At 38.0% G+C, this 72,089-nt stretch overlaps 4 protein-coding genes and 1 long non-coding RNA gene across 7 annotated transcripts in view; 2 read left to right on the top strand and 3 right to left on the bottom strand.

Moving 5' to 3' along the window:
- Positions 1 to 6,644: 6,644 nt before the first annotated feature.
- On the bottom strand, positions 6,645 to 9,918 carry TrpRS-m (Tryptophanyl-tRNA synthetase, mitochondrial). Of its 2 annotated transcripts, XM_067791274.1 has the most exons (4): positions 9,649 to 9,918; positions 9,428 to 9,589; positions 8,314 to 8,576; positions 6,645 to 7,951 (listed from the first exon to the last, which is right to left on the bottom strand). In XM_067791274.1, the coding sequence occupies exons 1-4, from the start codon at positions 9,775 to 9,777 to the stop codon at positions 7,030 to 7,032; spliced, it is 1,476 nt and encodes a 491-aa protein (XP_067647375.1). In that variant the 5' UTR covers positions 9,778 to 9,918; the 3' UTR covers positions 6,645 to 7,029. The 2 variants fall into 2 exon arrangements, with proteins under 2 accessions (XP_067647375.1, XP_067647376.1); XM_067791275.1 differs by lacking the exon at positions 9,428 to 9,589.
- Positions 9,919 to 12,977: 3,059 nt separating this feature from the next.
- LOC137253950 (dihydrolipoyl dehydrogenase, mitochondrial) lies at positions 12,978 to 19,887 on the bottom strand. The gene is made up of 6 exons (XM_067791554.1): positions 19,719 to 19,887; positions 14,975 to 15,118; positions 14,522 to 14,905; positions 13,666 to 14,454; positions 13,495 to 13,584; positions 12,978 to 13,430 (listed from the first exon to the last, which is right to left on the bottom strand). The coding sequence occupies exons 1-6, from the start codon at positions 19,758 to 19,760 to the stop codon at positions 13,365 to 13,367; spliced, it is 1,515 nt and encodes a 504-aa protein (XP_067647655.1). The 5' UTR covers positions 19,761 to 19,887; the 3' UTR covers positions 12,978 to 13,364.
- A 12,058-nt stretch (positions 19,888 to 31,945) lies between these two features.
- Positions 31,946 to 35,953, top strand: MED19 (mediator complex subunit 19). 2 transcript variants are annotated; one of them, XM_067792133.1, is made up of 6 exons: positions 31,946 to 32,211; positions 32,288 to 32,632; positions 32,921 to 33,069; positions 34,065 to 34,172; positions 34,242 to 34,353; positions 34,423 to 35,953. In XM_067792133.1, the coding sequence occupies exons 2-6, from the start codon at positions 32,422 to 32,424 to the stop codon at positions 34,821 to 34,823; spliced, it is 981 nt and encodes a 326-aa protein (XP_067648234.1). In that variant the 5' UTR covers positions 31,946 to 32,211; positions 32,288 to 32,421; the 3' UTR covers positions 34,824 to 35,953. The 2 variants fall into 2 exon arrangements, with proteins under 2 accessions (XP_067648234.1, XP_067648233.1); XM_067792132.1 differs by having other exon boundaries at positions 31,946 to 32,632.
- On the bottom strand, positions 35,822 to 39,285 carry LOC137254453 (uncharacterized). The gene is made up of 3 exons (XR_010954000.1): positions 39,213 to 39,285; positions 36,495 to 36,559; positions 35,822 to 36,422 (listed from the first exon to the last, which is right to left on the bottom strand). It is a non-coding gene; the product is annotated as an uncharacterized lncRNA (long non-coding RNA).
- Positions 39,286 to 69,644: 30,359 nt separating this feature from the next.
- Positions 69,645 to 72,089, top strand: part of LOC137253421 (glycerol-3-phosphate phosphatase-like) — a 36,537-nt gene continuing 34,092 nt past the window's right edge. Inside the window, exons 1-2 of the mRNA XM_067790324.1 lie at positions 69,645 to 70,677; positions 71,233 to 71,585. Of these exons, the coding sequence (XP_067646425.1) occupies positions 71,489 to 71,585 (97 nt within the window). The 5' untranslated portion in view covers positions 69,645 to 70,677; positions 71,233 to 71,488. The remainder of the gene's footprint in view (positions 70,678 to 71,232; positions 71,586 to 72,089) is intronic.

Below are 72,089 nucleotides of genomic sequence, written 5' to 3' on the forward strand. Positions count from 1 at the left end.
AACATTTATTCTAGATACAGATGCAAGTGGATATGCTATAGGAGGCGTTTTATCACAACTGGTCGATGGACAGGAGAAGGTAGTTGCATATTACAGCCGTTCGATTGGAAAACCAGAGAGGAACTACTGTGTTACGCGGAGAGAGCTGTTGGCATTGGTAGAGTGCATTAAACATTTTCACAAATACCTCTACGGCCAGCGATTCCATGTCAGGACAGATCACGCAGCATTGAAATGGCTTCTGCAGTTCCGTAATCCGGAAGGACAATTGGCACGGTGGATCGAGCGACTTCAAAGCTATGACTTTTCCATTGAGCATCGAAAAGGTAGTACCCATGGAAATGCCGATGCAATGTCACGAAGGCCATGTAGTTTGGAATGCAAGCACTGTTCAAAGGCCGAGGCTAAAGAAGACATTATAGATGTCCGGCTAATGACTATAACGTGTACGGATGAATGGGACAAGGAACAACTAAGAAAGTGTCAGCTAGAAGATACAGGTCTGTCACATGTTATGCAAGGGCTCGAACGAAACGAAAGACCAAGCAGAGAGGATATGTCAGCAGAGAGTCCCATTGCGAAGTCATATTGGGCACAGTGGAACAGTTTGGAATTGATATCCGGTTGCTTGCATCGAGTATGGGAGAGTGAGGATGGTCAGTGCAAGAAGAAACTTATAGTTGTTCCCAGAAAGAGGATTCCTGACGTGCTCAGCGAGTTACACAATGGTCCAAGTGGAGGCCATCTTGGAATCACGAAGACACTCGAGAAAATTAAGCAGAGATTCTATTGGGTTGGTTGCCGTCAGTCGGTCACCGAGTGGATTGCCAATTGCGAGGTATGCAACAGAGCGAAAGGGCCCAAAACCCGAAGTCGTGGCCAGATGAAGCAGTATATTTCAGGTGCACCATTTGAAAGGATCGCCATGGATGTCGCAGGTCCATTTCCTACTAGCAACCGCGGAAACAAATACGTACTGGTGGTTATGGATTATTTCAGTAAATGGCCAGAGGTATACCCAATCCCAAACCAAGAAGCAGAAACAGTAGCAGAAGTGGTTAAAAACGAATGGGTTGCAAGGTATGGTGTACCAATGGAGTTACATTCTGACCAAGGCAGGAATTTTGAATCAGCTGTGTTCCAAGAACTGTGCAAGAAGTTGGGCATTCGAAAAACACGGACAACTGCATTGCATCCTCAGTCCGATGGTATGGTGGAACGTTTCAATAGAACATTGGAGGAGCATTTAAGGAAAGTAGTCGACAAGTACCATAAGGACTGGGATACACACATATCATTATTCTTGATGGCCTACCGATCGGCAGTACATGACACAACGGGCCAAACTCCCGCAAAGGTAATTTTTGGCAATGACCTTCGACTGCCAGCTGATTTGAAGTATGGGATAGATGCCGATGCGGAGAGGAATGTCAAGAAATCCACTGATGTCTTAGAAGAAGAGCTGAGAGAGATACACGATCTGGTAAGGCAACAAGCAAAGATTATGAGTGACAAGATGAAAGCGAGGTACGATAAAGCAATTAATTCGGAAGGGTTTCAGGAAGGAGATTTGGTGCTGCTATACAACCCACAACGAAAAAAAGGGTTGTCCCCGAAATTGCAGTGTAACTGGGAAGGCCCATACAAAGTTGTAAAACGGATCAACGATGTAGTGTATCGCATACAAACCACTACCAAACCACGAACCAAAATGAAAGTGGTTCATTTGGAGAGATTAGCAGCGTTTAGATCGAGAGATTTGTCTGATCGGGACGATCAGACTTAGGTGGAGGGCAGTGTTACGAATATTAGCAAAACTAAGGAGTGCTGCCAGCTCTAAGCCGATCTAAGCAGTGACGTGAATGCACATCAATAATTCAATCATTATGTATCTACATAAACGAATCAATAATTGCGTCTACACATATGTACACATTCCGACGAGCAACATTTACATACAAGGCAGCGAGAGATGAGATGTCACACACCGATGAATTTACTTATACGCTTATGTGTGTGCGGGAGACTGTAAACTACAAACACGTGCATATACCTTATCTGAGTTGTCACAAGAGAGAGCAATAATTTGTGCACGTAGTTGTGGCTGGCGATTTTGTAGCCGAAACAACTAGTAACTTCTGGAAATCGAAGAGCCTAGAAGTATGCAGCGTAAACTATAAAAGCGGCGCCAGCGAGTAAGAAGGAATTCAGTTTGATTTGAATTGTCAAGCAGTTACGAGTAAGACGATATCTAGCGAGCAATAGCACTATTATTTTGAAAGTCAGTTTCCTTTAAGATATCAGTTTGGTTATTAAGCTATTCGTTGCACAGTTTGAGTGTTATTGTGAAGTACTTAATAAAGGCCATTTTTCCATCATTCAATATTGGAGTTATTTATTCAACAGTTTAGTGATTCGAACTTAGCAGAGGATTGCAAATAAGAGGATTTGCAGAAAATTCGTTACAATATCTTTATTTGGACCCCTCAGTTGGCGCTTCCTCACCGAACGCGTTGAGGACAAGCTTCTTTCGCTCATCGAACGCTAACGCTTTTCACTTGGTCGTACGACCATCTGCCCGACAAGGTGGCCCCAAAAGTTTTATTTGAAAAATAGAATGAAGAACCTTCCGCAAAAACAAATTCTTAAAAAGAGCGTTTCTTACCAAATTCAGTAACAGGACGTTCAATAAAATTCTGAGAAAAGAAATTTAAAAAAAAATCCTAATTGAATGGGAATCAAGAGAACTATGGCTCATTGTATGGCTCCGGCATGGTACAACCATAACGATTTTTGAGTTACGACTTGCTGTTGAGTGTTAGACAAAAACGGCCAATTAATGGTGACTTATCCATAACGAGATAAAAGAGCTGATCGAACCAACCTTATGTAAATCAATGTAATCGATTAATCGTGCCATACCATAACGCTAACGCCATAACCATACCATAGCCAACCAATTGGTTTTTAGTTTTTCGCCATATCCATAACCTAAAAATATTTGAGTTGGAGGATTTATTAACTTTTTGTCGATTTTATTTATTGTTTTGGATACGTTTTGACTAAGATATTTCTTTTTTGTGGTATATGTTTGTAATTTTTTGCGTTTTCTTCATTTTTATGAAATTTTCACGATTTTTAGGTTAACGCACCTGTGTTCGAACACATTGGAGATGGTTATGGATATGGGTATGGTTACGACTATGGCGTTAGGGTTAAGGAAGTTTAATTGGCCCTTAAACCGTTCGCCTGCTTTTGCAAAAGGGATCTTAAGTGTTAAGCACCAATCGTTGTATAGTTTCATGGCGGAACGATACAAGGTGGCAGCATGGTGACATACCTACAAACATAAATAAAAATCCCATGTACTTTGTTTTTGTAAATTCGATGGACAAATGTCAAAATCGTACTGCGCCAGAAGTTGATGCATCAAATCAAATAAAAAAGTTTATAATCAGCTGTTCTATGCTGCCACCTTGTATCGTTTCGCCATGCATAGTTTTAGGCGCAATAAGTACATATCTAAGAGAAGTTGAGTTTTTTCTGCTTTGTATTGTATAAACCAGAGCCGGCCAAAAGTTGCACATTGTGCAATTTGAGTTCGTATTTTCACACAGCACTAACGATGAGCGATCACGATCGTTTGCTTTCGCTTGTCACTCACTAAAATCAACAGTGAATGCAAAAGGAAAAGTCCATGCTACTTTTTGGGCACATAATAAAAACAATATGCTGCAATTTTAAAGTGACTTTTAATACGTTTTAGTTAGTATTATTAAGTTCCTTTGAACATACGTATTAATATTGACAATTTAAATATTAATAATTAATAATAATTCATTAATTATTAAAAAATATTGATCATTTAATATAAGTAACCTTTTATACGTTCTACTTAGTTTTATTAATTTTTATACATTTTTTTTATTGAATAACTTTATGTTTTGAAAATATATATTTCTATATTTACATTTACTTTGTTTTATAGTTCTTTCTTAATGAAAAAGTGATTTTTTTAGGTAAATTTTGCATTGAAGAAACACCATACCTTCTTTTATAAAAAAGTTTTATCTGGCTAGCTCGACCTCCACGTTCTTAGTTATATGAATATAAGTAAATATTGTTAGGATTAGCTTGAAATCAAATAACCAGAGTCCTTTTTAATTTCGAACTTCACAGTTCACATTTTCTTTTAGCACACTGTGGGGAGTTGTGACTCAATTTTTACACACACTTATGCAATTGTTTTAGGATTTGTGTGGCCGGCACTGGTATAAACACTCTTTGCTGCGCTCTCTGAGTAAGTTTTTAGTATTTCCACTCAATTTTCATCGTTCGCACTCATTTTTTTAAATTATGAGTGCGTTGTGTGTTTGTGGAAATAGAGAATAGAGTTATCCACACAAGGTGTATTTCAAAGGATTTACAGCAGAGCCGGCCACACAAATACTAAAACAATTGCATAAGTGTGTGTAAAAATTGAGTGACAACTCCCCACAGTGTGCTAAAAGAAAATGTGGACTGTGAAGTTCGAAATTAAAAAGGGGTCTGGTTATTTGATTTCAAGATAATCCTAACAATTTTAACTTATATTAATATAACTAAGAACACGGAGATCGAGCTAGCCAGATAAAACTTTTTTATAAAAGAAGGTATGGTGTTTCTTCAATGCAAAATTTACTTAAAAAAATCACCTTTTCATTAAGAAAGAACTATAAAACAAAGTAAATGTAAAGATAGAAATATATATTTTCAAAACATAAAGTTATTCAATAAAAAAAATGTATAAAAATTAATAAAACTAAGTAGAACGTATAAAAAGTTACTTATATTAAATAGTCAATATTTATTAATAATTAATTAATTATTATTAATCATTAATATTTAAATTGTCAATATTAATATTTATGTTCAAAGGAACTTAATAATACTAACTAAAACGTATTAAAAGTCACTTTAACATTGCAGCATATTGTTTTTATTATGTGCCCAAATAGTAGCATGGACTTTTCCCTTTACATTCACTGTTGATTTTAGTGAGTGACAAGCAAAAGCAAACGATCGTGACCGCACATCGTTAGTGTCTGTGTAAAAATACGAACTCAAATTGCACAATGTGCAACTTTTGGCCGGCTCTGATTTACAGCGACGGTTTGCATATTTGCAGTATATGGGTTATTCCGTGTCAAATACTAAATTTCTAAATAATTGATTATTTATTTTGAATTGAAATGGAAGCATAGCAGTCTAAATGATTTTGAGTTTTTCCTTTTTTTTGATGAGCAGAAGAGTTTTCATTCATTAATAAAGCCTTAAGTCGGCCAGTGATGCTCGTATATCTGATTGAATCTCGAGCAATACCTGCAGTAAGACCACAAATTTTTATCATCCATTCAAAAAATTGCCAGAACGATTTCTATCAGCCAGCACCCTTAATTTCTTGCAATCAGACCCTCGAATTCATTTCAAAGGAGTGCAAAAATTTTTTCTATCAGCCAGCATCTCTAACTTCTTGCAGTCACGCTCTCCATTTCATTTCTTCTTCGAAGACGCATCTTTTCTCTTCTCCTATCGCCCATAGACTCCTAATGCTCTCGACTTCATTTCTTCTTCGAAGACGCATATTTTCTATCCTCCTATCGCCCTTAGACTCCTAATGTTTTAGTTGTTGTTGTTGGTCTTGTAGCAGTGCTTCGCCCCATCCAATAGGTGCGACCGATCACAAATTGTCATCAATACGCTCTAACTTGAGTCCAAGGAAACTTGCTGTTTCAACAAGGGTGGACCATAATGAGAGGGGTGTTAGAGGCGTTGGTTCTACATTACAATTAAAGAGATGGTTGGTGTCATGTGGGGACACATTGCAAGCGGGGCATACATTTTGTATGACGGGGTTGATTCTGGATAGGTAAGAGTTTAACGAGTTACAGTATCCAGATCGAAGTTGAGCTAGAGTGGCTCGCGTTTCCCTGGGGAGTATGCGTTCCTCTTCCGCAAGTGTACTGTGCTTTGAGTACTGGATTCACCGGGCAATTCCCGGCATAAAGGTCCGACGCCTGTTTGTGGAGTTCGCTGAGGACCTGCTTGTGTTGTTTGGCTTCATACGGCCGAGTTCTCAGGTGCCGTATTTCATCATAATGCGGAGATGACTCTTTAAGCTCCTGGGCGGTGTTGGCTCATCAATCAGATGTCTGTTGTGATGTCCAGGTTACTGGGTATTTAACAGGAACTGTTTGGTTAGCATCGCATTTCTCTCCCTAATGAGAAGTATTCTCGCCTCATTATGTAGATGGTGTTCTGGGGACATAAGAAGACAGCCCGTGGCGGTTCGAGAGCAGTATTTTGGCAGGCCTCTAACTTCTTCCAGTGAGTAGTTTTTAGGCTTGGCGACCATATAGGGAACGCGTAGCATGCAATCGGCTGGCCAATTGCTTTGTAAGAGGTAATGAGCCTTTCTTTGTATCCTAATCACTGTAGTCAATACCTGAAGTTACGAATCCTTGTAATTCGAGTCCTTCCTTAGACATCAAGTTATTCCTCATATCCAGCTATTTGAGTAAAAGAACCACTTCAGCCATTTACTGATGAATGGCGAGTAGAAAACGTTCTCCCTTGCTTGGACCACTGACCAACGTATACAGATATTATTTGTGCTTTTTCAACTCCTAAATTTATTTTGCGCATGTATTTATACATAATCACAAAATAAAATTCAGTGCATTTTTTAACATTACCTAATTTCTTAGTTTAAAGCTTCAATAATATGTAGATTTACAGTTATTAAGCTCTTATTTGTCTTTAGAGAAAAGGCTTATATGGCAAATCTACATACTTATCGAAATATTTTACAAAAGAAAGCGGAAAATAAAATCATAAAATAAACATACTAAAAATATCTCTTAATACATACTAAAAATTTAAATATTTACAATCACTAGCACACACACATTCGAAAATTAACAAAACAAATAGAAGAGAAGGAACTACAATCGGCAATACTAACAATTTTGTACAAATTTAATTAATTTCCTAAATTTTAATCTCCTTTTGCTGTTGATCCATTTTTGTGTCATCCGAAGTCTTTCTTGGCACCAATGCCTTCGTCGCAACTGCGCCCGATGATGATTCATTACTTGTGGTTGTTTTATTAGACGTTGGCTTAATCTCTAATTTTGGCGGCGGTGCTATTATGTCCACATCAACATTTGATTGAATTTCTATACGCATTTGTTGTTTCTTTTCAACGCGCAGCTGTTGTTTAGGCACCACTGGTACTTCAACATCGCCAATTTTTTTCATTTCTTGCACAGGCTTTTTAGATTTAATTGGCACTTTAGCTTCATCCTTTTGCTCCAGTATGGTAGGCATGTTAGGATGTGCACCCAATCCTAATTTTTGCTTAACTTCTGCCATGGTGATGACAGCTTGTTCACGCGCTTTCTCGGCGCCCATTTCCAACAAATAAACCAATTCATTACGTCGCACCAATTGTTGATTAATTTTATTGCGTATGGGACGTAAATGTTCGACAATCTGTTCAGCGACACGCATTTTATATTTACCAGTATCTATACTTTTCGCTTCATCGCATATTTGTTGTACACTCTTGCCGGTAAGAAGCGAATGTATTGATATAAGATTGCTAACACCTTGACGTGTGTCCGGATTGTAATGTACATCGGAACAAAAGTCTGTGACTGCCTTTTTGACTTTCTCCACAATTGTATCTGCATCATCGGTTAGATTAATTACAGCTTTGGGATCAGGATCAGACTTGGACATTTTTTTACTGGGATCACGTAAAGAACGTATGCGTGCTGCGGATTTATCACTAATGACAGCATGACAAATGGGAAAAGTATTCCCATATATGCGGTTGAATGTGTTTGCCAAATGTTGAGTGAGTTGTATGTGTTGCACTTGATCTTCACCAACGGGTACATGTGTAGCTCTGAAAATAAGTGAAATTTATTTCTAAATGTGATATATTAATGAGAAATATTTTCGGTAGCACAGTGAGTACAGTGCTCAGGGGATCACCGCAATACGCATGGAATTCCGCTGAGCATGTTTCCAGTGAGTTCGAAGGAAGCAGGGAATTTCCCTTAAACTTTGATCTCGAATGCGCCAATAGCCATCCCATTTTACTTTATAATGAGAGGCATAAATATATTTTTTTGAACGAAATATAACTTTGTTTTTCCTACTTAGTGTAAAGTAACCCTCGAACGCAATAGTTTTTATAACATCTTATAAAACTAGTTACTGCTACAACAACAACAACAACAACAACAACAACAACTAGTAACTCACTTGTATAGCATTATATCCGCCGCCTGCAGCACAGGATATACAAACAATCCTAATGGCATTTCCTTGACAGCGCGCGTTTTCTCCTTGTACTGTGGCAAATGTCCTAGACGCGCCATAGTTGTTAAGCAACCCAAAATCCAGCTTAGTTCAGCATGCTCTTTCACAGCTGACTGCACGAAAAGCGTCGATTTCTCGGGATCAATACCACAAGCCAACATTGCTGCAGCCATTTGAAATATATTCTCGCGCAAAGCAATTGGTTCCTGTGGTAAATGATAAAAAATAGTTTAATAAATAAATATAAAATAAGAAGTAAAGAGTGGACTTTCAAGCGGTTGATAAGCGCAGTTCATAGCTTCCGCATATGTATATTTTGTTGGCGACCTCAAGTTTCTCAAAGCACTAGGGGTGGGATGGCTTAGAAGGTTGAACGCTTTTATATTAAATCGTTCGCGATATAAACGGGTGGTGCTTGTTTTCGGAACGTACCTGATCTAAATCCAGCAAAGGACCATCAATATCGATAACACTCCCCGAAAACCTTATTGCTACAACGAAAACAACAACAGTTGGCTTTCCTATTGTACTACTTCTAAAATGGTTATTGATTTAAGATTCATACTGCCTAACTGTTGCTACACGATTGATTTTTGAGTCGAGGGTTACTGCTGCATTTTTTTTATAATTACTGAAATGACACCTAAAACGGGACAGTCGATTTTACAAGCGCCAATTAGTAAATCCCAGAGAATCTAAATCGTTTTCTACCTTGTCCTTCCATTGGTATGGGTGCCGCCCTCTCATCGCAACAATAAACCGAAATAAGATAAGAGATATGTGTTTTGAAAAGAATTTTTTGGGTTTCCCTGGTTTTTAGTATGGAAACTTGTGGACCCTTGGCCTTATATTCTAAAAGTGCCAAGCATATATGGGATATACATATGTATGTATCCAGTACTACTAATAGGTAAAACTGCGGCTGGTCAGATATTAATTTAGATAGTTGTGTTAGTTTCTTCTCAAGCCCTTGAACGGTTTTATTCCTACATCCAATTTAGAAAGTTAAGGATATAGTTCTGCTGGTTTATAACATTAGAAAGATTATCATTCTTACCGGTGGCACTGTCATCGCATGCATATCCACAATACAAAATGTGACCTCCTCTTTAGCATTCTGCAATCTAGTCCAATTTTGGACAGCTCCCAAATAGTTGCCCAAATGCAAGGCACCTGACGGTTGTATGCCTGAGAAAACCCTACGTGGATAATCTGTGGTCTAGCAACAAAAGTGCAGTTTTATTAAAATAGAAAGTCAAACACGCATTCCTTACTTACCTCAACTACATCCTTGGCTTTTTGTACGGAACGCATTGATATACCCATTCGTGCCTGATGGTGCAAAAGCAAAATGGTTCTGCCTCCACCACGCGCAGCTAAACTTGACAATAGCTTTATTGTATTCATTATGAATTGGACACAACAAAATTATAATAATATAACAATATTTTATGCTTTTATTTATAATAAAAGTGTTTTTTTGCCAAAAAGAAAAGTTCTGAACTGAAAAACTGAATGGGATAATTTTTTTCTTCTATTGACAGCTGACAGTTGGTGTTGCCAAAAAGCGTCAGAAGAACGAACCGTTTGTGAGTAAAATTGAGAGATTTGACAGTGTTGCAAAAAAAGGTCCCAAGAAAAAAGTGCTAAAAATTAAATGCTCTGAATTCAATAGTCTAATACTATGTCTAGTAATAGTCTAAAACTATATAAGGAAGCAGACAACGACCTTGGCCTCATATTTTCGGCATATTATTTGGCCAAAGAAGGTACATGATCCCGAAGAAAGTTTGGTAATTTTATATGACAGCATGACACACCCCCAGCGGGTTAGAGGGTTAGAATATACCCGCGGTAGGTATGCCTGTCGTAAGAGGCGACTAAAATACCAAATAGATTCAACGGGTTGTGTAGCCCAACCCTTTGAGGTTAAAAAAAAAAAAAAATAAATCCTTTTGAGGTTGCCAGCGCAATATATAGCTTCTCCACACCCAATTGTCAACCTTACCTATCCGTGGTGATTCCTGTTTCATTAACAGCCGAGGCTCTGGCGACTCCGAACTCCTCATGCATGTAGGGTGTGGGAGGGCGGGTTGGCCTAGAAGGTCCCATGTGGTCATAACAAATCGTTCCCGAGATGGTCGGGCTTGGTACCGGAACGTACCGGATCTGCATCCGGCAAAGGACCATCAACTCGGATAACACTCCCCGAAGGCCTTCGGGGAGTATCCTTATCGCTACAACAACAACAACGCTCTTAATACACGACCAAAAACACCAAGAGTGATATCAAAAGACGCGTTTTGGATCCAGGATGGCGAATGCGAAACGGAGGTAAAAAATGTTGGGCCTTTTAAGATATTTGCAAAAGAAATTGAAAATTTACATGCGTTTTGGATCCAGGATGGCGAATCCGAAACGGAGGTCAAAAATGTTGGCCCTGTAAAGAGATATTTGCAAAAGAAATTGAAAATTTACATGTGGTTGTTGTAATTTTGATGATTTTTGTGAACATACCTCGTGTTCCAATGAAACATGAACCAGATACGGATATTCATTGTTTTTGCATTTGCATGTTAAATCTCTATCCGTATCTGGTTCACGTTTCATTGCGTGGATTGTGAGGATTGTTTTGCGCGGATATAGTTTGGTCTCCAAACCGGTGTTGGTCCCACCAAAGGTAATTTTTTATAAGCCGCCAATGCAGGAAGGTGTGCAAAAATACTATGGATCCCACCCCCGGCTTCGGAGCATTTTTCGGTTTTTCCGGATTATTGTTGTCGAGTTCAATACGCTTCTTTTAACACCTCTCTCGATATTTTTGGACGCGTATTAGCAGTTGTTGTTGTTGTCGTTGTAGCAATGCTCGCCCCACCTAATAGCCGCGACCGATCACAAATTGTCATCAATATCCTCTAACGGGAGTCCAAGGAAACTTGCCGTTTCAACCGGGGTGGACCATAAGGAAAGGGGTGTTAGAGGCGTTGGTTCCACATTACAATTGAAGAGATGGTTGGTGTCATGTGGGGACACATTGCAAGCGGGGCATACATTTTGTATGTCGGGGTTGATTCTGGATAGGTAAGAGTTTAACCTGTTACAGTATCCAGAACGAAGTTGAGCAAGAGTGACACGCGTTTCCCTGGGGAGTATGCGTTCCTCTTCCGCAAGGTTTGGATAATTTTCGTTAAGTACTGGATTCACCGGGCAATTCCCGGCGTAAAGGTCCGACGCCTGTTTATGGAGTTCACCAAGGACCTGCTTGTTTTTTCACTTCATACGGCTGGGTTCTCAGGTGCCGTATTTCCTCAAAATGATTACGGAGATGACTCCTTAAGCCCCTAGGCGGTGCTGGTTCATCAATCAGATGTCTGTCGGGATGCCCAGGTTTCTGGGTATTCAACAGGAACTGTTTGGTCAGCATCTCATTCCTCTCCCTGATGGGGAGTATTCTCGCCTCATTATGCAGATGGTGTTCTGGGGACATAAGAAGACAGCCCGTGGCGATTCTGAGAGCAGTATTTTGGCAGGCCTGTAGTTTCTTCCAGTGGGTGATTTTTAGGCTTGGCGACCATATGGGTGACGCGTAGCACGTAATCGGCTGGCTAATTGCTTTGTATGTAGTCATGAGCGTTTCTTTATCTTTTCCCCAAGTACTGCCAGCGAGGGATTTGAGGATTTTGTTACGGCTCTGAATTCTCGGAACAATTGCGGCTGCGTGCTCACCAAAATGTAGATCCTGATCAAACGTCACACCCAAGATTTTGGGGTGTAGGACAGTCGGTAGCGTAGTGCCATCGACGTGGATGTTCAAAATGGTCGACATTTGGGGCGTCCATGTTGTAAATAAGGTCGCGGAAGATTTAGTCGGTGATAATGCCAGGTTTCGCGAGGCGAAAAAACTGGAGAGATCAGGGAGGTAGCCGTTTATTTTATTGCATAGCGCATCGATCTTTGGGCCTGGGCCTGTGGCCATTATTGTGCAGTCATCGGCGTAGGAAACGATTGTGACTCCTCCCGGTGGTGAAGGTAGCTTAGATATGTAGAAATTAAACAAAAGTGGGGATAGGACACCACCCTGTGGCACCACCTGTTTAATTCTCCTTGGTTTTGATGTTTCGTTTCTAAATTGCACCGATGCCTGCCGACCACCCAGATAATTTGCGGTCCACCTTTTAAGACATGGGGGAAGGGTAGACCCTTCCAGGTCCTGCAGTAACGAGCCATGGTTGACCGTATCAAAACCTTTTGATAGGTCTAGCGCTACGAGTACTGTTCTATGGTGGGGGTATTGATTTAAACCGCAATTTATCTGGGTGCTAATGGCATTTAGCGCGGTATTAGCAGTGTCATGCTGTCGTATAGAATTACCGTATGTTTTATTGCGAGTAGCTCCATCTTAGGTTAGGCAACATCTACACAACTGCTGAGTGGAATACAACCCTACAACTCAGCGGCCGTTTCGTGAACTTAGAATCCTTTCGATAACTCCCTATTTCACAATTGATTTCAAAAACGCCCTCTCCCAGAACTCCGTTGAAGAACGTCCCTAAAGTCAGCGTCTGAGATTGCGCGATTTTCCCCAAAATGTGGAATAATGCATAATATCGATTTACTTCATTCTTTATTTTATCCTTTTTTCTCTAAACTATAACCATCAAGATTCGTCATTTCGCATTATCGTTAAAAATTACACTAATGTACACTCATCACATGGATTCACTGTTAAAGTCAGTTAATATTAAATAAACTCCTTCTGACCAACAACTTAACGTTCATGCAGTCGAAAGTGATATACATTTAAGATAATTATGATAGGCTCTTTGAGCGCAGAAAACACAACTTGTTGCGTCTTTTTTTATGTATACATAGCAATTCATAAATAAATTTACATGAAGTTAAAGAGGCAAAGTGAATGTTTAGCTATATGTTTTAAAAGTAATTTAGGGATGATTATTGCTTGGCTAACATGGCGCTAACTATGTACTATGTGATTAGAAGTTAATTGGTTTACCAAAGGCGGCAGCAACATTCGCTTCACGTAGAGCTTCAGCGCAAGTCTGCAAGAAAAGAAAATTAAAAATTAAAAATCATTTATTAAAAATATTTGTTAATAACGCTTACAGGATGGGCATGGCAGACACGGGCAATATCCTCAGCGGCAGCACCATATTCCATCGCCAGCACAGCTTCGTTAATCAGTTCACCGGCATTCTACGTTAAAAATATATATATTAGAAATATTGCAAACAAGCTCGCGTGTTCGTTTAACACGCATGGTTATTTAATACTCACTGGTCCAATAATATGTGTTCCCAACACACGATCGGTCGCTTTATCGGCTAATACTTTAACGAAACCATCTGTCTCATTATTGGTCTTAGCGCGTGAATTAGCCAAGAAGGGGAATTTGCCAACTTTATATTCAACGCCTTCTTGCTTCAATTGCTCCTCTGATTTGCCTACCCACGCTACCTCGGGATGTGTATACACAACACTTGGCACGCAATTATAATCGATATGTACAGGTCCTCCAAGTATGCCTTCTACGCAAATTATGCCCTCATCTTCAGCTTTGTGTGCCAACATAGGACCATGTATGCAGTCACCAATAGCATAAATACTGGGTACAGTTGTTTGGAAATTGGCATTCACTGGAACGCGACCCTTATCATCTTTAACAATGCCAACAGTTTCAAGGCCAAGACCTTCGGTGAATGGACGACGGCCAACACATACTAACAATGCATCGCAAGAAATATCTTGCTTTTCACCAGATTTAGCATTCTCCACAGTTACCGTAACGTTGCTACCACTGCGCTGTGCAGCCATCACCTTAGTGCCCAGCAAAAATTTTAAACCTTGTTTGACCAGTACTTTCTGGAAAGTCTTGGATACCTCAGTATCTATGCCAGCACCGCCTATGGTGTCAATGAATTCAACAGCTGTAACTTCAGCACCTAAGCGTGACCATACTGAACCCAATTCCAAACCAATAACACCGGCGCCAATAACAACCATTTTCTCTGGTACTTGTTTGAGTGAGAGTGCACCAGTACTCGAAACGATGACTTCTTCGTCAATCTAAATAGAAAACAAGCATACTTTAGGTTGGAGTTTTCTGTAAACACAATTTAAATATAAATAATACCTCAATACCAGGGAATGGCGTTACTTCACTGCCTGTGGCGATCATGATGTTTTTGGTTTTTACAGTTTCAATGCTGCCATCATCTTTTTTTACTTGCACTTCGTTGGGACTGACAATGGTACCATATCCCGTCAGTTGTGTAACTTTGTTCTTTTTGAATAACTGAGCAATACCACCAGTAAGTGCTTTGACAGAGTTAACTTTTTGTCCCATGAGTTTCTCCAAATCCAAAGATACGCTGCCACAATTAATGCCACGATTTGCCAAATCACCCGAATGCGCCATGTGATAGTAGTGGGAATTATTTAGCAACGATTTTGAAGGAATGCAACCAACATTGAGGCAGGTACCACCCAATGTGGGATTTTTCTCAACGCTAACGGTCTGAAATCACGCATGCATATTATTTTGATAAGATAATATAATAGAATTAGATAAATCGATATTGTATACTTTCAAACCCAATTGGGCAGCTTTGATGGCAGCTACATAGCCGCCTGGACCAGAACCGATCACCACCAAATCGGCCTCATGTGTGCTCGAGTAGAAACGGCCATTCAACGCACCCAATATAGCGCCATTTGTGCATAGCGGGGTCTGTAAAAGGAGAAAGATTTTGACACCATATTTTAAAAAGAAAAATATCAAATATAATCCACGCAGCAATTAAACAACTGTGATGTGCCCCATAGGATTTGGTTAAGAGGGTTAAACGGCTTAGTGCCAGTTCCGAAAAGAAAGAAATTTATACATCACGTGAGATAAGGAATGTTACCGAGTTACCTGAGCAATAAAATACAAACAATATAATCATGAGATTCATAATTATGAAACTGGAAATAGTAACAAAAGCATAGAGTAAGGGTACAAAATGTATAATGAATTACCTACTGCGATATAAGACCGTGATAATATGAAAAAGTTCATAAGAAAACTGTTTATATTTTGTAAATCCCTAAATATATAATGAAATACATCTCTATTTTTTTTTTTTTTTGAGATTTGATATAATGGTTGGAACGTTTGATTCCCCTGCCAGGTAATTCTTCAAACTTGACAAATAATTCAGCAATATACAACTAGTGTGAAACAGTTTAACGTTCTCGATAAATTTCTGTATAACCAGTATATGGGAAGGCTCGAAACGGATCTTAAAGTAAATCCTAAGGCTTTTTGGAATTTTATTCGCTCCAAACCTGGCTCTTCTAATATTCCCACTTGCATGCACTTTAATGGCAAGTGCGCGCAGTCTTTGGATGATTCTGTTGAACTCTTTGCTGAATTCTTTAAAGCTAGTTTTGAAGGTGATGTTGCTGTTCCGAATCTGCTCTCTGCTGTCAATGAACGATTGGATTTTGGATCGCTCACGATCTCCAATACTGACGTTGGCAATGCTATGTTAACACTAAAGCCCTCACTGAAATGCGACAGTGATGGCGGCTGCGCGTATGTTCTGAAGCACTGCAGTGTATCTTTATGTTCACCCCTTTGCTACATATTTAATTTGTCTCTCTCATCTGGCATTTTTATAGATAGATGGAAATTAGCTTCGATAACACCGATTTTCAAAACCGGGAATAAAAACGATGTTTCAAACTATAGGCCTATTGCTAAACTTACTGTTTGTTCGAAACTTTTCGAAAATATAATAAAAGATAAACTGTCCTTTATAGTCAAACGCATTGTTGAAACCAATCAACATGGTTTTACTGCCGGACGTTCTACTGTGACTAACTCGGCGTCTTTCCCGGATTTTTGTATATCCGCATTTAAAGATGGATCTCAAATTGATGTTATATACACGGACTTCTCGAAGGCCTTCGACAAGGTCTCTCACCAGATTCTTTTATATAAACTTGAGTGTATTGGCTTTCACTCTGTGTTTTTAAGCTGGTTGAAATCCTACCTGACGAATAGACTCTTGTGTGTTAAGATCGAAAATCTTAAGTCCCACTCATTTGTCGCAACATCTGGAGTGCCTCAGGGAAGTATTCTCGGTCCACTCCTATTTGTGCTTTTCATAAATGATATTGGTTCCTGCTTCAAAAACTCCAGTTTTCTGCTATTTGCTGATGATCTTAAATTTTTCCGTAGAATTAATGCCCCTTCGGATTCCTGCCTTCTGCAAAGTAACCTTAATAATGTGGATGATTGGTGTCGCGCAAATAATCTTTTCTTAAATGTTAAAAAATGCTTTAGTATGTCTTTCTCAAAATCCATGAGTTACTATTCTTCGTTGTACTCTATTTCAGGCATCCAGTTGGCGTCAATTAACGAACATGTTGATCTAGGCGTTGTCTTTGACTCAAAATTCACATTCACCAATCACATATGTTATGTGCTCCCAATGGCCTACAGGAACCTTGCTTTTCTTCGCAGATATTCAAGGGACTTTAAAGATCCGTATACTAAGAAAGCCCTATATATATCGTTAGTGCGCTCCAAAATTGAATATACTTCCAATATCTGGAACCCCATCTACAGTAATCATTCGGCCAGAATAGAAAGAGTTCAAAGAAAGTTTGTCCGTTTTGCTTTGAACTCCTTACATTTCGATAACCCACTGCCTTCTTATTCTTCTCGTTGTCAACTCATCAATCTGCAATCACTTGAAGCGGGGAGAACGGTGCACTTGGTTATGTTTGTGTATGCCTTATTTGTGGGCTCTTTGGACTGTGCGACTCTTCTTGAGAAAATATCGTTTAATGTGCCGCAAAAAAATTTGCGCGCATTCCTGCCTTTTTACTTGAGTTCTTGTAGAGAAAATTACTTTTATTTTAGCCCAATTTTCCGCGCCCTTACTGAAATAAATAAAATCTCTACTAGACTAAATATTGATTTTTCTGCGTCCAGAGATACATTCAAAGCTTCCTTTGTCTTACTCTTTACATAATGTTGTACCTAATTTATATGTTTACAACCTATATTTATTTTATTTTTAATATGTTATTGTATCTAGTCTGTAAGATTCTTTATCATAGACTGAATTAATAAACTATACTATACTATAAACACTAAAATGGGGTCACACTGAAATGACAGTCCTTGGTCGGGAAAAATCCCGAGTCGCTCCGGTACATAGAATCGACTGCCTTGGGAAGCATACTCCCCAGGGAAACGCGTGTCACTCTTGCTCAACTTCGTTCTGGATACTGTAACAGGTTAAACTCTTACCTATCCAGAATCAACCCCGACATACAAAATGTATGCCCTGCTTGCAATGTGTCCCCACATGACACCAACCATCTCTTTAATTGTAATGTGGAACCAACGCCTCTAACACCCCTTTCCTTATGGTCCACCCCTGTTGAAACGGCAAGTTTCCTTGGACTCCCGTTAGAGGACATTGATGACAATTTGTGATCGGTCGCGGCTATTAGGTCGGGCGAGCATTGCTACAACAACAACAACAACATAAACACTAAAAATATTATTGTAGAATTAGTTCTTGACAAAAGTTCCAATCTTGATATGTTTCGAATAATCTTGCAAAATTAAAAATGTTCTTGTGTTCTTATAGGTATTAATTAAAGAAATAGTTCTTGACAAAAATTCCAAGCTTGATATTCTTGTTGTTGTTGTTGTTTTAGCGATAAGGTTGCTCCCCGATGGCTTTGGGGAGTGTTATCGATGTGATGGTCCATTGCCGGATACAGATCCGGTACGCTCCGGTACTACAGCACCATTAAGGTGCTAGCCCGACCATCTCGGGAACGATTTATGTGGCCACATTAAACCTCCAGGCCATCCCCTCCCTCCTCACCCCCAAGTTCCATGAGGAGCTTGGGGTCGCCAGAGCCTCGTCTGTTAGTGAAACAGGATTCGCCGCGGATAGGTGAGGTTGACAATTGGGTTTGGAGAAGCTATATATTGCGATGGCAACCTGAAGGGTTGCGCTACATACCCCTTGAATCTGGTATTTTAGTCGCCTCTTACGACAGGCATACCTACCGCGGGTATATTCTGACTCCCTTACCCGCTGGGGCGCTTGATATTCTTCTTGTAAATTTGTTTTTATATCCAGTGCAAGTTGGCCATTTAATTTTTTATATAATATATATATATATATTATATTTAATTATTTAAACAACAAAAAAAATAAAATAATCGGATAAATGAAAAAACAGGTGGAAAACACAAAAGAAAAAATAGAATTTTATAATTTCCTCAACAAGTTAAAAAGAATAGTACCATCATTTATTAATAAACAATTTTGGCTTCATTAAAGAAGTTAATCAATTGAGTTACTTTGGTAAGATTCATATTAATAAAAATATCATTAAAATAAAAGAAAAAATCAACTAGGTCTTAAGGATCGTAAAAAAATTAAAATATAAAAGTACCGGGCCTATGTATATGTATTCTACAAAGGTCTATCAATTATAACACTCTCTAAAGCGCTCGGGGAGTAGTTTTACCGCTACCACAACATGTTTTTCTCATTCTCTTATGTGAGTAATCGTGGAATCATATATATTTCTAAATATCTTTCGAAAATTTGTTTAGTTTTGTACGCCACAGCAGCCGATCTTTCATTCCTCATTTACATATGACCATGGTGTTAAGATTAACCATTGTATGTATATATGTTTATATATACACATATGTTCGTGCATGTTTTTAATCTTAACCATTTCGTTATCAGAAAGTCACAATTTTTTTAAGAACCCATTCTAATGCCATGTTTGAAATTCATCACATGACTACTCTCAAGGTCAGAAATGTTTTAGCGCTTTATTTACATTTCAAATCTTTCATTGTTTCAATATAGGCAATTGAAGGCATTGTAAATTTTACCATTGAAGGTGACTGAGTTTATGCGTTATCTATGCTACATGCTCTTTGTCATTACCTCTATTTTTTCAAAAAAAAACTGCGTCCACAAAATTTTCACTCAAAAGCATGCCTGCTCTGCATCGCCAACAATGGATCAGTGCATTTGGAATGCACATTTTAATGGAATGGATTTTTAAGGTGTTTTTGTTTTTTTGTTTAATTTGGAAAACGGTATCACTCTATTCACTATCTTGTATATTTATTTAGGTGTTCAGTTAATCCCTTTCACCGCTAACCCTCTGAATAGGTTAACTTTAATGAATTGCATAACCACAAAAATTACAGTTGCCAATAAATCCAGCAGTACATATCACCACCGAAAACATTCACTTTTCCACTGCTATTTCTTTAAATGTCTCACCTTAATTGTTACCGTGATGAAGTTACGTAAGGTACACTGCATTTTTGTTGTAAATTTGCGTTAATTTAAGATAACTAACAAATGGTTAAAAGAACAATTTCTACTTTAACAAATTTGCAAGAGATTCCTCCGGTGAAAGGCGATTAAATTGCGTACGGAATCACAAGAAAGAATATTTAAGCAAGGCGAAATGTCAAAAAGGAAACCAACGATGTCTGTTCGAAAACTATTGCAATTCAAAGTCGGCTCCACGCTAAAAATAATAAGGGAGCGGACTGGGTGAATTTTTATAGTCAGCGTGCTTTGCACACAGAGTATAGGGGGACTCATGAAAGCATATAAACTTATAAGGTGTAAAATTATATCCATTTACACACGCTGTTATATGAACGCACCTAGTAATACTATTGATAAACTTGAATGTTTATCAGCTGTATTATTGCCGAACAAATTTTTTTGATTGTTATACAAATTAAAAAATGCCAAGATTAAGTGAAAAATCAAAACTAAAATGCATTTACTTGCTGATGTTGGGGATTTCTGATGAAAATGCCTGCTGTAATGTCTGCAAGGTTGCATTCCTTGGAGTTTACCGCGTTTACACAATGAAATGTGCGCGTAAATTTATACAAATTGTGTAAATGATTTTTCATACAAGATTTGACAGCTCGTTTACGCACTAGATAAATTTATACGTTTACACACTTTATAAGGCATTTATACGGTTACATGAGTCCCCCTTATTTTAACTTTGGATAACGGTTGGTTGCACAGGTATAAAGGAATCGAGACTGATATAGACTTCCATATATCAAAATCATCAGTATCGAAAAAAAATTTGATTGAGCCATGTCCGTCCGTCCGTCTGTCCGTTAACACGATAACTTGAGTAAATATTGAGATATCTTCACCAAATTTGGTACACGATTTATCTGGACCCATAATAGATTGGTATTGAAAATGAGCGAAATCGGATGATAACCACGCACACTTTTTATATATATAACGTATAACATTTTGGAAAATAAAACCTGATTATTTATTAAATAATACACCTAGAATATTGACTTTTGATGTGTGGACTGATATTGACTCTTGATAAAAATTTGAAAAAAAGTTTTAAAATGGGCGTGGCACCGTCCACTTGTGATAAAATCAATTTAACAAATATTATTAATCATATATCAAAAATCGTTAAACCTATCCTAACAAAATTCGGCAGAGGTAGCTTTTACTATAAGGAATGCTTTGAAGAAAAATTAATGAAATCGGTTAAGGACCACGCCCACTTTTATATAAAAGATTTTTAAAAAAATCGTGGACGAATAAAATAAGCTATATCTTTGCAAAAAAAGAGCTTTATATCAATGGTATTTCATTTCCCAAGTGGATTTATAACAATAAATATGAAAAACTTCAAATTTAAAAAAAATGGGCGTGGCACCGCCCCTTTCATGACTAAGCAATTTTCTATGTTTCGTACACATATTTTCCTTATAAATGGACGGGATCGGCTAAAGATCACGGCAACTTAGATATAAAAAAAGTTTAAAAGGGTCTTAGACTAGAATAATAAGCTATAACTTAGCAAAAAATAGTTTATTTAATAATTTGGGAAAAATTAACAACGTGACATCAGGACGGACAAGGCGACAGCTGTTTCGATTATACCTTGTAAATCTCTTCAAAGCCTTTTCTCCCGGGAGTGGGAGTCGAACCTGCACTCCTACGATAGTTGAAATGGTTATAAACGCATTCAGCTACGTCATGCCTTAGTTGTTGTAAAGTTTTTCCCAATTGCCTTCTTTTTGCATATTTTAATCTTTTAAAGCTATGCTTGGTACGGCGGTTTTCAAATAAACTTTGGTTTTTGTTGCTGTTTGTTTTCTATTTATAGAACTACAACGAATTAACCAATTTTGTATGTTTGTATGATTTAATAATCGGGGATTGCCCGTATTGTTTTTTTTTTTTTAAATGTATGAAAACATTTATTTGAAGCAATTTTTTAATTTTATAATTTATTTAATAATTTGGGAAAAATTTAAACAACTTGACATCAGGACGGACAAGGCGACAGCTGTTTCGATTATACCTTGTAAATCTCTTCAAAGCCTTTTCTCCCGGGAGTGGGAGTCGAACCCGCACTCCTACGATAGTTGAAATGGTTATAAACGCATTCAGCTACGTCATGCCTTAGTTTTGAGGCAATGATATTTCACTTATCAAGTTTTATTGTAAGAGGAAATGGAGAGACATTTATTTTTTAAACGGACGGTGCCACGTGTTATGTAGAAAAGTAATTTGTCTGAAATGAAATGTACAATTGAAGCTCACGCTGAGTATATAATGTTCGGTTGTACCCGAACTTAGACACCTTTACTTGTTTTTAGAGAAAATTTCAAAACACTGGTTTGCTCTACGCAAAACAGATGTGTCTAGTATCTACACAGAGTTAAAAATTTTTTCCGCCTTCGCTGGAAATTTTTCCCGATATATTTGGCCCATATTAGCAGTCGACCCGCTGTTCTAGACTTTTACCCAAAATAGTGTATATAAGCGAATTTCAATTTTGAAATTATAACCGTTTTGAATTTCAGTTCTATATTTTTAACACACAAAACAAAAAAATATTTGCACATTTGTTTAATCGCTGTTAATTGTCCTTTGTGGGATTTAGATCTGGTACATTCCAGTAACAAGCATCATTAAGGTACCAGGTGGACCAACTCAAACCCGATTTAACATGACCACAGTGAACCTTCTAGGGTAATAATTTACAACAGGGCTGGACTGCTAATGGTCGACCCCTTGTAGAAACTGCAAATCTCTTTATGCCCTCTTTAGAATATATTGATGACATTTTGTGATCGGTCACGCCTATTGGATGGGGCATAGCACTGCTACAACAACTGTTAATTCCACATATATCGTGAGAAGTGTCAAACGACGGGTTTTAAGATCAGTAGTAATAGTCCGAGGGCGGAAAACGAAAATTTTTGATCGTTCAAAAGATATTAACGAAAAACCAAAATATGATCCAGGGTCTCTCCGAAACCGGGGGTTGGATCTATAATATTTTTGCGGTTTAGTGTTTTTTACACGCGTATACGTCCACATTTGCGCGTACAAAAACGCTTATTCTCACTTAGATAATGCTTACGAGACCCATCTAGCGGAAACTAGCTACAGAACATGTTGTACCGAAAAGCGGAGACACAAACCTCTTGTGGCCATAGTGTATAACTTATGGCTGAATCGGTTGCGGTGAATAGTGGACAAACACCATTTGTAATACACAGAATTAGTGTAGAGGTGAAACATAGACACATAATTCAGTTGCATCCGAGTATAATGCATATGAAGTTTAAGCGTTAACGTATATGATGTAAAAAAAAACACAGTTAGGCCCGGTATATCAGTGGTTGGTTAAGCTAAGCTTAAACTAAGCTTGCTTAACCTCTAGTCAAATATAAACTCTAGTTAAACTACTGAGCAGTTTTTCAGTCACAGTTTAAGGCCGCCTTTGGGGTGCGCTGTTTTGTGCGGCGAAAGTGGTTTTTTTATTATCTAGATAATTTGTAGATACGGCAACAGCTGGATCTTGTTTACCCAACAAACATGGAAAAAAATTCTCCGGCGAAATATATATCTCCAACGTCATTAATATTTTCCAATTATTATCCTAATTTCGAGAGATTTTAAGCAATGTACAGTTCTCAAATGAATATTCAACCCATTTTTCCAGTTGATATCTTACATTATATATCGAGTTGAGGTGGAGTTGAAAAAAATGTCCAAGGTGGTATCAAGAAAACCAGCAGCTGTTTATTGTGAGAAATAAACACCTGGTTGATAGCAGCAATGAAGCGTAATTAATCAAGAATAAATTATATAGAAGAACTAGCAGACCCGGCAGACGTTGTTCTGCCCTAAATTTGTATATCTGCATAAATTTTAATAAGTTTTTTCCGTCTAACTCTCCCTCGCCCCTCTACACTTTTTCCTAATCTTTGTATTCACTTCTCCCTCCGTATTTTTCGCTTCATCTATCACCATCTTCGTTTCATTCTATCTCTTTCTCAGTCTCCTTCTCCCTCTCTCTTTTCTCTTCTCTCAAGTTTTTCTCATTCTTCTTCATATCTTATTGCCAGTCCCAGAGGGTGGTATGTATTTTGTTCCAGTCCCATTCCGAGTCTCAGTCCCAGTCCCACTCCGAGTCTCAGTCTCAGTCCCAGTCCTAATTCCAGTCCCAGTCCGTCTCTGGTCTACTTCCCGGAAAAAAGCATCGGAAATACTAATATAGGCAAATTTATATACCAAATTCAGGCAAATCGAATAGGACCTATGTAAATAGGTATGTAGGTATTATTAATTCATGTCTTTATTTCCGCTTCGCATGCATATTTATCAGTTTTGCCAGGTTGATGCGACTAAATCGAATATCACAATGAAAATTACTTAAAAGCTCTCAGCAACAGCTTTCATTTGATATCCAAAATACACACACGTTCTAGGGGTGCCCGGGTCCACGTTTTTGCCTATATCTCGAGACCCTAGTCACCAATAGGTATGAAAACTACTCTGTACTAAATCACTCATCAACAGCTTTCATTTGATATCCATATTGTATAGACACATTCTAGGGGTGCCCGGGTCCACGTTCTGGCTTATATATCTCGAGACCCTAGTCACCGATAGGTATGAAAACTACCCTGTACTAAAGCACTCATCAACAGCTTTCATTTGATATCCATATTGTATAAACACATTCTAGGGGTGCCCGGGTCCACGTTTTGACCTATATCTCGGGACCCTAGTCACCAATAGGTACGAAAACTACCCTGTACTAAAGCACTCATCGGCAGCTTTCATTTGATATCCATATTGTATAAACACATTCTAGGGGCGCCCGGGTCCACTTTTTGTCCTATTTCTCGAGACCCTAGTGACCAATATGTATCCTGGTCAACTTCCCGGAAGAAAAATTATCCGACATTTTATTCTAGATATAACGCTACCTACATACCAAATTTCAGGCAAATCGAGCCATATATACGACAGTTTAGAATAAATCGGTCCCTGGTCCACTTCCCGAAAAAAAAACTTTTCACAAACCCTCTCCGGGTTCCTATTAAGTTATCCTAAAAATTTCATGGCAATCTTTCTATCCGTTCTCGAGTTATGGAGTGACAATCAAAATGTACACTTCTTTTTATATATATAGATAAATAAATTATATTTGAGTCCAGTTAGAGAACCACAAGTTGTTAATTAAATTTTTTCAACTTAAGTAATAGCATATTTTGCTTTATAAAAAGTTCCCTCTTTTGTTGAGTACGCTATGATTCTCGAGTTGAGCTACTGTTTTCAAACAACTCTTGAGATTTTAGAAGTATGCCTAGTTATCAACATGAGCTCTAATTGTACTCAAACCCAAATGTGTATTGGGTATATTCGACGCCATTTCGGACGAACCGAAATCACAGATAGGTTAACTAGAGTTTAACCCAGCCAGTTCGACCGCTTAAGCTCAGCTTAAACTTCAGTTAAAGTAGACTGAAAAACTGCAAAATAAGTTTAAGCGTAGTTTAACTGACAAACTGAGTTGAACTTGTATTGAAAAACCGGGCCTTATAATCGTAAATTTTTGCGCTTTACAATTTACAATTTTTGTGTAGCAAGATATAGGTGCGGCCATACATTGGACTCATATGTCAGGACGTAACAATTTGTGCATATCCCAGAAATCATGAATAGATGTGTTCTGTTATTTTTCGTTAAACTAAAGGGCGAATTAAACTTCCTTAAGGGCGAATTAATGGTGACTTTGTTACGGTCTGCCGTTATGGTCTACGGTTACGGTCCACTTGGGAGCGTTTTCGTGCGAACACACCTAATGACTAGTGATGGGACCAAAAAGTTGCGATGCAATAGTATCGAAACAAGAAAAAAAAGACCGGCGATCACTAGCGAAAAAAGCCATGAGTTTCCGGCCGCAAGTAAAACGAAGAAGAGGTGAAAATTTAGAAAAAGAAAAGCAAAAAGATAGGACGTTTTTCCGGCCGGGAAAAAGCAAGAGTTGGCTTTTCTTTTGCGCAGTTAATCGGAAAATTTTATAAACCAAAGAGGCAAAGGCGTCAAGCACAGCTCCTGCTTCATTAACACTATTGCTTACATCAACTGCACATCCCCGACTATAGCTGGAGACATTGGTGCTTTATCGGTAACCGTATCGGTAACCTTATAACAGCTGATTCGACCAACTTTATGAGAATCAATGCAATCGATTATTGGTGCCGCTAAGGTCGTAACCGTATCGTAGCCAACCAATTGGGTTTTGGTTTACCGTCGTAACGATAAACAGCTGATTACGTTAGGGATACGGATACAGCGATACGACATACGGCACCAATGACTCCGGCTTATATCCAACTCATCGCAAAACACCCTCGCCGTGCTGTGCAGATATTCAAGAGAGTATTGTGAGGAACCACAAGACCGCAACGAGGAATTGCAGGCCGATTCCTTCACCCAACTACCAAAATAACAAACGGGAAAATGCCCAGAAACTAGGAAAGAGTCGATAACGCAAAGTACCGACCAGTTCATTTCGACAAACCTAGTTTTTACTCGTCTATTTTGGGTGGTAATAAACCTTACAACGGTTGTGTTGTGTGGACACAAGCTCAACGTAAAGAATATCCAGTTGAAGTAGTAGGTCGGCGTTTCACAGTCACACCTAGTGAGGAAAGTTCTAGTGATTCCGATTCGGATTCGGACGGCACTAAACAAATTGTTGATGAGAAACCCTTGGTCTCCGCAGATAAATTCCTTTCTCTACGTTTACGACGTACACCACCACCTTCGGATAAGCGTCCAACACCACCTCCGCTTCCAGGGCCAGCAGTACACTGCAGCGTAATACAACGAACGCCAAAGTTAGCACCAAGTCATACACGAAGTTTTATTGCCACCAGGTTCTCTTGATCACCTCGTCCCAGAGCGCAACAACCACCAACAGTACCAACACAGCGCGCCCAAGACCGCGCGCCATAACCAACAACAGCGACAACTTCACCAGCAACAACAACATCACCAGTAACCAAGCCGGCAGAGGCCAACGGTACGTACTCTGGCGGCCATGTAAGTACCAGCAAAGTATAACCTTAGATATAAATAGTTAAAAGAAACTTCTAAGCAGTACCTAGAGAGTTTTATACAGCCCGGTTAAACCATTTATCAAGGGTCGATTTTTTTCGTCAAATTTTATTATTGAATACTTGAAATTGTTAGCTTTACAACAAAGGGCATACATTTTTTATATCATTTTAATAATATATTTTGTTGCTTTAAAATGATTGAAGTTAGCTCTATAAATTTTATTCATAATAAGCCGTCTTCATCACGTGAAACGTTTTAGCGATCCATTTTTGGAGCTCAACCATAAATTGATAAAAAAAAAAAATTTGCGACCGCAGCCATTGGTCAATTATGCACGAATTGGCTAAAAGATTTAAACTTTTTTTCTTATATCATACAAATACAATATATATATATATATATATATATATATATATATATATATATGTATACATATGAATCAATATTGCTAGCAATATCGTTCGAACAACCAGAAGAAAATAATATACGTGCATATAATACGTAGTACTATCACAATTTTATCTTTATTGCTGTTATAACAAATTTTCTTAGCACATATTACATATTATTCTCATCGTACTATGCGCATTATACCAAATTGATATTTAGTTACACTCAAAAGTAAGTTCTACTACGACCACATAATAATTTTGTAAGAGAGCCCCAAATATCGAAATTAGTATCCAAACTTTATAGTCTTAAAATATGTTTTGTGAATGTGAATGAAAAAGAAAAAAAATTCAACCAAATTCTTACTTTGTAGGTAGTATATTTACAATACATAAGTACATTTAATTACATATTTTTCTCACACATAGCGTTTATAACGATTATCAAAAAAAAAAAGGGGAGACATAAATAATTGTATAATTTAAAATATTACGAGCAAAAGTAAGAGAAAAGAAAAGAACCCCCCACAGAACAAGCTTAGTCAGACTTAAGTATTCATATTAGATTTCGTTTCGATTTCGGCCCAATAAAGTGTGATCTGTTGGATCATTTTTTTTTTTCTCTCACTTATGCACTACACACACTTACCTACATTTTCATAGTGTAATTAGCTATTCGTAGTTCAACAATGCTGTAGCCCTGGTTAAGAAACCTGCACTATCGCATTTTTTTTTTGTTGCATACATACGTTAATATGAATTGTGAATAGATTGTGTAATTTATAATGGGAATGCTGACGTCGTCCTTTATTTAGAAGGCATAGGGTAAAGTAGATAAGGGGCCACCGAAATTTAGGTGCGTCGGTGGCCATGGATTTTGAGGGTGGGTATAAGCACCGGGCGTCGCAACAACACCCGCGGCGCCCCCAAGTTATATTCGGCCCTTTTCTGTTTTCATTTTAATTTTCAGCTTTTTTTTGCAAGTCTATTTTTCAGCGTTTTTTTGCATTTCAGCGTTAGTAACCGGCCGTGTCCGGTTCGGTAATTTTTTTTGCGTTAAATTTTTTTTTTTTTTTTGAATTTTAAATTTTGAATGTTTCGTGACATCCGGTTCGGCCGGATGTTGTTTTATTTTGTATTGATAAGCGTTTTGAGTCGGTCTCTGCGCTTCTGTCAGTTTTTTTTTTGAATCTGACAGCTGAGTTTTTTGATAGGCATGATAGGAATTTTTTTCTGTTTATGGCGCAGGAACAGTAAGGTTGGCAAGGACCCGCCCCAGCCGACAATGACTAGCCACTGTGCACCAACACATCATGCCGACCGCCTTCCTTGCTGCTTCCCTTAGAAAACGCGTACCATAACAACTTATAACCATAGAGCCATAACCAGATAAAACAGCTGATCGAACCTACCTTATGGAAATCAATGTAATCGAGTTAGCGTTATGGTATGGCATCGTTAATTGATTACATTAAGCTGGAGACATTGGTGCTTTATCGGTAACCGTATCGGTAACCTTATAACAGCTGATTCGACCAACCTTATGAGAATCAATGCAATCGATTATTGGTGCCGCTAAGGTCGTAACCGTATCGTAACCAACCAATTGGGTTTTGGTTTACCGTCGTAACGAAAAACAGCTGAATACGTTAGGGATACGACTACAGCGATACGAAAAACGGCACCAATGACTCCAGCTTTAATTTCCATAAGGCAGGTTCGATCAGCTGTTTTATCTGGTTATGGCTTTATGGTTATAAGTCCCCATTAATTCGCCCTTTAACCCTAACGCCATAGTGGTAACCTTACCCATATCCATAACCATCTCCAATATGATCGATTAATGGTGCCTTTGTAGAGTTATCTACTTATAACAAATATACTTGTTATATTTTAAATTTATTCTTATTATATTAGTTATTTTTTTATTATCAAAAAAATGAAAATATTTTAGTCATCAAAAATATCTTTTAAAGTAAATAAAGTTTAAATAAATTATTAAAAGTTATTTTAAAAATTAAAAATGTAAGGACATTTAAATTAAGTAATAAACAAAGATTTATTAAAATATATAGTTATTACTATATATATTGGCGATCCTACCAACAATCCTCTACCAAATCTGAAATATCAAACTCAAATCTTCAACCTCCAACTTTATATCATTAACCACTAAGATCCGAAAACAGTTGCCTTCAACCAGATTGAGAATTTTTCTATTGCAAATAATATTTATGTGAAATCATAACAAAATTGTTTTAGAAAAGATGTTGCTACGCACCGAGGCTTGCCATAATATTGGCATTCTGGGAGCGGCGCTGAACAAGGTCTCAGATCCCATCGCACAAGTTAATGGATTGCAGTCAACAAAATTTATTTGCTTGCCATTTATAACTTAACAAGCGTTAAACAATTTATTTCTTTACAAAAACAAGGAGATCTATTTGATAAAAATTAAAAAGAAATTTAATTGTAAAACAAAAAAATACTATAAATCCTATAAAATTCCTAAATCCTTCGTGAAATCTTCATACAAGTAGAAAAATAAAAATAGTTTACTTATTAAATTGTTCTAAATTATAATAGCATTAAGTATATTTTAATTTTGTACACGCCTTCTCCAGTTTTTAATATCTGTAGTTTATACATATAAGAAATTCCAAAAAAAATAGGACATACAAATTTAAAATAAAACAATAATCCCAAACCACTTCAGAGCAAAGAAATAACTTTAAACTTTAGAGGTCAAACATATTTCCACAATTTTAAAAAATCTCTAAAGATTTCTTAAGTTAAATTTTAACAACAAAACTCAAGAATATAACCATTAACATGACACGAATCAATAACAATTTCACATCACTCGCAAACTAATAAAGGAATCAACTTTTTATTCCTTATCAATAACTTGGACATACATTATGCAGAGTACAATTATATATTGAACATATATTCTGCATAATACAAGTTTTTAATTTTTGAGTAATTGTGCAAACAAAGTAACCATCTACTATAATTCAACCTCATGCTAGGTTCATGAAAAACATAATTATAATTGACAATATTTAACAAACAGCTATTAAGTTATTTTTAACCTCAACAACATAACAATAACACAACCAAATATTAATATACATAAAATATTAATACAATAACTAAACATAACAAATAAAATAAGCTATCAAGTACATCGAATCATCAAAAGATTGAGTACTTACATCAATACCAACATAAACTTTTTACGCAATCAACACAAAATTATTAACATTTAAAAAATTTCGTTTCACTGGAGGGGGAGTATATGTAGAGTTATCTACTTATAACAAATATACTTGTTATATTTTAAATTTATTCTTATTATATTAGTTATTTTTTTATTATCAAAAAAATGAAAATATTTTAGTCATCAAAAATATCTTTTAAAGTAAATAAAGTTTAAATAAATTATTAAAAGTTATTTTAAAAATTAAAAATGTAAGGACATTTAAATTAAGTAATAAACAAAGATTTATTAAAATATGTAGTTATTACTATAGCCTTAACCTAAAACTCGTGAAAATTTCATAAAAATGCTGAAAACTCTAAAAACTACAAACATATTCCACAAAACATAAGTCTCTTAGTCATAACGTATCCAAAACAATGAATAAAATCTACAAAAAGTTATTAAATTCACAAACTCAAATAATTTTAGGAGATGGATATGGCAAGAAACCAAAAACCAATTAGTTGGCTATTGTATGGTTATGGCGTTAGCGTTATGGTATGGTACCATTAATCGGTTATACGCCAATTACACGGCTCAAATATCCTTGTGCCAATTACCAATTTGCACAAGGATTTGACCGGTGTGTGCACTGGTTGCGCTATTTGCGCAGAGAACTGCGCTAAAATCAAAACGATTTTGATATTTACGCATGTCTGCAAATATTGCACATGCTTTTTTCTTCGTGTATGGTGAATCTTACACAGTTTACCTGTGGTTCCTGATAATATAACATCAGTAATTATTGCTTAAAAATGTTAATATCGAAGGCGTAAGGATCATCTCTAGCTTGTAACAGGAATTCACACAAATTTAATAATATAAAATAATTTTTTATACAATTAGAACATATGTTTCATTTGTTGCGCTAGTTGAAAAATGAATATTGCGCAGTGCGTTGAGCTGGTCTTGCAATTAAAATATATATCTTATAAGTACAATGGAAAATAAACGCTTCTGGTGCGAGTTTTTCGACTTATACCGTGAATTACCAGCACTGTGGAAAATAAATAGTAAATTTTTTTTACAATTAGTGCCTTTTTTATACAATTAAAACACATGTTTCATTTGTTGCGCTACTTTAAAAATGAATATTGCGCAGTGTTTTTGAGCCATGTATGTCAAAATTTTCATTTGCACAAATTTCGTCGCTTTATATTTGCGCATGGTTTTTGTGTCATGTATGGGCCGTCTTACATTGATTTCCATAAGGTAGGTTCGATCAGCTGTTTTATCTGGTTATGATTTTATGGTTATGTCACTATTAATTGGCCTTTAAGCGAAGGCACATACCTTGTCATATTATTCTTCCCTTTCGCACATCTTTAAAAATTTAATATCTCTTTTCTTCAACATTTTGGTATCTGTCAGTTTTGACAACTACGATTTTACTTGACATTCGCATCTGGTCAGTCTCAAGATGGCGATAAGATCGGAATTGTAGGTGAAATTTTCGCAGAATTAAAATTTGTTATTTATACCTAAAAAGACGTACAGAAATTAATAAAAATATTGGAATATTTTGATTAAATACGCTGGAAAGGGTTTAATGTAATCTAGGAGTGAAACTGAATGGATAGAAAGGTATTGGGGAGCAGCTAAGGAAGTAACGTCGCAGCAGTGCGATTGCCCAAGTTGGCAAAAGCTACGAGCAGACGAAGCAACAACAGTGTTGGTGCGTAACGGAAGACTTTTTGTGTGGAATTTGCATAAAAATATTTAAACTGCTTTTGCTTTGCATATGCCAATAGTTTTTTTTATTGGCCCGGGTTTGATCTTTTGAGAATCTATAAGCGACTGCAAGTTTTTGGGTGGCAACGTTAACAAAATCAACTAATCCTACTGAGGAAATAAATTCTCAATATATGTATGTATGTAGTTCAGCATGATGAACAATTACAGCAATATGATGATTGGCGATCAATTTCGCAAAATGGAAAGTACAACATATTCGCCAAAATCATCGCCACATGGTGGACGCTCACCAGTTGTATCAAGGCAAGATTCTTCGGGTACATTAAAGACAACAATATCACTTGGTAAAACACCTACTATTATACAGACGGGGCCGTTTTATTCAATGAAGGAGCCACCTGGTAAGTTGACTTATATGTTTGACAACATTTGTTTTTCATAAAAGGTCCTAAATTAAATTGGATGCTAACAAGAAACATGATTTGTGAAAAGTTAATATTTTATCAAACATGAACAGTGCGGATCATTTAAACTTCAAACCCATCTCAAAGAAACATCCCCAATACCCTCCTAACCCCAATTAATGGATAAGCAGTTCAAGACCTTCATTTAACACATGATCCATTACCACCCACCGATAATGATTTGTGGCAACCAAAATATTGATAAAAAATAATTTTACTTTCTAGGTAAGGGCGAATTGACCGGTGATAAGGATTTAATGACCGAATATGGTCTGCACCACACATTAACTAAATTTAAGGATAAAAAAGTTAAGGAATCACTGGCGTCTTTTCTACCTAATTTGCCTGGCATTTATGATACCACGAGTAACCTGGTAAATATTACATATTATTATTATCATAGCTTAACCATAATATACAATTTTAAGTGAAAGTTATGTAAATGGGCACTAGCCCAAATTTAAGATCACTCAATAAAGCTATAATATAGCCAACATAATCGATGGAATACTAAAGGCCCGAAGAGCCTGTATGAGAGAGGTTGCAAATAAATGGTTAAATTCATCGCTTTAGTAGCTAACGCTCAGAAGGAATGGAAAGACGCGCTACCACTAACGATGAAAATACATATAGAACTGTAGTTGTTGTTGCGATAAGGAAACTCCTCGAAGGTTATGGGGAGTGCTATCGATGTTGATAGTCCTTTGCCAGATATAAATAGATCCATGAGAAACTTGGGGTCACCTTTGAAAGGGTTGCGCTATACAACCCCTTGAATCAATTTGGTATTTTAACCGCCTCTTACGACAGGCATACCTGCCGCGGGTCTTTTTTTTTTATTTTATTTTTTTCTAAGCCCTCTAACCCTCTGGAGAAAAATCTAAGTGTTTCTAAAGAAAGAGCGTGCTCGCCTACCACACCGAAGAAGTTGGGTTTAAGTCGAAGGGAAGCAAACATCATAATATTTGTGAAAAACTCCTAGTTACTCCTAGTGAACTTCTGCAATGAAGAGCTTTCCAGCTTAGACTTAAGCCGGTCGCTGCTCTCATTAAACCAATTTTCCTATTTTCCATACAGCTCTTGGGATCGTTCTCTTAAACAGAACGCCTTGTGGTCCGAATGGCAACTGAAAAGCAGATAAATTTTCGCTAAGAGTCTTTTCATGGCAGGAATACACTCGAGAGTGTATCTACCAAAGCACAGCCGGAGGGCAACCCGGCTTAAAAAAAATTTTCTAATTGAAAACACCACACCCGGGCGGTCTCCTGTGGTTTCCATATCTCTTTTTATTAAATTTATTTAATCAAATTGACTTTTATCTTTTAAAATACAACTTTTATTCAGTAATGAATATTCTTTGCATAAACAGGAAAACAGCACACTGCGTAGTGTTATTGAGAAACCACCTATTGTTGGAAAGGAATTGGTGCCATTAACAGCCGTTCAATTAGCTGGTTTCCGACTGCATCCTGGACCTGTGAGTACTTGTCTTGTGTCGCTCAGAAAACACTGCACAAATATACTCATATATTATTTTTTTGTTTAGCTACCTGAACAGTATCGTGCACTAAATACAACGCCCGCGCGTAAACACAAAAATAAGCACAAAAAGCACAAACACAAAGATGGCGCTGTACAACAAGAAACATCGCTTATGGGTATAATCAGCGAAATAACATATTTATTTAAATTAATGAAAGGCTAATTTTTAAATTCTTATAATATAGATTCCTCGGGACTCGAAACCTATGAACGCAAACATAAAAAACAAAAACGGCATGAAGACGATAAAGAACGCAAGAAACGAAAAAAAGAAAAGAAACGCAAAAAGAAAAGTCATAGTCCAGAACCTACGGCAGCTGGTGGTTCTACGGCAGGTGGTGCCAGTAGTAGTGGCGGTGCTGGAGGTGGTAGTGGGATTGTTAGTGCCGGTGTTTTATCATTGGGTGGTATAACGCAAATGGGTGGCATGAGTGGCTGCAGTGCGACCAATGTGGGTAGCGGATTAAATGTGCTACCCAGTACAGTAACAACGATGCAACAATCAACACAGCAGCAACAACAGCAAATGGCTTCAGGGCCAATGCTAAGTGACATGGGCACGATATCACATCAGTTAATGCTGTAGAAAAGCAGCAGAAGGTAGAAACGCATTGGTTCTTTATTTGCAGTCACATTTTTAATAATTTTTCGATGATATCTACGGTTTGTGATGTCCTAATAAGTGATAACTTATTCAGAAAGTAAAAGGATAATATTAAATTTGACGCGTTATTAAATGTATCAATCAGAAACGTTCTCAAACGAAGTTTATGTTTTATGAATACGTTTGTTTTTTTTTTTTGCAATACCTGCAGTACTATGTGAGGTCCTCATGGACCGGCCAGTTCAACCTAACCTGCATTAATTCAAGTCTTCATTTTCCATTTCTAAATCCGATTTCGAACCTTTTATGATATGTGGTGTTATTTTTAAAAGAAGCTTCAAATTAAAAATAATAATTTTTATATATGACACGCCTAGCTCAATAGCTAAGTCGTAAGTTTGAAATTTGGAAGCTATGCATACCACCGGGATCCCATGTAATACATGTAATATATATATAGGTTCCACTCCATACGCAGGGTGGGCTTCACAAAAAATAATAATTGAATTCGCGCGGGAAAGTCATTAAGCTTTTTGCGTTTCCTGAAAATTCTTGTTTTTTTAGTTGATCGCTGTTTTGATTTAGTGCGCAATATATTCCTTATTACAATGAGTCGAACTGTAGTTAAGGTTAGGACAAGAAGCTAAAACCTTACATAAATACGTCAATAATCATACATTGTATGAAGTAATAAAATTATGAAAAGTGTAGATCGTCGAAAAAAGTGTAGATATTAATTGGCGCGGAATAACCCATATTCTATTAAATGGCAAAGCAAAACAAAACACAAAATACAAACACAGGTGAAAAATAAGAAATGAAGAAAGTAATCAAAAGAAAGCATGCGCAGCGCTAAAATTTTCAAAAACAATAAAAAAAATACAACTAAACACAAAAACACATTTTGTATTCACCCACACATACTTAGCATACATGTACTAAAAATTCTAAACTCAGCAAAATTATATATACATATTTTGTCATTTCTAATTTAGATTTAAAATTTAAAATTGAATGTTTTAGTTAATTCATTTATTTATTAATTGTTTCAACAAATTTCGGTAAATTAAAAAATTTATTCAAAATAAAAAAAACTTAAAAAGGAGAAATAAGCATTTTTTCTGCACATATAATCAAACGTTGTTAATAGAAAATGACCGCAATCTAATATGTTTTTAAAATTACAAATATGTATGTATGTATATAAAAAAAACAATTAGTTGTTTCCAAAATTCGGTCGAAACCAAACCAAACTTTCTTAAATGCACATATCGGTTATTCTCCAGTTATGTATTAGTGCACTGTAAATATATATGTAAAATTATATGCCCAATCTGTAGTAAATACCCTGAAAAAATTGCGAGTACTCCATGTATGCATGTATGGAGTACTTGCTATGGACCAAGCGAGTGCTCCAAAATTAACCACAATTCATACAAAAAATATGGTCCAATTAAGATTGCGATGTCCTAGGACTGGACCATATACTCCAGCTCAGCATTACATCATAGTGATCCATAAAGTACTCCAGTATGACACTAGTGGTCCATAATGATCCAACGACTTTTGCAGAGTACTAGCCTATAAATGCGCGTTAAAAATTATGTTTTTTTTTTTTTAATTTGAGCGTTTGATTTTTTATATTCACAGCACCTTTTATGAGCAGCACTCGAAAAGTTGGTTGTTGTAATGGCAAAATGTATAGTAATCTGGATTTCCTGTTTTAGATAAATAGATTGATTTGAGAACAACAACAATAGATGGTTTTAAAATAAAATGCATATTTTAAATAAAACATATTTGCTCTTTGAAAAAAGTTAATCATAAAAAATGTATAATTATAAGTAACAAACGTTGCCTTAGAATGTTTAAAATAGCAATTTAAAATAATCGAATACATTGCACATTCGTAGTATCAAAAATCTCTGTATTCACACTACATTCATTGGGCAGACACATAATACATAAAATCGTTTCTAAGACTAAATTATTTAACCATTGCTTTTTCTACCTCTGTTTCGAATATGCTAAATTTTTAAATCGAAATTTTAGAATAAAAGAAACCACTATTTACGATTTATCCGAAATGAAAATTTAATTTAATTAGCTTATTTTTTAGTTTAGCTTAAAGTGACGTCGTTTCTTTTATATAGTGTTTAGATAAAAATACTTTAACCCTTAGCATAAAAGTATACAAGAAATAAAAAAAAATATGAAGATAATATTAATGCTGAAAAAAATCAAAATAAAATGCATATAATTAAAACATATGAAGTTATAAAAATCAGGCATTTTATTAGTTGAAACCTTTTATTAAATCGATATTTCCAGTTTAAGACAACTCAAATTTTAAATGGTGATAAGTTTTTAAATCTCTCATTGCAAGAAAAGAAATAGAGGCGGGCGTCTGTCTGACAGATATTGAGAGAATATGAATCATCGGACTTCATCCTAACTTACGGCCTGCAACGCAACTGTTTCCATGTCACAAAGAAGCCTCTCTTGTTGTATTAATGGCATGATTTAATATCGAGACAGCGTTAGTTACGTTGAATGCCACGAGAGTGGCGACACACGTAATGCATGCATTGCATGCTTTGTGTCCTCACATGACACCAGCCATCTTTTCAATCGCAATGGGAAACCTACGCCTCTAACAAGTACTAGAAGTTTTCTTGGACCTAGCTTAAATGCTGCCGCGGGACCTGGCAACTCTGCCGTCCCTAAAAACTGATGCCTTGACCTGGCGAGCGTAGGACACGAACACAGAACGTTCCCAACAGTTTCCTCCTGCAGCACGCCCTTCCTACATCTGCAGTTACTCACGAGGCCTAAGTTAATACAACAACAACAATAGGCCTTACTTAAAAACACGCGACGTCAGAAGGAATTGTCCAGTTAGTATGCCCATCGTGAGCCTTAAGTCTTCTCTCTTCAGAAATATGAACCACTTTGTCAGTCTAATATGGAAGGATTTTGCACATGATCTTCAAAATTTAGCAACCCCGCCCTTCTGTCCATACCTTTCCTGCTTGATGGATCATATGCAACTCATGTCTCCTTTTAATTGGATTGGGACGTTTATTTGGAACCATGTATACACGTCTATAGTATGTTCTGACATTTCTGCACCCCGGTGCCAACCCTCGGCTCAATTGTAGCCTGAGGACGATATACTGCTATGACTATACGGCCTGTACTTAAGCTGCCCCAATGTCTTAGCCTGGTTGCAGTGGCGAATGCTTTATTTTTGGCCATTAGATCTGTTGGCGGAACGTGTAGAGTGGCATGCAATGCTGCTGTCGGTGTAGTTTTAAGGGCTCCTGTTATGCTAATCATTGATAATCTGATCATCCTCGATAGAGAACTTTGATGACATACATATTTACATGTGGGGGGACGTAACAAATTAAATGGGGTTGCAGCTCTTCACATGTGAGAGCAAACGCCTCTGACACCCATGTATCTTTGTTCCAACCCTGTTAAAGGTGCAAGTTTCCTTGATCTTTCCATTAGAGGATTGTGAGTGATCGCACTAATAGGATGGAGCGAAGCACTGCTACACAAACAACCAGCCAAAGCGCGACGTGAAGAAAAAAGTGCTTTCCTTAAAAAATTATAGCCATGTAGGAACCGTCGTTTGTTAAAGGAAGATCTAATTATTTAGGTAGTAGTGCAGTTTAGGGGCCCCAGCGGGTCAGGGGGTTAGAATATACCCGCGTTAGGTATGCCTGTCGTAAGAGGCGACTAAAATACCGGATTGGCGTGAAGGTTTAATGTGGCCATATAAATCGTTCCCGAGATGGTCGGGCCAGCACCTTAATGATGCTGTGTTACCGGAGCGTACCGGATCTGTAAACGGCAAAGGACCATCACATCGATCACTCCCTAAACCTTCGGGGAGCAACCGTATCGCTACAACAACAACAACAACAGGGGCCCCACCCTGAAGTTGGGCCAAGATTTTCGAGTGAGGTATCAAACGACGCGTATTAATCTCGAAATATCAGAAACGATATAATATAGAGACATTGCATAGACGAAAAATCGTGTGAGGCAAGCTTCACAAAATTCTAGTAGGTCACATTCACCACTTACCACAGCAGAATTTGTTAAACTACCACTGTCTGTATTTATTATTTAACAATTATTTGTGCACTTTTTATTCAGGTAATGTGTTCAGAATTTTAACTTTTACTCTCTAAAACTCCAATCAGTGTATTTCTGTGCTTAAATTATGTTAAAAATTGTGTTAAAGTTTTTGGTGTGGTGAAAGTGACCTACTAGAATTTTGTTACGCTCCGTTGCTTTCCACCGAAGTTCGCGCATGCAATATCTTTATATTCAAAGATTTGTAAAAATTTCATGTACTTTGTTTTTGTAAATTCGATGGACAAATGTCAAAATCATACTGCGCAGCATGATACAAAAAAGAAGGTAGTTCTCCTCAAAATTGTTTGACGTATTTGAGGATTTTTGAAGTTTCATAATTATGTTTGTTGTTTTGCCAGAAGCGTTGCCATACCGTTACTGTTTAAGGCGAAATTGTGGTTTTTGGAAATTTCCTTTAGGATGAAAACGCAATGGTCATCTGAGACAATAATAATATGCTTTAGCACGATTTATGTGCATATGTATTGATTGAGAATACAGTAAAACATGCAATTTTATTGAAAAATAGTGGATAATGACTCATATCTTTATGGTAGCTTGACCCCTAGACAGAAAAAAATACACGAAAAATCCTGTTGTTCTAATATGGCGCTATTATGCCCCTTCAGTGGATATTTCTCAATGCATGTTGAGAAAAAGTGTACCTCCAAAGTGTGCACATCTATGTCAATGCTATAAGGGCACCGAATATGTATAGGCGGGGCTGCCCCAAAGGTCATCCCTGGTACAACGGGAAGAAATACTCTCATAACTAGTGGCTAACCTGCAGAGCTACAGGGTAATGTTCTCCCAAAAAAATAGTTGTAACAATTCCCTCCTAAAGAGCAACGCTAGAATTATACAATAAATACAAAAAAAAAAAAAAAATGTAGACTTGTAGCCAATTTATCAAGAAATTGCGGTGTCGGTTTATAAGGACCTCCTTTGAGCAAGCAATTGACAAACGTGTATATTTTCTCAAAATGTTCTGAGCAAACGTACGGACATTTCCCTTGCTTTGCATACTGCGATCCATGTTTCTTCCACCAAAACAATTTTTGGGAGTTCGAAAAGCTTATTAAAAACCTTCTGATATTTCGTATTAAAATGTTTCAATGCATGTGGCTCATTTCTTTTTCTTTTTTATTTAAAATGACTATGAAAGTAATTTAGTCGTATCCGTTAATATGAAATCCATCAAAATTAGAAAAATTCGTAACATGTTTCAATCTGGTAGCTTGTTTTTGGTGTAATTGTCATTGTCCCCGCAAAAATCAAGTGGGTAACGTCAGACTAAATGGAACTACCATCATTTTTTTATCATGCTACGCAGGAAGTTGATGTATCAAATCAAATAAAAACTTTTATAATCAGCTGTCCCATGCTGCCACCTTGTATCGTTCCGCCATGATATTTCCTTCATTTTCCAAATAACACTGTTCCCTTACTTTTGGCGAAAAATTTTTTTTCAAGAGGGCTATACACAAAAGCCATCATCCGGTGGCAAAGATCCTGAGCCAGATAAATAACTTTTCATGTAAATGCAACAACAACGATTTGAGCCAGATAAATCCAGATAGAAGTCTGGTTTAATTAGTGAGCCAGATAATTTGCTAATTACTAGTCTTTAGTTTGGCAACGCTGCCTTGAATATACCTACATTTCAAAAATAGATGTCGCTGCTTAGCCTTTCGCCATATAAGTTAAATGAAAAACAGTGGCGACATCAGCCTATCACATTTCACGTTTGCGAAAATTTCACGATCTCTGCTTCTCAAGTCTCTGAATGATCCAGAGCATTCCCGTGAGAATTGAGCGTTATCCGGAGCTGTAAAACTCACTGGATGACGGCTAAAGCCTTAATTGCCGTCATCCAGTGAATTTTACAACTCCGGCTCATGCTCAATTCTCACGGGAATGGTCTGGATCATTGAGAGACTTGAGAAGCAGATGTAAAATTTTCGCACACGTGAAATGTGTCGCTGCTGTTTTTCATTTAACTCATACGGCGAAAGGCTAAGCAGCACCATTGTTATGGTCCACTTGGGAGATTCAACCTTAGACCGTACCAGTTGGCTAGTGTTAGGGAAAAGATAGGATTCACCCTCACTCATGTCTGCCTGGGTGGTTAAAACAAAATTTTGTTAGTTTCGTGCGGGTGGCATCGCCAAAAATTCCCATGACATTGACGAATTTTCAATAACACTTGGCGCAATGGTGTAGGTGGCTCATCTCATCAGCTGATTTGATTCGTTTCGTTGTACTGACTTAGAGATTGTGAAAACGAGATGGAAAAGCGCAAAATGTAAACAACACATTGGCAATTATTTAACGCGTGGTGATCAATTGTTAGCTAATTAAGCGCACAAATTTCCCACAACACACAAAAGTTGAGACATTTTACGTTTTCTGTACATTCCTTTCGCCTAACATCAACGCTTAGATTTTGACATCCTGGAAAAAAAAGTATGTGTTGCGGCAGAGGTGGGCCAACCATATGGTCGAACCATAAAATAATGGCAGTCACAGTTAGATAAAAAAGGAGCCTTTCCATGGCGCAGCCGCAATAAGAAGTGGAATTTTTTTTTTCTCTCTTTATCGGCTCGGTAGGCCATTTTGAATGATTATAAAGTTAATGACAAGCGTCGGTGATGGTTGAAAAAAAAAGAAAACTTTTCAAAGAAGAAGTGAAGTATAAAAAACGAAATTTGTGGCAATTTTGGTCATCGTCAAGTGTTTGGAAGGAAACTAAATTTCTCGTAGAAAGGTTATTTCAATCGTTGTAATCAGGCGTCATCAAATGCTACGTGGCTGGCGAAATTAAACCGATTCAATAGTAGAGGACCTGCTGTACATTATACACCCACGACTGAACCATTTGAACGCGACGAGTTTCTGGTGAAGTGGAACCTGTGCAAATATACCACTGCCTTTAATTGATACACCTGAGGAGGAGCTATTATTAAGGATTTTCATGAGCTTCAACGATTGAAGCATTGTGGTCGCGAGTGGTTGCGAGCAACACGCTGACACTATAAAGCGGTATTCCTAGACCGCATACTTCACCACCAAAGAAATAATTGCTAATAATCCAAAATAAATTGTGCAAATCATTTGGTGTATGCTATATAACTAAGGCGTAATTTTATTTCGGAAATATAACAGTGCTCGCTAGTTATATGATTGCTTTTTAAATGAATGTTTCTAGATGTGTATTCAACACAAAATTCTGGGTGTTTAGCATATTAACTGCATGGGAAAACTCCATTCATAGTGTAACCAAAATGGCTCCGAGGAACTGATTCAATAAAGATATAACTAATCACAAAACAAAGAGATACTGTCGAAGGCGTGGGGGGATATTAAACATAATTGAGGAAAATTAATGGTGAAGCTGAGAAGCGCCAAACACTAAATCGTAACGTGGCCAAGACACCTTATATTCGACTCTGAGTTTGCCACCACCACCAATAACGTCAACACGGCAAGGCCGCGCGCCATAACCACCAACCGTACCAACCAAGCGCGCCAATACCGCACGCCACCGCTATCAACACCGCGCGCCATAACCACCAACCGTACCAACCAAGCGCGCCAATACCGCATGCCACCGCTATCAACACCGCGCGGCAAGGCCGCGCGCCATAACCACCAACCGTACCAACCAAGCGTGCCAATACCGCACGCCACCGCTATAAACACCGCGCGCCAAGGCCGCGCGCCATAACCACCAACCGTACCAAGCGCGCCAATACCGCACGCCACCGCTATCAACACCGCGCGCCATAACCACCAACCGTACCAAGCGCGCCAATACCGCACGCCATCGCTATCAACACCGCGCGCCATAACCACCAACAGTACCGACCCAGTGCGCCAATACCGCACGCCACAACCACCAACAGCGTTAACACCGCGCGCCAAGGCCGCGCGCCATAACCACCAACAGCGACGACTTCATCAGCAAAAACAACATCACCAGTAACCACGCCGGCAGAAGCCCACGGTACGGACTCTTGCCGGCTATGTAAGTACCAGCCACCGGGTGAGTCGCCGCCAAGTAGCTAGTAGCATATATATATCTTGCAAATTAAAATAACCCGAAAAAGGAAGTCCGGAATAGACCACTATGATATATGAGTGGACTTAAGCATTTAAATAAATTTGTTCTTTTTTGTGTGAATTTTAATACTTAAGGCGAGATTTCCGTAAAATTTTTTTTCCCCAAGCATTAGATTTTCGGTAATGGCTTCGACATGGTTTGAGGATTTTCCTTTTCTGGAATTTAATGAAGTTTTTTTTTGAACACTGTCGAACTTCCAACGAAAATAAATGAGGGAGATAATCGGAAGCTTTGGTATTTGTTTTCAATGCTATTTTCGTACCCGCGGCTGTAAACAGTTCAACTTTCTTTCTATTCAATTTAATGAAATTATGACAAATTTTTGGAAATTACACCAGTTAAAATATACATTCATTTAAAATATACATAAATGTATGTATATGCAAAATCGTAGAAAGGGAAGTACATCAAATTATATGAACTGCATTTAATATTTTTGCATAAGTATTTATTCTTCATACACTACGTATGTATATGACGCCTAGGGCGTGTTCATTTGAATATACTTAAATTATAAGGAAGCGCGCTTTTGAAAGGCGAACACTATTGCCGTTGACGGCCAATAAGTATTGAACTTTTTCCGCTATCTAGTTATGAAAATATAAGCGTAAATATTTACGGTATACCGAATTTGAAAATCTCGGATTATTAAATTTTAAACCAAAGTAAATATATTTAAAGAATGGATGTTAAACGCTGAAGCATGATAATTATATTAGTACGTAAATATGCATGAACTTTAAACGTAACTTAGTAATAAAAGGAGTAGCTTAATGCTGTAAAAGGCGTAAGGAACGTTGATGAGCTTACAGTCTATAGCTCTTGCTTATACGCATATAGACCGATATGAATACATACATGAATTACGCACCTAAAAAACTGCCTTTGTTCACATGCATTCATCCATAAAAACCGTGTTATACAATTCAAAGACAGGATATTTCCGCGTAATTCTTCAACTAAAAATATTGCTTTAGCTGTTATGTTACAACATTCAAAACTGATTATGGAAGATTAATTTGTACATTTTTTTTGTTATCGATAGCTTTTAGTTTTTTTGGGAATATATATTATTATCTAACGTTTTAAGTGGATCCAAGCTAGGTTTAAATTTAATTAAAAGAAAGGAATACAAATAACTAAGAGAAAAAAAAACTGAATTATGATGAAAGATCATAAGTTAACTTGAAAACATTATTAGAAAGAAATATGCGATAAAATAATGATAAAAATAAAATAATAAATAAAAATAAAAACAAAAATAAAACAAAAAAAAGCATTGGCATTCAAACTTGCGGGGGGACAGTAGGGGTGAGATGTTGGCGGATTAAATAGAAGAAACGACGTTCTGCACAATAAACGGAGACGCCCCCACACGTATGGTAGGAAGCTGTCATAGCTCGCCAGATATCTCAATCGTGAGCGCAGAACTCGTAAACTGCGTCAACTGGTAGCCGATGGTAACATTGGCATCCGACCACCTGCCCATACTTATTTCGTTCGAGCGTACCGCCGACTTCATCTTCACCGAAAAACGCACTTTCATAAACTTCAAAAAAGGAAAGTGGGAAGAATATAAATCTGCAACAGACAGCAGCTTTGCTGCCCTCCCTATCCCGACTGATGCCCGCCAAGGGGAGCGTGCCTTCCGTAAGGTCATTGAATCCGCCTCGGCACATTTCATTCCCGCCGGGAGAATTCCCGAAATCCGGCCCCACTTCCCGGCGGAGGCCGCGAGCTTAGCGAGGGAACGCGACCTTATAAGACAGCTTGATCCAGGCGACCCCCAAATAAGGGACATAAACCAACGCATCAGATTGCTTGTGGACGAACACAAGCGGGCGAAATGGGAAGAGCACCTAAGAGGTTGTAACCTCTCTACCGGTGTAGGTAAACTTTGGTCCACCGTAAAGTCCCTATCGAATCCGACTAATCACAAAGACAAAGTTTCCATCGCCTTTGGCGATAAGGTGCTGTCGGATGCGGAAAAATGCGCGAGCGCTTTCTGCCGACAATATATAATGCATCCTACGGTCGACAAAGATAGACGGAGAGCCAATAGATACGCACATAAACACAAATTCAGCGCGTCACCAATCACCATCACCGCTAGAGAGGTTGAGGACGCCATTGGTCGTGCTAAACCATCCAAAGCAGTGGGCCCAGACGGCATAGCCATGCCGATGCTTAAAAACCTAGGGAAAGAGGGTTTCAAATATTTAGCGCATGTCTTCAACCTGTCTCTCTCCACCTTTGCCATACCCGAGAAATGGAAAATGGCCAAGGTGGTCCCGCTACTAAAGCCTGGGAAACCAGCTAACGTATGTGAGTCATATCGTCCGATATCTCTCCTATCGCCAGTGGCAAAGACGCTTGAAGCCATTTTGCTCCCTTATTTCCAAGCACATTTGTAGCTAGCCCCTCATCAGCATGGCTTCAGAAAACTCCATAGCACTACCTCCGCGCTAAATGTTATTAGCACCCAGATAAATTGCGGTTTGAATCAATACCCCCACCATAGAACAGTACTCGCAGTACCCTTCCCCCATGTCTTAAAAGGTGGACCGCAAATTATCTGGGTGGTCGGCAGGCATCGGTGCAATTCAGAAACGAAACATCAAAACCAAGGAGAATTAAACAAGGGGTGCCACAGGGTGGTGTCCTATCCCCACTTTTGTTTAATTTCTACATATCTAAGCTACCTTCACCACCGGAAGGAGTCACAATCGTTTCCTACGCCGATGACTGCACAATAATGGCCACAGGCCCAGGCCCAGAGCTCGATGAGCTATGTAATAAAATAAACGGCTATCTCCCTGATCTCTCCAGTTTTTTCGCCTCGCGAAACCTGGCATTGTCGCCGACTAAATCTTCCGCGACCTTATTTACAACATGGACGCCCCAAATGTCGACCATATTGAACATCCACGTCGATGGCACTACGCTACCGGCTGTCCTACACCCCAAAATCTTGGGTGTGACGTTTGATCAGGATCTACATTTTGGTGCGCACGCAACCGAAATTGTTCCGAGAATTCAGAGCCGTAATAAAATCCTCAAATCCCTTGCTGGCAGTACCTGGGGAAAAGATAAAGAAACGCTCATGACCACATACAAAGCAATTAGCCAGCCGATTACGTGCTACGCGTCACCCATATCGTCGCCAAGCCTAAAAACTACCCACTGGAAGAAACTACAGGCCTGCCAAAATACTGCTCTCAAAATCGCCACGGGCTGTCTTCTTATGTCCCCAGAACACCATCTGCATAATGAGGCGAGAATACTCCCCATCAGGGAGAGAAATGAGATGCTGACCAAACAGTTTCTGTTGAATACCCAGAAACCTGGGCATCCCAACAGACATCTGATTGACGAACCAGCACCGCCTAGGGGCCTAAGGAGTCATCTCCGTAAGCATTTTGAGGAAATACGGCACCTGAGAACCCAGCCGTATGAAGCGAAAAAACACAAGCAGGTCCTTGGTGAACTCCATAGACAGGCGTCGGACCTTTATGTCGGGAATTGCCCGGTGAATCCAGTACTTGAAGAAAAATATCCAGAACTCGCGGAAGAGGAACGCATACTCCCCAGGGAAACGCGTGTCACTCTTGCTCAACTTCGTTCTGGATACTGTAACAGGTTAAACTCTTACCTATCCAGAATCAACCCCGACATACAAAATGTATGCCCCGGAATGTGGAACCAACGCCTCTAACACCCCTTTCCTTATGGTCCACCCCTGTTGAAACGGCAAGTTCCCTTGGACTCCCGTTAGAGGATATTGATGACACTTTGTGATCGGTCGCGGCTATTAGGTGGGGCGAGCATTGCTACAACAACAACAACAAAAAAAAAAAGTTTTTCAAAGAAAAGGTACAGCTCACACATACAATTTCAAGAAAAAGGATGCACATATTTTTCGCTTTTAATCCTTATTACATATAGCTATTATTTGATAGGGTAAGATATTTGGTTTCATTTATATAGGCATATATACAAATTTTATTATCTATTTTTGGCTGAGGGGAAAAATGTAAATGCAAGAGTTGGAGGAGAAGCAAAGAAGAAGAGAAAAACAAAATTTTTAACTTTTACCTATTGTCGTTTTGAATGACTAATTCGCAAGGTCATGAATAGTTTGTTTTGAGACTTCGACAATTTTTTTTTAAGACAACTTTGGTTTATAAAAGCTGAAACCGTAACAGGAAAAAATTTTATAATTAAAAATTATAAATTAGCACACGTTTTTCTCTTTTTGTTTTATAATTAAACTTTCATTTATAACTAGATACACTTCATATGACTACGTCAAAACTTACACAAAATAATAAAAAAAAAAAAATTTTTTTTATAAAGTTAGTTAGTCTTAGTATATATATATTGCCTAAGTCTTCATTGAAATGAATTATAAATAAATAATTATTTAAAATGGGAATGCTGGCGTCGCCATTTATTTAGAAGGCACTTAGGGAAACAGGTAAGGGGCCACCGGAATTTTAGGTGCGACGGTGGCCATGGTTTTTTGAGGGTGGGATAATGCACCGGGCGTCGGAACACCACCCGCGGCGCCCCTATGTATATTCGGCCTTTTTTGTTTCCTTTTAATTTTCAGCGTTTTTTTTTATTTTCAGCGTTAGTAACCGGCCATGTCCGGTTCGGTAACATTTTTTTTTTTGCGTTAGTTTTTTTTGAATTTTTAAGTTTTGAATTTAACGGTCTGTCCGTGGCATCGGGTTCGACCGGATGTCGTTTATTTTGTATTGATAAGCGTTTTTAGTCGGTCTCTGCGCTTCTGTCAGGTTTTTTTTGAATTTGACAGCTGCTCGTTTTGATAGGCATGATAGGAACTTTTTTCTGTTTATGGCGCAGGAAGAGTAAGGTTGGCAAGGACCCGCCCCAGCCGACAATGACTAGCCACTGTGCACCACCACATCATGCCGACCACCTTCCTTACTGCTTCCATTGAATATGCAATTCCATAACAGATGGCGCCCAACGTGGTTCCTGAGGCGCCGGGTGCGAGGGTCACTCCAGGTCAACTTGTGAAGTTTACCATCCCACCAGTCCGAGTGAGCAGCCACAGGAGCTGCCACCTACGTTGCGGTGGGATGGTTGGACGGATCAGGGTGTCCGGAGTGATCATCGTCTCCGGTAGCTGAGGGATCCACGAGACTTCACGTCAGTCTCCGGAATTCTTTTTATTTTCACCCGATGAGGCAGTGCTGCACGCACTTGATTTTTTTTGTAAGTGGGTTTTTTAGTTTATCGGCCGAATTTGTGTCGTTGGTGTGAGTGCGTGTGTGTATGTGCTGAAAGGACCCCAGCTCATCCCACGTCCCAGGTGGTAAGGTAGAATACCACGTGGACTGTGGCGGGGTGAGCTGGGATTCAGAGTGACACCCCTTCCTGTCCCACCAGACTGGGGAGCGGCTACGAAACCGCTCCACCCACTGCGGCGGAGGCAGGAGGGGTGTCCAGCGAGAGTGGACGGGAGGCCTCAACACCCCCAACCAGTCCCAGGGTCGAGCCCCTGGAGACTGCCGCTGCGTTGCGGCTGGGCATGTTGAGACCAACACGTGTGTGCCTGGTACCGACCCTAGTGGCCCCAACCAGTATCGAAGGGGGGCCTTAAGACCCCCTCGCATTGCGGTTGGGAGCACTAGGGACAAGTATGAATGGTTTTGTGTTGTTTTTTTTTTTGTTTTTGCCTGTAGCCCGAGTGCCTTCGGGAAGGGGATGCCAGCATTCCCATTTATCATGCAAAATATATACATATATAACTAATCATTTTTTTTGCCGCTTGATTTTTGTTGTACGGCTATCTATTGGGTAATTTTTATTTGCGAGTTTTTTTTTGTATTTCCTCGCGCACCTGTAGATATATATATAAACATTTTTTTCTATCAATCATCGTTAGGTATACTAGGTGAAGGGGGTGGACTTTAACTTTTTTTTCTCCCTCCAATCCCTAATTGCCTTACGTGGCAAAAGTTTTTTTTAATCTACGATTTGACCTTCTTTTTTGAATATTTCGCGCGACCAGTCTTTCGGGCAACCGGGTCGGAATACTCCGTTCGGGAGTGCGGGGAATTTCCGGGGAAACCAGAACCGGGGCAGTAATAATAGGGGGGCTTTCCCCAAGGCTAGGGTCCCTTGGTGGTGCACACCACAGTAGGGGGACAATACGGAGATCCCGCGGTAATGAACATGGGCTCGGACCTGAATGACCCTCGCGATAAAATGGACAGACCTGTAAGCGCCAGTAACCTTAATGCGCCCCTATTAAACACGCATGATATCTCGGGGCTATTAACCAATGTGTCGACCTATGCACCGGATGGAGCTGGTGCCTTACCACTACACCAAGGAGTTGGGAACTCTGGAGAAGCTGCCGGGGATCGGACGAATACCCTAGGAATGCAGGACGAAGCTACTCGTGGATGCTCGTGGGTGGACGTGCTACACCAGCTGTTCCAGGCTTCGCAGGAGGAAATGCGGAGGGAGATGGGTCAATCAGAACCAATATGGACCAGCTCAACGCCGCTCTCGAATCCGCGCAGAAATCAATTCATTAAAACCGGAACGCAAATAGGATGGACCGTAACCCACTTCCAACAGTAGTACCACCAATGTACCCGACTCCGAACAGCATAGTAGTGAAACCGCAGGAGTGGAAAATCTCGTTCGACGGCACTGGGAGCGTAGCCGATTTCCTTTTTAAACTGAACACCTTGTGTGAGCGCACACAATGCACTGACGAACAAATCATGGCTAGTTTCCACCTGTTTCTTTCTGGGCGGGCCGAAGAATGATACTGGCTGTTCACGAAACAAAACCCAAATGCGACTTATGCCTTTTTGTGCTACTCATTGAAGAGAGAGTTTGGCACTTTTAAAAATGACCACGAGATCATGATGGAGATCTCCATTCGCAAGCAGAAAGCAAGCGAGTGCTATGACGTGTTCCACACAGACATAATCTCCTTGAACGCGCGCTTAAGAGAACCCATGTCGGAGCTTCTACTGATTGACATAATAAAAAGAAACGTCAACAGTAGCCTTAAGCTGATGCTTTTTAACGCAGATGTAAGGACCCTTCATGATCTACGCGATGTAGCACGCAGAGGTGAACAAGTGCTGAAAGAAAGCAAGCTGTTGGGAGCCGCTTACCCAGGACGGCATGTAAACGAAGCACGCGCGACAACCCCAGACATGAGGTGGGAAAGCGAGGACGGCGAAATGGATCCACAAATAGAGGCGCTGGAATATCGACGCAACAGAAGACCGGACTATTCGGGAATCCAATGCTGGAATTGCCAGGCAATGGGGCACTCCTATATATATTGTGAGGAACCCATAAAAAATCCTTTTTGTTTTAAATGTGGGTATAAGGGTGTATTAACTCCTAAATGCCCTAGGGACCATCGCAGGCAGGGAAACCAGTACCCGAGCGAGAAGGCGGGGGAACCTCGTTCGGCTTCATAGCTCCCACACCAGCCAGTGCTCGAGGCGTTGTCCCGTGCATTGAACCAGAGGGTGAATCTCTGCATGGAGGTGATACGCTTTCGAGGTGCAGTAGTACCCTGGCAGAAGAGCCCTCAAACGTGATAATAACTTACCCTGACAGTACGGACAATTCGAATAGTTCCGAATCCGAGAGTCAAACATCCTCATCCGCGATGGGCGAGCGTATCAAGATTCTGCGACGCCAGCATAGAGATGTCGCGTGCCAAACGCAATTTCTACCAAACCTAGAAGAAAGGGAACATAGGTATGAACAAATAAGACATACCATTTTCGAACAATACCCGGTATCGGACAATATTTTGAAGTGTAGGAAGAGATACCACAGGAGAGTACAGGAGCGTAGACTGCTGCAAGCCACCACGTTAACGCTTACAGAGGATGAAAGGCCTCTAGTAAAGGCTAAAATTAGAGATAGCTTTCTTGTAGGGCTGTTGGACTCGGGAGCCAACGTCTCCATCTTAGGGAAAAATGGATTAGAATTCCTAGAGGATAACGGCTTCGAATATCAGCCCTTACACGCGTTCGTATATACCGCGGGCGGCAACAAGCAAAAAATTTTAGGCTCAGTATCCCTACCCGTCACCTTCAAAAATATCACAAAGGTTATTCGTTTTTACCTTGTTCCCTCATTGCTCCCAGAAGCGTACTTCGGGGTAGATTTTTGGAGAGCATTTGCGTTAGCTCCCGAAATATTCCCAAGCGTAGAGTGCATAGAGATTAGACTTGAAAAGGAAGAGGAACTTAACCTCCATGAGTTGTCACCAGAACGAAAATTCGAGTTGCAAAAGGTCATCGAGACGTTTCCTTCGTACGAGAAATTATGCCTAAGGCAAACTAAATTAGTGGAGCATCACATCTACACCGGTGATGCCGTTCCCATAAAAAGCAAACATTTCCCTCTTTCGCCACCGAGGCAAGCCCAAGCTTTTAGCGAACTAGACAGGTTACTCGAATTAGGAGTTATAGAAGAATCGAACTCCCCGTGGTGTAGTCCTGTAGTACTGGTCCGGAAACCAGGTAAAGTTAGGCTGTGCATAGATTCCAGGAAGGTCAACGCGGTGACTAAGAAAGACTCGTACCCCCTGCCTCATATCAACGGCTTATTGAGCAGACTGAAAGATACGCATTTTATTAGTGGCATTGATCTGAAGGACGCGTTCTTCCAGATCAAATTGACAGAGTCCTCTAAGGAAAAAACAGCATTCGCAGTTCCGGGGAGGCCTCTGTACCACTTCAAAGTAATGCCATTTGGTCTGTGCAATGGACCGCAGACTATGAGTAGGCTGATGGACAAGGCAATCCCTTCGCGTCTGCGAGAGAACGTCTTTGTCTACTTGGACGATCTGATGGTATGTAGCACTAATTTTGAAGACCACCTTAAATTGCTAGCGGAAGTGGCCCAATGTTTGAGAGACGCAGGGCTGACAATAAACGTGGAAAAAAGTAAATTTTGTCAGAAGGAAATACGCTACTTAGGGTACTTGATAGGCAGCGGGTGTCTGAAAGTGAATCCGGGAAAAATAGAAGCAATGCAAAACTTCCCGATCCCTAAATCCCCTCGGCAAATGCGTAGGTTTGTGGGCATGGCGAATTGGTACAGGGCGTTTATTACCAATTTTGCTGACTTGGCAGGTCCCTTGACCGACTGTCTCCGTAAGTCAGCCGGCCCGTTCAAGCTTACCTCTGAAGCTATAAAGGCCTTCGAAAAGCTAAAAGTAGCTTTGAGTTCTGCCCCTGTTTTGCGATACAATGCGACGCTTCCAAAATAGGCGTTGGCGGAGTGTTGTTCCAGGTCGATGACGAGGGCGCTGAGCATCCGATCGCATTTGTGTCGAAAAAACTGAATAATGCTCAACGCAATTACACGGTAACCGAGCTGGAATGTCTCGCCGCCATAATCAGCGTGAAGCGTTTCCGACCCTATGTGGAGGGATTACCGTTTCGTATTATCACGGACCACTCCAGTCTCAAGTGGTTAATGACACAAAAGGACTTGAGCGGGAGGTTGGCGAGGTGGTCGCTCTTACTACAAAGATACGACTCCAAAATGGAACATCGTAAGGGCACCCTGAATGTAGTACCAGATGCGCTGTCGCGGTTTGATGCCGATGAGTTGTCTTTCACTACCACACCCGGGGAAATAGACTTAGTCTCTCCCGAATTTAGCAGCAACGAATATTTAGACTTAATTCGGACAGTCACCGAAAATGAGGAATCGCTTCCGGACTTGCGAGTGGTGGACGGAGTAATTTTCAAACGAGTTAAATTTCGTAAGGGAGTGGAAGGGGAAGAAGACTCGCTGTGGCGATTATGGTTGCCGAAAGGGCTGACTGAGGAAGCAGTGAGATTAGCACACGACGCTAACCGGAGTTACCATGGCGGGTGGCAGAAAACCTTAGAACGTGTTAGGCAGAAGTACTTCTGGCCGCAGCAGGCTAAGGACGTCAGGGACTACGTCCAGCGTTGTGATACCTGCAAATCAGTAAAACCGACTAATCAGCAGTCGAGACCGCCTATAGAAAATACCTTTGCATCCGAGAGGCCATTTCAGCGATTATATTGCGATTTCCTAGGACCGTATCCGAGATCTAAGCGGCGAAATCAATTTCTTTTTATAGTACTAGACCATCTTTCAAAATACGTTTGGCTAAAGCCCATGCAGGGAGCCACCACTGTTAACGTCATAAATTACTTCGCTTCAGAAATTTTTCCAGCTGTAGGGGTACCTGAATTTATTCATAGTGACAATGGCAAGCAGTTTATCTCGAAGGAAATGAACCAATTTTTAGTAAATTACGGGGTGACGCACGTGAGAACGGGGTTATATTCTCCCCAAGCAAACGCATCCGAGCGCGTTAATAGCGAAATTGTTTCGAAGATTGGGATTTTCCTGAAGGATAAACCTGACCATACCGATTGGGCATATACCCGAGATTTTATCAGTTTTGAGAAGCGATTTTCATACGGCGATTCAGTGCTCTCCATACTTTGCATTATATAGCCAAAATATGGTCCAGCATGCCTCAACGTACAACATTTTAGGGAAACTCGGCAGCCTTCGGGAAGACCAGGTTACGGTAGTAAGCCGAGCTGACAAGTTGACTAATATTCGTGAGCAGATCCGTAGAAATTTAGATCAGGCCAAGGATAGGGAAGTAACCACCTATAACAAGCGCTCTAGACAAGTCAACTATAAGGAAGGTCAGGAAGTTTTCCGGAAAAACTTTGCCTTAAGTAACTTCAAACAGGGCATTAACGCAAAATTCCTGCCAAAATACCTGAAGTGTCGCGTGCTCCGAAAAATAGGCAATGCACTGTATGATCTCGAAGACCTAAACGGGAAATTGATAGGTCGCTTTCATGCTTCGGATATTCGTCCCAATGAACAACAAGAACACTTTTTTTGCCAAATTACCAAATGATTTTTTTTATCTACCTACCAATCGGACTTTTTTGTCTGGGCGTTTTGGCGGTCGGGGACATCTCGCCCAGTATTCTCCCCGAGCACTGACCTCATAGGATGTTCACACGCGTACTCACCGAGGACCGTGAACACCCTGGTAGCCCACGCTTAGGTCGGGCTAGCCTTTCGGGGTTTTGACGAGTTCTCCATAACAAATGTCTACTTGCCGCAAAGCCTTAAACTAGGAAACAGAATTAATTCCCGATTTGACTAAACTTTTTTTTTGATGGACCTTGTTGCCCGGCTAGCTTCGCGGTAGAACTTTGAGACTCTTATCTTAGGGGTGAGTCGTGCCCCACGTTGCTTGACATCGGAGGGTCCTGGAAGTGGCTTCCCACAGGTGAACCGGTTTCCTGTTCGCTTCATCGTCAGGTCTTCAAAGCGAAGCAGGTTTGTTATGGTCCACTTGGGAGATTCAACCTTAGACCGTACCAGTTGGCTAGTGTTAGGGAAAAGATAGGATTCACCCTCACTCATGTCTGCCTGGGTGGTTAAAACAAAATTTTGTTAGTTTCGTGCGGGTGGCATCGCCAAAAATTCCCATGACATTGACGAATTTTCTTGGCGCAATGGTGTAGGTGGCTCATCTCATCAGCTGATTTGATTCGTTTCGTTGTACTGACTTAGAGATTGTGAAAACGAGATGGAAAAGCGCAAAATGTAAACAACACATTGGCAATTATTTAACGCGTGGTGATCAATTGTTAGCTAATTAAGCGCACAAATTTCCCACAACACACAAAAGTTGAGAAATTTTACGCTTTCTGTACATTCATTTCGCCTAACATCAACGCGAAGATTTTGACAGCCTGGAAAAAAAAAGTATGTGTTGCGGCAGAGGTGGGCCAACCATATGGTCGAACCATAAAATAATGGCAGTCACAGTTAGATAAAAACGGAGCCTTTCCATGGCGCAGCCGCAATAAGAAGTGGAATTTTTTTTTTCTCTCTTTATCGGCTCGGTAGGCCATTTTGAATGATTATAAAGTTAATGGCAAGCGTCGGTGATGGTTGAAAAAAAAGAAAACTTTTCAAAGAAGAAGTGAAGTATCAAAAACAAAATTTGTGCCAATTTTGGTCATCGTTAAGTGTTTGGAAGGAAACTAAATTTCTCGTAGAAAGGTTATTTCAATCGTTATAATCAGGCGTCACCAAATGCTACGTGGCTGGCGAAAGTAAACCGATTTAATAGTAGAGGACCTGCTGTACATTATACACCCACGACTGAACCATTTGAACGCGACGAGTTTCTGGTGAAGTGGAACCTGTGCAAATATACCACTGCCTTTAATTGATACACCTGAGGAGGAGCTATTATTAAGGATTTTCATGAGCTTCAACGATTGAAGCATTGTGGTCGCGAGTGGTTGCGAGCGACACGCTGACACTATAAAGCGGTATTCCTAGACCGCATACTTCACCACCAAAGAAATAATTGCTAATAATCCAAAATAAATTGTGCAAATCATTTGGTGTATGCTATATAACTAAGGTGTAATTTTATTTTGGAAATTTAACAGTGCTCGCTAGTTATATGATTGCTTTTTAAATGAATGTTTCGAGATGTGTATTCAACACAAAATTCTGGGTGTTTAGCATATTAACTGCATGGGAAAACTCCATTCATAGTGTAACCAAAATGGCTCCGAGGAACTGATTACATAAAGATATAACTAATCACAAAACAAAGAGATACTGTCGAAGGCGTGGGGAGATATTAAACATAATTGAGGAAAATTAATGGTGAAGCAGAGAAGCGCCAAACACTAAATCGTAACGTGGCCAAGACACCTTATATTCGACGCTGAGTTTGCCACCACCACCAATAAAGTCAACACGGCAAGGCCGCGCGCCATAACCACCAACCAAGCGCGCCAATACCGCACGCCACCGCTATCAACACCGCGCGCCAAGGCCGCGCGCCATAACCACCAACCGTACCAACCAAGCGCGCCAATACCGCACGCCACCGCTATCAACACCGCACGCCATAACCACCAACAGTACCGACCCAGCGCGCAATACCGCACGCCACCGCTATCAACACCGCGCGCCATAACCACCAACCGTACCAACCAAGCGCGCCAATAGCGCACGCCACCGCTATCAACACCGCGCGCCATAACCACCAACAGTACCAACCCAGCGCGCAATACCGCTGGCCACCGCTATCAACACCGCGCGCCATAACCACCAACAGTACCGACCCAGTGCGCCAATACCGCACGCCACAACCACCAACAGCATTAACACCGCGCGCCAAGGCCGCGCGCCATAACCACCAACAGCGACGACTTCATCAGCAAAAACAACATCACCAGTAACCACGCCGGCAGAAGCCCACGGTACGGACTCTTGCCGGCTATGTAAGTACCAGCCACCGGGTGAGTCGCCGCCAAGTAGTTAGTAGCATAAATATATCTTGCAAATTAAAATAAGCTGAAAAAGGAAGTCAGGAATAGACCACTATGATATATGAGTGGACTTAAGCATTTAAATAAATTTGTTCTTTTTTGTGTGAATTTTAATACTTAAGGCGAGATTTCCGTAAAATTTTTTTTCCCCAAGCATTAGATTCTCGGTAATGGCTTCGACATGGTTTGAGGATTTTCCTTTTCTGGAATTTAATGAAGTTTTTTTTTTTGAACACTGTCGAACTTCCAACGAAAATAAATGAGGAGAGATAATCGGAAGCTTTGGTATTAGTTTTCAATGCTATTTTCGTACCCGCGGCTGTAAACAATTCAACTTTCTTTCTATTCAATTTAATGAAATTATGACAAATTTTTGGAAATAACACCAGTTAAAATATACATCCATTTAAAATATACATAAATGTATGTATATGCAAAATCGTAGAAAGGGAAGTACATCAAATTATATGAACTGCATTTAATCTTTTTGCATAAGAATTTATTCTTCATACACTACGTATGTATATGACGCCTAGGGCGTGTTCATTTGAATATACTTAAATTATAAGGAAGCGCGATTTTGAAAGGCGAACACTATTGCCGTTGACGGTCAATAAGTATTGAACTTTTTCCGCTATCTAGTTATGAAAATATAAGCGTAAATATTTACGGTATACCGAATTTGAAAATCTCGGTTTATTAAATTTTAAACCAAAGTAAATATAATTAGAGAATCGATGTCAAACGCTGAAGCATGATAATTATATTAGTACGTAAATATGCATGAACTTTAAACGTAACTTAGTAATAAAAGGACTAGCTTAATGCTGTAAAAGGCGTAAGGAACGTTGATGAGCTTACAGTCTATAGCACTTGCGTTATACGCATATAGGCCGATATGAATACATACATGAAATTACGCACCTAAAAAACTGCCTTTGTTCACATGCATTCATCCATAAAAACCGTGTTATACAATTCAAAGACAGGATATTTCCGCGTAATTCTTCAACTAAGAATATTGCTTTAGCTGTTATGTTACAACATTCAAAACTGACTATGGAAGATTAATTTGTACATTTTTTTTTGTTATCGATAGCTTTTAGTTTTTTTGGGAATATATATTATTATCTAACGTTTTAAGTGGATCCTAGCTAGGTTTAAATTTAATTAAAAGAAAGGAATACAAATAACTAAGAGAAAAAAAAAAAAAACTGAATTATGATGAAAGATCATAAGTTAACTTGAAAACATTATTAGAAAGAAATATGCGATAAAATAATGATAAAAATAAAATAATAAATAAAAATAAAAACAAAAATAAAACAAAAAAAAAAAAGTTTTCAAAGAAAAGGTTTAAAAATATTAATAAAAATAGAAATACTTCACCTTAAAATTGAAACCAGAGATTTTCTAGCTTCAGCCCAGTTAGGTACAGCTCACACATACAATTTCAAGAAAAAGAATGCACATATTTTTCACTTTTAATCCTTATTACATATAGCTATTATTTGATAGGGTAAGATATTTGGTTTCATTTATATCGGCATATATACAAATTTTATTATCTATTTTTGGCTGAGGGGAAAAATGTAAATGCAAGCGTTGGAGGAGAAGCAAAGAAGAAGAGAAAAACAAAATTTTTAACTTTTACCGATTGTCGTTTTGAATGACTAATTCGCAAGGTCATGCCTAGTTTGTTTTGAGACTTCGACAATTTTTTTTTAAGACAACTTTGGTTTATAAAAGTTGAAACCGTGACAGGAAAAAATTTTATAATTAAAAATTATAAATTAGCACACGTTTCTCTCTTTTTGTTTTATAATTAAACTTTCATTTATAACTAGATACACTTCATATGACTACGTCAAAACTTACACTAAATAATAAAAAAAAAAAATTTTTTTATAAAGTTAGTTAGTCTTAGTATATATATATTGCCTAAGTCTTCGTTGAAATGAATTATAAATAAATAATTATTTAAAATGGGAATGCTGGCGTCGCCATTTATTTAGAAGGCACTTAGGGAAACAGGTAAGGGGCCACCGGAATTTTAGGTGCGACGGTGGCCATGGTTTTTTGAGGGTGGGATAATGCACCGGGCGTCGGAACACCACCCGCGGCGCCCCTATGTATATTCGGCCTTTTTTGTTTCCTTTTAATTTTCAGCGTTTTTTTTATTTTCAGCGTTAGTAACCGGCCATGTCCGGTTCGGTAACATTTTTTTTTGCGTTAGTTTTTTTTGAATTTTTAAGTTTTGAATTTAACGGTCTGTCCGTGGCATCCGGTTCGACCGGATGTCGTTTATTTTGTATTGATAAGCGTTTTGAGTCGGTCTCTGCGCTTCTGTCAAGTTTTTTTTTGAATTTGACACCTGCTCGTTTTGATAGGCATGATAGGAACTTTTTTCTGTTTATGGCGCAGGAACAGTAAGGTTGGCAAGGACCCGCCCCAGCCGACAATGACTAGCCACTGTGGTGGTGCCGACCGCCTTCCTTACTGCTTCCATTGAAGATGCGATTCCATAACACCATCTATTTTTGAAAAAGTAGGTTTATTAAAGGCAGCGTTGCCAAACTAAAAAGAAGTAATTAACAAATTATCTGGCTCAGAAATTGAATTGATCATCTGGATTTATCTGCAAAATTATTTATCTAGCTCAGGTTTTTTGCCACCAGATGATGGCTAATGGTGACTTATAACCATAAAGCCATAACCAGATAAAACAGCTGAACGAACCTACCTTATGGAAATCAATGTAATCGATTAATGGTGCCATACCATAACGCTAAGTCGCTTACATTGATTTCCTTAAGGCAGGTTCGATCAGCTGTTTTATCTGGTTATGGCTTTATGGTTATAAGTCACCATTAAATCGCCCTTTAATGGTGCCACGGCTCTTAATGTATTTATCCTCTTTGCTTTTACATTGCTGTCGTGAAAAAGGTAACGCATGCGCTCTCTCAAAATAGTGTACGTGTGACTCGCTTTCTCGCTCTTACCTATTGTGTTTTCGACATTCCTTCTCGCTCGATGTTATTTACATTTTTAGTTACTTCATTAGTTATGTTTTCGTTATCGCTAACCAAAACATATGCAACAACAACACGGGTAACTGGCCTATCGGTTACCCGTACCGGTTACCTTCTGTCTATTCGCTTTTTATATGAATGAAACGCGTCCCTTTTGTTTAAATAATATTTAATTATGAAAAAATTATGTATACAATGGTTTTTACAAATAATTTCCTTAATTTTCTAGTAAACCTTACATATGTGCATATTTATATGTACAAACTACATATGTAAAGACATAAACTCATTCGTAGTCGTGCCCTTTCTGAAACCATTTTGAGTTTCGAAGCTCACACTGATGGTGCTCAATTTTTCCTGCGCGGGTGGTGTTGTTAGTATCAGTTTGCATAGATATGAGTGTTGTAGATATAATACCGGAATATATGCAGCCCCATTTCGTGCTATCAAAGTCAATTTGCAGGTGATGTTGAGCCTTTGAACTTGACCCTTTCCCATAATATGCGTGGTAGGGCCTTATATGTGATACTAAAAAGGCCGAGGGACAGCAAATGTACGTTCTTCTTACAGCCACAGCTGGAATATTACTATGCCCACATCGTCAAATCGAATTACCTAGAATGAAAAAGAAACGAATATCAGTAAGGATAGATAATAAGTTTTTAATATAACCGGAAGTGCTTAATAAATACAAGATACTCAAGGGGATTTCAGATAACCAGAATCAGGACCTGTAAAGTAAATTCAAGTGAACCTCCATCATGCCAAGGCATCTTCCGGTAGTGGGGGTACCCGAAGATTATAACAAGGGATAATTGATAGATGTTGGGGTAATAGATAGTAAATTAGGCGTGCTACAAAAACAAAAACGAATAAATGCAGATGACTGTTTAATCCATTATGCGAAGTTCTTTGAATGGATGTGCAAATTGAAACGGACAAAGTACTGCTAAAACTGCTTTCCCCGAGTAACCCGGGAACGAATTGATATGACTACGTCTATTCTTCTTTAGCAGCAGTGCCGAGCACCAATTCCCTTTTGGACAGGAAAGTAAACGTTTGGTTGTCTGCAAGTTTATCATATGCCAGTACAGAACATACTCGCTTGCTGGATCTGAGCAGTACATCTAATTTTCCCAGATTTTCTGGGCTCAACGAGGGTATCCTCCTGAATGGTGCATGTGTAACCTGCTGCCTTGCCTGGCCGCTCACCCAACAACACCAGGGGGCCTACTCTGTATTGCGATGCGAAAGAAAAAATACGCGAAATCGCAAAATCGGTACTCTGTATCTTGACATTCGCATGTATATTTTGACTTTCGCATTCACATTTTGCCCATTCGCAATTTTTCTCCCTTTTCGCATTGCCGGCACTCTGTAAAGCGAATGTCAAACAGCATTCATTTTCGCATTTTTCTTGCTACAAGTAATAGGCATTCGCATTGTTCAAATATGTAAGTATTAATTGATGATTTTATAAATTGATATCTTTATATTCATTTAAAAATATATAGGACAACTCAAAAAAACAAAACAAACACAAAAGCAACAATTTGTAATCCTAGTGGACTTAAAATACATAAATAAATAACAATTAAATCGAAACCACTTTTTTATAAAGCATTTCTATTTGAAATCATGTCATTTTTATTTGTTCTCTGATACAACTAGCAATATTTCCCATTCTATGATTTTCCACGTTTTCTGTATTTATCACTGTGGTAGTTGATAAATATACCACTATTTAATTGAACAAACACTATTTTATTTTTTATAAAATATCTTTATTTTAATGCCTCCTTAATGTATGTATGTTACAATACGTTTTAAAAATTCATAACCGAATGAAAATTTTCGAAAGAATAATCTCAAAATTGAAATATAAAAAATTAACAAGAACAAAAATTAAATTCATTTAAAGTAGGTACATTTAAAGTTGAATATAAATATAACCCTACAATACTCCCCCTTCCGGAGATTTAACGTTAAATAAATTAAAAGTCACTTTCTTTTTTGTTTTTGTGTTAGGTATCTGTATTTTATCAATCATTGCTCGTTTTAAACGATCAATAGGAATAGATTTAATTTCATTGTTTATTTCAATTTTAAAGTTTTTAATATCTTTTTCAATAACTCTATAAGGACCTTCATACGGATGTTGCAAGGAATGTTTGTTTATTACACGTACAAAAACAAAATTACAATCTTTTAAATCTTTTGGAACAAAAATACCACTAGAATTTTGATGATGTTCCAAATTTGATTTAAAATTTTTAAAATGTTCACGCAAACTACTTAAAACATCCGTTGAAGTTATATTCTCTGTAGTTGAAACAAATAATTCACCAGGTAATCTTAAATTTTGTCCATAAACCATTTCAGCCGGTGTTGCTGAAATATCTTCTTTAAAAATCGATCGCAAACCCATAAGTACTACTGGTAACTGTTCATACCAATCTCTGGATCCATTCCTAGCCATTATTGAAGATTTAAGCTGTCTATGAAAACGTTCTATCATTCCATTAGCTTGGGGATGATAAGGAGAAGTTGTTATTTGATGACTTCCAAGAAGTTTCGTTAATTCTGAAAACAAGTTTGAAGTAAATTGAGATCCCTGATCTGTTGTTATTTCTAATGGAACTCCAAAATGTGAAATATATTCTTTAAAAAATTTATTTACAACCGTAATTGCAGAAATATCTCTTAGTGCGAATGCCTCTGGCCAACGTGTAAATCTATCAATTATAGTTAATATGTAACGATATCCTTTTGAAACAGGTAAGGGTCCAACAATATCTAAGTGAATGTGTTCAAATCTTGATTTTTGAATTGGAATTTTCATAACTGGAGATTTTGTATGACGATGTACTTTCGATTTTTGACAACTTATACATTCTTTAGACCAAGTATTAATATCTTTATTCATTTTAGGCCAAAAATATTTCTTAACTATCAAACGACGTGTAGCTCTACTACCAGGATGTGAAATCCCATGTAACATATCAAATATTATTTTTCTTAAATTGTTTGGAATGAAAGGCCTAGGATTTTCTCCTGACACTTCGCACCATATATTAAAGTTAAGAACAGGAATTTTTATTAGTTGCAAATTTAAAAATGTTTGCTCTGAGGTAAGTTTGCTTAATTCACTGTCTTGTTGTTGTTTACTTTGTAAAATTTTTAAATTAATGTCCGAATTATTAATCGCTTCTACTTCAAACGCACGAGATAATGTATCAGCTACAACATTTTCTTGTCCTTTAATATACCTAATGTCATTCGTAAACTGCGCAATGAATTCCATATGTCTAGTCTGTCTTGGACTGCGTTCTGTTTTTGAATTTAAAGCAATTACAAGAGGCTTGTGATCTGTGAAAACTGTAAATTCACGTCCTTCTAGAAGGTAACGAAAATGTTTAATGTTCAAATAAATAGCTAATAGTTCCCTATCAAATGCACTATATTTAATTTCGGATGGAGACAATTTCTTTGAAAAGAATGCAAGTGGTTCTGACTTATTATTAAACGTTTGATGTATGACACCACCTATTGCCGTATTGGATGCATCTACATTTAAAGAAAGTTTTGCATCTTTGTTAAAATAATTTAACAATATCGCAGATGCAAACTTTTCTTTAATGCATTCGAAAGCTTTATTAGATGTATCGTCCCAAATTAAAATCTTGTCTCGCTTCTTATTTTTTCTATTAATTAAATCATAGATAACTGTCGTAAACTCTGCTAATTTTGGTATATATCGATGGTAATAATTAACCATACCAATAAATTTTTGTGCCTGCTTAATAGATTTTGGACGATCAAAATTTCGAATGGCTAAAACTTTTTCTTCTGAGGGTCTAATTCCCGTTTCAGAAATATTATGTCCTAAAAAGTCAACATTTGTTACGCCAAAAGTACATTTACTTGGTTTTATATTTAAACCGTACTCCGTTAGGCGCTGAAATAGTACGCGAAGATCTTTGAAATGTTGTTCCTCATTTTCGCTTGCCACTAAGAGATCATCAATATATGTAAAAACAAAGTCTAAATCATAAACTACTTCATTAATAAATCGTTGAAAAGTTTGCGCGGAATTCCTAAGCCCGAAAGGCATTCGTACAAATTCAAACATGCCAAAAGGCGTAGTGATTGCAGTTTTATAGATATCCTCTTCTGCCATTGGAATTTGGTGATAAGCTCTTACCAAATCTAGCTTCGAAAATACTTTCTTATTTCTGAGATTCATGTTGAAGTCATGAACATGGGGCAAAGGATAACGATCAGGGACTGTTACAACGTTTAATCTTCTAAAATCTCCACAAGGACGCCAGTCATTTAACTCCTTCTTGGGTACAAGATGCAAAGGAGATGCTACCGCTGAATTAGAAGGCCTACATATCCCTGTCTTTACTAAAAAATCGAATTCAGTTTTAGCTACTTTGAATTTAATAGGGTCTAAACGCCTTGGTTTAGAAAATGGTAAATTTCCTTCAGTGACTAGTCTGTGAACTGTTGTATGTCTAACTGGTTGTGAATAATCTGGTTCAGAAAATAAAGAAGGAAATTCTTTCAATAACTTTGTAAATTTGTTATCAACAGCGAAAACTTTTGGTAGCGAAACATTACAAACACATGAAATTGTGTTAACTGAAAGACTTGTTACCGGATCTACTAAGCATTTGCGTTTAACATCAATTAAGAGACCATATTTACACAGAAAATCAGCACCGATAATTGGTTTAGCTATATCTGCTATTAAAAACGTGAACGGAAATTCGCGACGCAGTCCCAAATTTAAGGTTAAAAGTTTTTTACCGTATGTCGAAATCGTTGAACCGTTAGCTGCCGTTAAAATAATATCTGATGACTTTTTCGAACATGAAGATTTTGAAACCGGAAGCACTGAAATTTCTGCTCCACTATCTATTAAAAAATTCAATTTGTTTGTTTTATCAAAAATAAATAAGCGACGTGTAAAGGTGTCTAAATATCCGTTGTTTGTCGCCGCAACAACGGATGACTTTAGTTTGACGAACTATTGTTATTTTTAAAAGCGCATGGTTGTTCGCACTTCAAAGCCTGATTACCAAACTTATAATGATACCTACAGAGCCAATTGGGGTTGTCACGAGACTTTGATCTATATCTAGAGGGACTTCTAAAGCGATTCCTACTAAAAAATCGGGACCTTGAATAATTTTGACTCATCTGATTTTTAATTTCACTGATCTCTAATGATAATTTTTCAAAATTTTTGCAAATAATGTTAGTTGTTTGAACTAAATTTGAAATAATTGTATTTTCGCTTTTAGAATTTAGAAAATTACTAACTGAAGCTATTTCATTTTTATTATAAGCTTCCCAAATATTATCGGCTAATTTAACTAATTCAATTATTTCAGTCGAATGCGAACTAGCAAGGATAATACTTAAATTTTTTGGCAACTTCCTTATCCAAAGCTTTTTAAGAATTTCCTTGCTAAAATTGTTTCCAGAGAGTAGCACTAGAGACCGATAAAACTCAGAAGGTTTACAATCTCCCATTTCTGAATCGGATAACATTCGATCTAACTTGGCATTCTCACTTAATGAGTGCCGTTCAATTAAAATTTTCTTTAATGCAGAAAATTTGTCATCTTCAGGAGGATTTTGAATAAAATCAAGAATTGTCATAATTACATCCTGCGTAAGTGCAGTTATGACATATTCATATTTTGTCCCTTCCTGAGTAATGTTCTTTCGACTAAATTGCATTTCAGCATGGATGAACCATGCTTCAGAGCAATTAGTCCAAAATTGGGGAAGTTTTACCGATGTAGCAAAAATTTCGTTATTTTGATTCACATATGGATTTGGTAAATAATTTTGATAATTTTCATTATCCAAATCAATAAGCGAATCGTTTACGATGATTGATGGTGAATGAAGCATTGTTAATAAAAATAATTACAAAAATTATATTATAGGAAGAAATAAAAATGTCCGGAAAGGAGCGTTTACAAAACCAAAATGTTTAATCTATTTTGATACATATACATATACATATAAATAATATTAATGCTAGATACAGCTCACCAAATATTTCTCGCAATTGTATATTTATTTCGAAATAATTATTTTATTTCGAAATAATATGTTTGTCCAGAAAATCCAAAATTGCATAACAAATTCTTGAGTTCCTTTTCTACACGTTCTCTGCACTCGCAAGTGAGCTGTTTTTCCTATTATATTTGTTGTTATTTGTTCCTGCTTTCTTTGTAGTTATTTTGGTAGCTGCTTGTTTTCTTACACGCTTTTGTGGTGTTATTGCTTAACGTTTGATTGGTTGCTTTCTAGCTTTAATATATTTCGCGTTCAGTATCTCAAAAATATTAACAAGTAACTGAGCATTTGTAAATTTTCTGCTCTTTATTTCAAATTAATCTTTTAGTTAAATTTCGATTTTATTTTTTAATTATTTTAATTTTATACAGGATGTTATTAATAAATCGCACCGCTAATTGTTTGTTCTAATTTTTGCTTTTTAACTACTTTTGGCAATAACACATTTTTGATGATCCAATTTAGGGAATAAATCACGCTAATTTTCTAATGCCTGTTTGGCTGCGTTCATTTCAGCTTGTTGTATGGATGAATCATTTGCCGTTGCCAAATGCTTAATAAACTGATATTTCAGATTCTCCGCTTTCATTATTCGCAACATAAGACAGCATTGTTTTAGCTACGATTTTTGATCATTCCAATAGAGCTTTTAAAAATACTTCCAACAAATCAGCGTGATCCTTAGTCTTAATTAACGATGAGCGTTTTTCTTATCACTGTAGGTTTTTTAAAAAAGGCCTGGCTGATCGCCAATGTGGTAGTTGATAAATATACCACTATTTAATTGAACAAACACTATTTTATTTTTTATAAAATATCTTTATTTTAATGCCTCCTTAATGTATGTATGTTACAATACGTTTTAAAAATTCATAACCGAATGAAAATTTTTGAAAGAATAATCTCAAAATTGAAATATAAAAAATTAACAAGAACAAAAATTAAATTCATTTAAAGTAGGTACATTTAAAGTTGAATATAAATATAACCCTACAATCACGTTCACTTCTTCCAGTTCAATTTCTGAACTGGGAGGATTTCTTCATTTAAATCAATCCTTTCTTCATTTAAATCGTTCCATAATGATACAGAATCCTTTTTTTTAATTTGTTCAACAAAAATTAATCGTTTGCCGAAATTGTAATCGCCTTGTTTCTTTTGTTCTCTTTCTTTGAGTCTGGTCAGTGATGCATACTCAAGCAAAAAATTAACGAAAAATAAAAAGCGACATTGTTAGCGATGCGATAGCGCTACAGAGTTCCAATTACCTTTCGCATCGCACTGCCTTTCGCATCGCAATACAGAGTAGGCCCCCTGTTCTGGAATTGTAAATTTGTTGCTTTCGAATTGAAATGGAGTGAGCGCAAAATGAACGTAGTCAACGTGACTAGCATCAACGATAATAGCAAAATACTTAGCTTTCTTGCCTTGATCTAATATAGTTTCCCTCACATGCTTTGCACAAATTTCTATAAACTCGTTCTGAATGTCTGGGGAAAGATAGTGAACTTGTAAGCGTTTGTGCTGCTATTGTGAAATCCTAACTTTCTCCAAATGAGTATCGGATATCGGATCATAATGGCTTATGAGATCTTAGATGCCCAAAAGATGTTCATCCTTTCGCTTTTTGAAAAAAAAATAGTGTCCAAAATTCTATATAAAATTTCTTTCCACTTTTGAGTTTCAGTGATTAGCTGTTCATTAATAAGTGTATCAATTGTAGCCTCCTTTCGAATTAGGTTTTGTAAAGATCGCCATTGAATATAACATTTAATGTGATCTTCAGTATTTTCGTGTGATGGCAGTTTAGCGTATAGCTTCTTCCATACCTAGAATTTCGAATATTCGCCAGGACAACAAAGTTTAGGTCGATTTAAAGTATTGGTGCTTAACAGACGACATGGTAGGCAATAAAAAGCATTGCTACTGGCACTCCACACCAACCAGTGACGCTCCACTTTCTCTCCATTTGGCAAGATTCTGTTTAACAACGAGGTAGGAAATGCCTCGTCATGACAATCACGTGGAAAAATAACAGGGCACTTTTGATGACCTCGACGAATTATTTCGTTGACTTCTTCAGATCGCAAAAACTCATTATTCACGGTACCGATATCGAAGTCGTTTAAATAATCTAGACTTTGATACAGAGTTGGTGGTATTGTTGGAAGGCTTTTTGAAGATGAACCTTCATCAGTGGTACCACGAAAACTTTACGATTTCGGATTCATGTAAACATATATTTTTGTTTGATGTTTTTATTGTCTCCTCACTGTTCGAGGAACCAGCTAAAAAATCATTATCAATATTCGTTGCTTTTGAAATTCGGCTTAAAATTTCCACATGGAACAACTAAAGACTCTCCTGAATTAAAAAAAAAATGTCTTAGTACCTCTAAATCGCGGGCCCCCCGAGAAATACCGGGCCCCCTGAGAAAAATCGTGCCCTGCGCTTGCCAGGCTAAGGCTCCAGCTATTAGGAGTGATAAAGCTGTCAGATCTAGAAGCAGCAAGTGGCTTAAGTCCTAGGAAGCTTCTAGTATTTGTCAAGAGGACGGAGTTTTTTTATAACATAGGTCCTGGTTCTTGATAGGGTTTTCAGCTTGGTCATTAAAACAAACTTCTGGTAACCCTACGGACTCATTCAGTCTATGTGAGATCCTTATGAACCGGCCACTTCAACTTAACCTATATTTTGTGTTTTGGTTTTTACTTTAGAATCTACTGGTTAAGTAAGCGATGTCAGCTAACTAAGCGCCTTCAAATGTAGATCCATAAGGAACATGAGGTCGCCAGAGCCTCGGCTGTTAAAGAAACAGGCATAGCTACCACGGGTATACTCTAAGCCCACTAACCCGCTGGAGCCATGAGAAGCGTGAGTGCACTTTGGGTGTCGCAAGGCAAGTTCCGTCGTGCCTGGGGGCCTACTCTGTATTGCGATGCGAAAGGCAGTGCGATGCGAAAATAAATTGCGATGCGAAAGCTAATTGGAACTCTGTAGCGCTATCGCATCGCTAACAATGTCGCTTTTGTATTTTTCGTTAATTTTTTGCTTGAGTATGCATCACTGACCAAACTCAAAGAAAGAGAACAAAAGAAACAAGGCGATTACAATTTCGGCAAACGATTAATTTTTGTTGAACAAATTAAAAAAAGGATTCTGTAGCATTATGGAACGATTTAAATGAAGAAAGGATTGATTTAAATGAAGAAATCCTCCCAGTTCAGAAATTGAACTGGAAGAAGTGAACGTGATAAATACAGAAAACGTGGAAAATCATAGAATGGGAAATATTGCTAGTTGTATCAGAGAACAAATAAAAATGGCATGATTTCAAATAGAAATGCTTTATAAAAAAGTGGTTTCGATTTAATTGTTATTTATTTATGTATTTTAAGTCCACTAGGATTACAAATTGTTGCTTTTGTGTTTGTTTTGTTTTTTTGAGTTGTCCTATATATTTTTAAATGAATATAAAGATATCAATTTATAAAATCATCAATTAATACTTACATATTTGAACAATGCGAATGGCTATTGTAGCAAGAAAAATGCGAAAATGAATGCTGTTTGACATTCGCTTTCGCTTTAGAGAGTGCCGGCAATGCGAAAAGGGAGAAAAATTGCGAATGGGCAAAATGTGAATGCGAAAGTCAAAATATACATGCGAATGTCAAGATACAGAGTACCGATTTTGCGATTTCGCTTTTTTTTTCTTTCGCATCGCAATACAGAGTAGGCCCCCAGGTGTTCGAAGCTTTCCCAGTTTGAGTCCTTTTTCATGATTATAGGCTGTCGTTGGGTACATGCGGACATGCGTGTGCGAACAAAGGAACATACGTAAATTTGAGTATCAATGTTTACGTCATCGCAGCAAAGAGGATAAATACAATAAGAGCCGTCACTCGTTATTTTGTGGCGAGTATCTCGATGGAAATTGAAAAAATTGATGCCGAATGTTTTCTGAGAGGGACATTTTTAATTGTCTCGCATTTATCCATGCCGTGTAGGCCCTTTGTGCAACTGGGATTTTTGGAAAGAGAATTAAATAAATTAATTAAATACAGTCGAAAAATAAACACAAATACCCCACAAAAATGTATAGTAGACATTTATAAACATCTCGCCCAAAAAAAAAATTAGCGACTACCTCTCAGTATACATCGAGTAAATGCCAAAAAAAATAACGAGTGACGGCTCTTATTGTATTTATCCTCTTTGGTAAAACTATCAGCGTTTCTTGTAGGGTTGTTACCTCCGTCTTGTAGAGTAGTTAAGGCATGGCGGAACGATACAAGGTGGCAGCATGGGACAGCTGACTATAAACTTTTTTTATTTGATATGATACATAAACTTCCGGCGTAGTACGATTTTGACATTTGTCCATCGAATTTACAAAAACAAAGTACATGGAATTTTTATTTATGTTTGTAGGTATGTCACCATGCTGCCACCTTGTATCGTTCCGCCATGAGTTAAGGAAGGCACTTGTTGGAAACGTCCATGGTTCTCAACTATATACAGGTTGGCTCATCTGTAAAGCAACAAAATATGTCTGTTCAAATTGTCAAAATCTGTAGTTGAAGCGTAAAGTGTGACTACAGAATGGATACCATTGTTTACTATATAGTTTGGCAGCTTAAGTAGAGGTTATGTTGCGAATAGGGTGGAAAGCAGTGGACTAGGCAGTCGAATGTCATATAATGAAGGAATGGTGTTCGGAGATTTTTCAAAGTTAAAAGAAAAAAATGATAAAAGCTTTAATATAAATAAAACTATTGTTTCAATAACAACAAAAACGCCATATATATTCTGTATACATAAATTTGTAAGGATAACCTCACTTTAGAATTTGAATTAAATAATCTAAAGTTTTTTTTTGAAACTGAGTCGAGAAATGTGCGTGTGAATGTGCGAATTTTCACCGATCAGCTGTTAGTTGCGCTACTTGGTAAAATTTACAATGACGGATACAGATAGCCGATCAAAAAGTAATAATCTAAGCTGGAAGAAGTGCGCCCAAGGTAAGCCAATATGTAGAGCTGATCGAATATATACATACATATATGAGTAAAGAATATAAAAAGCCAAAAAATAATGAAAATACAAAAAAAAAGCGCATTGTTTCCATCAATACGTACTATTTTCCTTTTGTGGGCTATCTTAGTTCATTGTCAATGCCGGCACGAAGCTAAAACTTTGTTGAAAATCAATAAATATCAGTGTGATATACTAACATACATACATTCATATGTTCATATGGACGCACGTGCTACGTTAGTTAGGAGTTTCTCTCCAGACGTGAGAGAGGGGCATTTTGTTTGTTATAAAATGTGTAACACCCGGCTACTCTGGAATCTTGGTTAGGTTAAGTAATTTCCCATTTCGCTCTATGAACGTGCCATAGGAATTCACAATGGCCATACCTAATCGAAACAGTATTGCCTTTATTCATGCATATGTATGAACTGCTGGCAGCTAATTGTGTGTGCCTTGCGTTCACGAAAATGATCGTGAAGAGCAAAAGAACAAAATAAAACGAGATTTTACTCAAGTTTTTTTTTCCATTCTTTTATTAGAAACAGTTTGTGACGGAAATCTAGTTGAACAGGCGTGAATGTGGCGGCAGCAAGAGAGGAGCCTGTATTTAGTATTGACGAAGAGTGAAATAACACCTTTCAGCGTTTAAGACATAATCCAACGGTAGACCAAGCGTGACTGGATAAAAAAAAATTCACCCCCGAATATACAAATTACACACATAAATAACATACGGCCATCACGGGTAACAAAATTTTTGCGAGAAGTCACCTTAGTCAATTAAACAATAAAAATATGTATAAACAAACCTGCACGAATCTACTTGAGCAACCGCCGGAGAAGGTCAAGGAATGGCTGAACACTTTCGACTCGGTCATTACCGATTGTGATGGTAAGTGTGCACTATGCTAAATTTTAACATTTTACTTTTTAATGAATTTTTGTTTTCTTTCACAAGCCATGCGATCTGATATTGCATAATTGGTGTTGTTAGTTTTTGTTTAGCTATAGTAATTTTCAGCTGATAAGTATTCCGTGATAATTTTCTTTAAAACAACAATTTCATGTAAAATTCTCCAGTTCGTTACAGGGTGGGTATATCGAACTGAAACCAGTTTCTTGCCATTGAGGATGATTGAATTAGCTAGTTCACGAGAAATTATTTTATATTTCACACGTTTTAGTTATCTACATTTGTATACACAAATTCAATATGTACGAATATGCCCATTTTGTTCTTCCTAAAATGTAAATGTTTGTTTTACGTCTTTACAACGCTCTAATTTATTTTTATTTGTTATCAAAACTATAACTATTATCGTTATTATATATGTGTTGCACTGTAACAGATCGTAAAACTTATTGTCCTCGTACTATAATATCATAGTGAATCTTA

This window comes from Eurosta solidaginis, chromosome 5, assembly GCF_040869045.1.
Source record: "Eurosta solidaginis isolate ZX-2024a chromosome 5, ASM4086904v1, whole genome shotgun sequence".
NCBI classification, from domain to species: domain Eukaryota; kingdom Metazoa; phylum Arthropoda; class Insecta; order Diptera; family Tephritidae; genus Eurosta; species Eurosta solidaginis.

Bases quoted from the DNA above. Each gene is read 5' to 3' on its own strand.
- TrpRS-m (XM_067791274.1), bottom strand. From the start codon at position 9,777: ATGAATACAATAAAGCTATTGTCAAGTTTAGCTGCGCGTGGTGGAGGC. The intron at 8,577-9,427 runs GTAAGAATGATA...CATTTACCACAG, and splicing joins ATGCGATGACAGTGCCACCG to GAACCAATTGCTTTGCGCGA. The intron at 7,952-8,313 runs GTGAGTTACTAG...ACTTATTTTCAG, and splicing joins GCGGATATAATGCTATACAA to AGCTACACATGTACCCGTTG.
- MED19 (XM_067792132.1), top strand. From the start codon at position 32,422: ATGATGAACAATTACAGCAATATGATGATTGGCGATCAATTTCGCAAA. The intron at 33,070-34,064 runs GTAAATATTACA...TTGCATAAACAG, and splicing joins ATGATACCACGAGTAACCTG to GAAAACAGCACACTGCGTAG. The intron at 34,354-34,422 runs GTATAATCAGCG...CTTATAATATAG, and splicing joins ACAAGAAACATCGCTTATGG to ATTCCTCGGGACTCGAAACC.
- LOC137253950 (XM_067791554.1), bottom strand. From the start codon at position 19,760: ATGCAGTGTACCTTACGTAACTTCATCACGGTAACAATTAAG. The intron at 14,906-14,974 runs GTATACAATATC...GCGTGATTTCAG, and splicing joins CTGCCCAATTGGGTTTGAAA to ACCGTTAGCGTTGAGAAAAA. The intron at 14,455-14,521 runs GTATTATTTATA...TTTTCTATTTAG, and splicing joins CGCCATTCCCTGGTATTGAG to ATTGACGAAGAAGTCATCGT.